Here is a 72,089-nt window from a genome sequence, read left to right as displayed (position 1 = left end):
AAAGAGAGCATCTGTGACATAGTGACAAACGTGGAAGCACAAAGAGCAAAACAGGAGAGCAAAACATCTCGTACCCTACATTGTCATACACCAGGAACTCTTTCTCGTAAATGCGCGTCTGTCATTACCGGAAGCTAGTTATTTTAGTTTGTAAAGTAAAAAAAAAGAGAGCATATGATGTAGCATATGAGATGTTGCGACGTAGTGACAAACATGGAAGCACAAAGAGCAAAACATCTCGTACCCTACACATTGTCATACACCGGGAACTCTTTCTCGTAAATGCATGTCTGTCATTACCAGAAGCTAGTTATTTTAGTTTGTAAAGTAAAAAAAGAGAGCATTTGTGAAGTAGTGACAAACGTGGAAGCACAAAGAGGAAAACAAGAGAGCAAAACATCTCGTACCCTACATTGTCATACACCGGGAACTCTTTCTCGTAAATGTGCGTCTGTCATTACCGGAAGCTAGTTACTTTAGTTTGTAAAGTTTAAAATATTGATCTTTTTGAAAAATGGGTTGGTTTTTCATAGTTTTTAAATTCATGGGTCGGGCATGTCATTCCATGTTAACTCTAAAATCTGGAAAATCTATATCTGAGTGTGTATCAAGAGCTCTTTATCAACATTACTCATTTCAGTAGTATGCAAGTTTCCTGAAAGCTGAACACTTTGTTCCTGTAGCTCAACTGGTCGAGAACACAAGCAATACAAGTTAAATTAAGTTCCCCGAATTTATCTGCTTCCTAAAATACTTTGTTGTCTATGGCTTGCTAGTCTAAAATGATCAAACTTTCACATCCCTTAGACTTTCAATGAGACTCTGCCGTGTCTTGCATCTATCAAACCCTCCTGATGTAACCATCTTCATCTTCTTTCATTTGTACAAACTATCACGCTTTCCTCTCCTCTCTTGCCAGGTCCCTTCGCTGGGAATCAATCCCAAACATATGTGAAAGCAGGTGTTCTCTCTGCTAAATTGAATCCTTCGTTGCACCGTCTTAACCACGACCTCTCATTGGAAGCATACAGGTGATTCAAGCTTGCATGTTCCCATGGCTGGTGTTTGTGACCATGACTGCGGCCGCTGGAGTCTCCAGATCTCTGGGGTGTTGCCAATGGTAAAAATAAAGCCATGATTCCCCTGCGGTCCGGTGAGCCATCGCGCAACACACTGTCACACGATTCCGACGAATGATGAAAGCTTTGTTTCTTTAACTTACACAGACGATGGCAGCATATCAAAACTCAAGTATAGCTCATTAAATGCAAGAATGTAGAATCACTTTAAACTTCTGGGTTGATTTCTGCTGCTGTCTAAGCTGGAGGTCAGAAATGTAAATCTGACTGAAGCATGTGTGTGAGTAAGTTGTAATAGCTCTGAGGACATCACTTCAAATTAGTTCAAATCCAATATGACTTCTCACAAACCACAACAGAAGCATCTGATTTTAGCTTTATGACACAAATACACAACAGCTGCCAATTTACTAAGACTGACTGCAGTTTGACTTTCAGTAGAGAAAAATGTATGTGATAGACATATGTTTGTGTGTCACAGAGATGTGTCTGAATCTGTCTGTCTGTCTGTTTATCCATCAATCAATCCATCTATCTATCTATCCCCCTCTCCCTTCCATCCATCCATATTTATCCATCCATCCATCACTCTTTCTCTCACCTCATCTATCTATCTATCTATCTATCTATCTATCTATCTATCTATCTATCTATCTATCTATCTATCTATCTGTCTGTCTATCCGTCTATCCATCCATCCATCCACCCATATCTATCCATCCATCCATCCATCACTCTCTCTTTCTCTCTCCCCCATCCTATCTATCAATATATCTCTCTCTCTCTCTCGCCCTCCATCAATTCATCCATCCCTCTATTTATCTATTGTACATATATACCTATCTATCTATCCCCCTCTCCCTTCCATCATCCATCCATCCATATCCATCCATCACTCTCTCTTTCTCTCTCCCCATCTATCTATCTATCTATCTATCTATCTATCTATCTATCTATCTATCTATCTATCTATCTATCTATCTATCTATCTATATATATATCTTCTATCTATCTATCTATCTATCTATCTATCTATCTATCTATCTATCTATCTATCTATCTATCTATCTATCTATCTATCTATCTATCTATCCATCTCTCTCTCTCTGTCCCTCCATCCAGCAATTTATCTATCCCTCTATCTATCTACTGTACCTACCTACCTATCTATCTATTTTATCCATCCATCATAAACATTCTCATTTTTAAAATTGTTGAGTTTATCTATCTATTTATCTATTCAACCCCCCTCCCCCTACATCCATTCATCCATCCATCCATCCATCCAACCAACCAACCATCCATCCATCCATCCATCCATCTCCATCCATTCATCTATCTATCCACCCCACCTCTTTCTCTCCCCATCCATCCAATCCATCCATCTTTTTATCTATCCCACCTCTCTCTCCCTCTCTCTCTCTCTCTCTCCCTCCATCAATCTCTCTCTCTCCCCCTCCATCCATCTCTCTCTCCCCATCTATCTATCCATACATTGCTCTCTCCCCCTCCATCCATCAATCCCTCTATCTATCTACTGTACGTACCTATCTATCCATCTATCTATCTACTGTACGTACCTATCTATCCATCTATCTATCTACTGTACGTATCTATCTATCTATCTATCTATCTATCTATCTATCTATCTATCTATCTATCTATCTATCTATCTATCTATCTATCTATCTATCTATCTATCCCCCCTCCCCCTACATCCATTCATCCAACCAACCATCCATCCATCCATCCATCCATCCATCTCCATCCATTCATCTTTTTATCTATCCCACCTCTCTCTCCCTCTCTCTCTCTCTCTCTCTATCAATCTCTCTCTCTCCCCCCTCCATCCATCTCTCTCTCCCCATCTATCTATCCATACATTGCTCTCTCCCCCTCCATCCATCAATCCCTCTATCTATCTACTGTACGTACCTATCTATCTATCTATCTATCTACTGTACGTACCTATCTATCTATCTATCTACTGTACATACCTATCTATCTACTGTACATACCTATCTATCTATCTATCTATCTATCTATCTATCTATCTATCTATCTATCTATCTATCTATCTATCTATCTATCTACCTATCTACCCCCCCTCCCCCTACATCCATTCAACCATCCATCCATCCATCTCCATCCAACCAACCATCCATCTATCTATCACCCCACCTCTTTCTCTCCCCATCCATCCATCCATCTTTTTATCTACCCCACCTCTCTCTCACTCTCTCTCCCCATCTATCTATCCATCTCTCTCTCCCCCTCCATCCATCAATCCCTCTATTTATCTACTGTACCTACCTACCTATCTATCTATTGTATCCATCCATCATAAACATTCTCAATTTAAAAAAGTGTTGAGTTTAGCTACGTTACTGATCTAATAACATAGCTGAACTTTATTTAACATCAGATCATTTAGATCATTACAAGTCTCATATTTCACCTCTACCCTACACTAAAGTAACACAGGTTATCTTATTGTACATTATTTAATGTGCATTCACCTCTATATCCACACATATCCTCTGAGATTCGTCAAATTCCCCTTCCTCCTGACACTCAGCTCCTGACGCTCGATATGCTAATGTCTCTGATGGACTCCCCCCGTGTAGCCCTCTGTAAAAACAGCACAAAGACAGACATTTAGACTTAAAAGACACACATAAACAAAAAAGGAAAGGCGAAATATAAAAGAAGGGGGTAAAATACGAAGGTAGATGAAAAAGAGTGTTGGGAGGGGGTTAAAGGCAAAAAAGAGCACATGGTGCTTTGTGGGGGGGGGGGTCTGCTGGCTGGGTGAGAGGAGAGGAAGTTAATTATGCATTCTGAACCCTGGTCGATGTCGCCCCCGGGGACCTGACTGCACACCTCAGGATCAGTAAATAATTGACAGATAATATTAATTGGCTGTGGATTAGTGAGCAAGTAGAGTATCGTGGCATTAATATTTGATCAGAAGATGATAGCGACTCCTGGCAGAGACTGGGAGGGGCAGCTGGGCCTAGTTTGCTTATTAGGGCCCTGTAAAGGGAAGAGAAGTGGAGAAAGACGCTGTACCATATAGACTTGTACACAGAGATGGTGAGAGAAAGTCCCGTGGTACAACCGGCTGACCTCCCACTGGCAACAAATTGGCGGATAGATGACTCAAGACGTTCACATACAAGGCAAAGAATAAGACATCAAACTCGCTTTTATTTACACTTAGTTGTGTTGGACTTCTAGTATGATGCTGAAGGAGCTGTGGTGGCCAATTCATGCATACGTGTGTATGTGCATGTGTGTTTCAAATTGGGATGCTCGGATTTATTATCCTATAATCAGGATCGGCAGATAAAAGCTATTTATTACAGCCGATGATCAGATCAGATTTTATCCTGACATTCAAAAGGGAATTTCAGTATCGACACAAATGTGTTGTATCGATGCATACCTAGTTTTGAATGAGACAGTGACTGTCAGATCTCTGATAGCGTTCTGGTGTCGCACTGGTTTTGACTGGGAGTAGTGGGGCGTTGACAGGAATCATAGCTGATCTGATTCTCCTGAGTGGAAGTCTTCCAACACGCGACTCAAAGCGACGCGCGGACACCCAGCCGCTGAACTCCTGGAGGCTAATTAAAGTGCGAGAAGGAGAGTTCACGGTGTGTCTGTGACAACACAATGAGGAAATAATTTGGGAGGGGGGGACACTCTCGCCCCAGTCACAACAATACCCAGTTTTCCCTGCATCTACCATATGCTGTCATTTGTTCAGTCAAATCCCCTGAAAGTGACGACCATTCCAGCCGGTTGGTGCGTACGAGGCCCATTTCCTCACAAGTTTTATCTAACAGTCCCGTGGGAATTCTACACAGAGGTTTAAAGATGTCAGCTTTTCGATGATCACATCCCAACCTTTATAAGACAAGCAGATATGCATAATCGTAAGCGTGGGTTTGGCCTGCCTCTTTCTATTAAATCAACTCTTCGCTGGTTTGCATATGGAGAGTTTATGAACTTCTATGAATTATTCTGTAAAACAACTTAACACACCACAGTCTGGCTTGAGAATGCTTATTGTCAAGCTGAAAAGAAAGTGTGTCCTCTTTATCCATCTAATCTGAGTCCCACTAAGGGTGCGCCAGTCTCAGCGTTCAGCAGATTTGAACTCTCTGTGACACAAGTTCCTTCAGCTGCATTTCAATTCAAGACATTTAATGGTCTCCTGGATGCCATACGAAGTGAGAGACTTTGACATTTATTTGGAACGGACACACAAAGGAAACACTTGGAATTATGGGACATGGGCTGGACCTTTTTTTTTTTAGGTAAATCAAAAGCACGCCTTATCACCACAGTGAGGATTTCCCCAACACATCCATAACTAAAAAGATAATTTAAGCAAAGATTTAAATGCAGAGACATCTGCCCAGTTTGAAATTAAACCACCATTGGCAGAGTCTCCGCAGTGAGCCCTGCTATGTCTTAGTTAAAGTCATCTATGGTGACTTCAAGCCAAAACCGAAGATGTGCTTAACCGACCATCCTGTAAACCCATACAGGGTTTTATATTCAAATCTCGATTCCCTTTCAACGGGATTATCGTTTATGGCCACATGAATGTTAGCCATTAATATTCATACGTGTCAAAGCGTGCCATCTCCAGGCTTCTGCTGTGCATCAAACCCCTCGTCTACACAGATGTCTCTCATTTTGACGACAACATGAGACACTGTCAATAATCAACAGCTGAAGAGCGTGACACACCCTCCGAGCCAAACGCTGATCTCCGAACAGCAGATCCGAATCCCAAACAAAGCCTCTGGTTTTGTGACAGATCTGGAGACAGATCTCTGAGACATCAATTCCCCGGTCTCACATTCTCGTTCCCACAAGCCTCCGCCTCCATCGAGTGTAGCTGTCAACACAAGAACACATGTTCTATGTTAGTTCACAGTTTAAAAGCAAAAGTCTCCTCTGGTACCTGCCGAGGCCGCTGGTGACTGCTGGGGCCATTCAAGACAAAATGGGAATCTAAAGCAAACCGTATGAGTGCGCTGTAATCTCATTACCTGATTTCATAGTTAAATGTGTCATTCCACCGAATAAAGGCTTCCGGGTTAATCCTCAACTTTGGCTCCAGATCTTCAATCTTCAATGTACTGGGAAGGGCAATAAAAACTCAGTGAATGTTCACAGATAGGGTACATTTGTGCATCCATTCATTTGGTCAGCTCACTTTTAACTCTTTCACCGCCAGCGTTTTTTTTAAAAAGTTGCCAGCTAGCGCCAGCGTTTTTCATGATTTTGACCAAAGTTTAATGCCTTCCAGAAAATGTTCTTCTTATAATATATAAACATACAATATACCAAATGAAAGAACAGACCCTCTGCTTTCAAAAAAAAAAAAAAAAAAACCGTTTCATCCTACCTTCAGTGGTTCTTTTGTTATCAGCTTTTGAATATGGGTAGGATTCTGCAAAAACACCACATTTTGAGCAAAAAGCAGAGATAATTCAATTTTTGTGACGGACTTTTCATAGAGATCCCATTCAGAGCGATCTTTAAAACAGACACGGACATGCAGCCGCTTGCCATAGGGCAATACTTCCGTTTTCTCTTAATTGACGAGATATCTCGTCAATGGCGGTGAAAGAGTTAAGTACAGTCCTGTTTACACCTGCTTTTAACATTTTTCATTTTTAACATCACATGGGTGATACAGTAAGAGCACACACATTTAAAGGAGTACAGTTTAACCCTCTGGGGTCCGACCATTTTGGGACACTTATCTACAGTAAGTTACTGGGAAAGAGCTGCATAACTACAGCTAATTTTTTACAGTGTATTCCCGATATGAATCAAAAATATTTTCTTAGACTGAAGCCAAAAAAAATGGCTGCAAAACTTATCTCCATGACTTTCCGAGGCCACAAAAGAAAGCTTATCAATCAGAGCCTAGAAAAACTAAAACTGAAAGAAACAAAGGCACATTAAACAGCACTCAATGAGGAAAGGTAACTGATGGAGACGGCTCTTTGAAGACTTCAGACAGTACGCTGGTGTCCTCATTACTCCATAAGTGTTGAGCAGTAAAGGACTGACAGCTCATTTCACTGGAAGCTATGCTTTAACAATGTCTGTGATTAATAGAGAAAGCACACTCTCTCAAATACCTCTTGAAAGATTTCCCCAATAATATAACGTACTGTCAAGGATCATTACGAGTCATTTTGAAGCCACTAGAAGCCGTCTGGAGTAAACATCATTAGAGACATCATCTTCACGTGGCCGATTACAGTAGACCCTTCCATTAGAAGAGGCATGTAGCTGAAGAAACTTTGATGTGCATGTTGTCTTAGCAATTACGATAAGCATACAAACACTGAAGCAATACAAAACACAACTACACAATAGGATGGTAAATTAAAGGTCTTGTTTTCCTGATGAATAGGTAAAAAACTCAAATCATCTGCTTTGACCTAATAAAAACCGACAAATGAACTCCCTATACTCTGGAAACCCAAATGCAAAACATAGTGGACAAACTTCAAACCAGTCATCAGTACAGTACATCATCTTTTTCTGAGAGTGGGAAGGTTGTTGTATCCTTGGGAAGCCCATGGATACTGGAAGGGATGTGATTTGATCCGGTTTTATCCATTGAGCTATGGGTTGAGGCCGGCCACAGCACAAACTCCATAAATTGAGACAGCTAGATGACATGTCTGATCTGTCCAAAGCAGGCCACAGCCATAGGGCTTCTGTAAACAGCACCGTCTTCATAATAAAGTGTCCAGAGGTTTTTTACAATTGCACATATTGTTACAGACAATGGTAAACTTTTTCTTGGACCGGATTGGCTGGAAGTTAGTGTTCAATTTGTGAACAGTTGTAGCATAGATTCACATTTAATATTAGTAGGAAAACTAAAAAACTTGCTAAATTTATAGAAAAAAGGAAATACAAATACAACAGCAGTGCATTTAACCACATTTAGCCTAAATGCCTAAAATATTTAACTAAATGATGACAACAACATTTAAACCACTTTTAATCGCTCCAAAACAATCCCTATTAAAGTGGCAACCTGTGGTACCACTAAACTGGTATTATGAAATATCTACACTAGGTGAAAAGTGTGTGTCCACTAGATTTTTAAGTGTGCATTCGAAGGACACTTTGCTATACGATGAGGCCACGCAAACTAAGGGGGTGTGCACACCAAGGCGTTTACGCTGATATGTTTTCAATTGTTTCCAATGGAAGTACGCACTTCTTAAAAATGTCAGCAGCTTGCACGTTACTTTGCGTTTTTTTTCTGTGATTAGTGCTGAGCGCCAAGAGCTAAAAAATGTTCAACTGTGGCTGAAACGCTGAGCTTGTCAATGTCACTTCGGACGTCCAATCACAGTGGTGGAGGGGCAAGAAAAACAACAAACCAGCACAAATCAAAATCAGCAACCAAAGTGCTCAGCTAATAAAACTGGCAAGTGCCTACTTTCGGCATCCGCCTGGCGTTTTCAGCCACGTTTTAAACACTTTGGTGTACAAAAACATAAACAAATGGCCATAGCCGGTAGCCTTTGCATAACAACAGAGTCACTCTAGATTAGATTATTTCTAATAATAAGCTTAATAAATAACCAATAAATTACTTTAGTTTAAATCATAGCTAAAGTGTATCAACTATTACACTGAGCTCAACATGATCTCACGGAAAGTTGCGTTATAGTCACGCAAAATGTTATTAATTTATTTGTATCCATGGCACAAAATTCTGCTTTTTTGTGCCTTGAGCACAAACGTCTTTTTCGTGATGAATTTCTAAAAATAGTTTTTCTGGTCCGTGGTACAAATTTCTTTTTCGTGTCATTTTATGTATTGTTTTGTCATTTTTCTCTCTATTTTTAAATCATTGTCGCTTGGGTTGAGATTTGGGGTTTGGGTAAGGATGTTCTTATGTATTGGTTTCTACATGTTTTTCTTCTGCTTTTAAAACTATTCTCGCCTGGAGTTTGGGTTAGGATGTCTAAAAATTTAACAGAAAGTGATTCTAACCCCAACCCCAAATGACAATGGTAAGAAAACAGGAAAAAAACTATGAGAAAACAATACATAAAATGAAACGAAACGAAAAAGAAAGTCATGCAACAGACACAAAAAACTATTTATATTAATGCGAGTGTCACAAAAAAGACATTTGTGCCCAAGCTACCCAGTCTCACAAGGTTTCGTGATATAGTCACTTACATTTTTTATTCTTTTTTCATGATATTATCACAAATTTCCAAGTTTTTTCGTGATCGTATAACGAATTCCTGTTTACGTGTGAATATCACGTATAGGTTACTCAACTGCTTTTTCCTATTTTAAAACCATTGTTGCTTCAGATTAGGGTTAGATTTGGTGCTTTGCATTAGAATGTCACTTTATGTATTGGTTTATACTATTTTTTTCGGATAAATTTTTTTATATGTCGCCTGGCGTAAGGGTTAGAGTTGGGTTTGGTTAGAGATGTCATTTTATGTAAATCAAACCCTAAACCAAAGCGACAATAGTTAGAAACAGGACAAAAGAGTTGAGTAACCAATACGTGAAATCACACGAAAACAGGAATTTGTTATACGATCACGAGAAAACGTAAAAATTCGTTATACAAAAAAAGAATCAAAAATTTACGTGACTATATAATGAAATTTCGTGAGACTGGGCTGGCTCAAGGCATGAAAAAAGCTGAATTTTGTGCCATGGACACAAATAAATTAGTCAAATTTTGCGTGACTACTGTATAACACGACTTTCCATAAGATCAGTCTGCTAACGTTACTGTGTTAAATAAATATATGTACAATGTTAGCTACAGATCCTTGAATTCTCGTCTGGCTAACCTCTCTTCACACAGCGGTGATCCATGCTTGCCATCCCTCCTCATTTTTAGTAAACCCGAAACATTTTTAATCTCGACAAAGTATTTAGTCCAGAGGTCAGTTTAGTCACTAGCCAGACCGATAAACAAACACAGACCGGAAGTTTACTTCTTGCCAGCCATGTAAACAGGTCGTCTTATAAAACCGCCTATAATAAAAATACCACAAATCAATGAACCAAATGTCTCGAAGTAATTTTGGCACCAAAAATATATTCCTCATAATTAAGTTTTATTAGTTTAACAGCCCATGCGTAAATTATGGTCATGGTTCTGATTGCGTTACAGGTCAAAGGACTTACAGGTCACATAACAATAAAAAACATGGCAGATGCACTATGTCTGAAATGTATTCTGCACCCACACATACTGTTTGTATAACATATTGTTTTAATGATAAAGCCGTAGTATACTACATCTAATTCAGTAGGCGATTTCGGATGCAGCGCTAATGAACATTAAATGCATTAAGAAACTAGATGAAGCTATTGCATCTTTATTAAGATCTGGATGCTGCTGTGTGTTTTGAGCGTGTTTATCTGTATGTAGTGCACAGTATGCCTCTGTGCTGCATCACACAGTCCCAATGCACTGGTTGCCAAGCAACCAGTGTACACAGGGAGCGCCAACCGTTGGCGTCCCTGAACTGTGTGGAAAGACAGAAACTGCAGGATAAAAAGAAAAGCAGGAGAAAGTACAGTAAGTGATGCTTTGGATCATTTTGTGGTAAAGATTTTGCGAAATTTGCATTTTAACCTTCCACGCAATTTTCCCCTGTCTCTTTGCACAGAGCTTTACTGTAGTTCGTCTATTAAACCAACTATATTCACTAACAACAGTTAAACTTACTCTTACCTGATTTTCCGAAGCCGTCTCTTCAGACCCACACAGATTTAAGCGGACAAGCCCAGCGCTGTGTCAATCACACCAGAGGATGTTCATTCGGCTTGTTTTCTTCCTGTTCTGATCCCTTGGGAGTTTGCACTAACCAGCATGGCCCTGGGCTTCCTTTCAGGAGCTAAGAGCCTGGAGTGCTGCTGCTGTTTTGCAATAGAGACCATACAAAACCATACAGGGCTGGACCAAATTACCAAGTCAACACAGAAGAGTGCTTCTGTTTGGAGTGCAACTCCAAATCTGGGACTCTGTGACTCAATCCAATTAACTAGTATGACAAGCACTAATTTAAAACAAACAAAACGCAAATCATCCAAGAAAACAGAGGAGAACGCACACTTCATTAGAGAAAAAATGCTCCTGCTATATGCGCACAGACAAACATTTTTACTTTTTCAAACGTGAAACTTACACTGATTTAAAGGTGTAACAATAACACTTAAAGGATTAGTCCATTTTCTTAAAAAAAATCCAGATAATTTACTCACCACCATGCCGTCCAAATGTTGATGTCTTTGTTCAGTCGAGAAGAAATTATGTTTTTTGAGGAAAACATTCCAGGATGTTTCTCATTTTAATGGACTTTAATGGACCTCAACACTTTACAGTTTTAATTCAGTTTAATATTGGAGTCTCAAAGGACTCTAAACGATCCCAAATGAGGCATAATGGTTGCATCTAGCTAAATGATTGTCATTTTTGGCAAGAAAAATAAAAAATATGCTCTTTTAAACAACAACTTCTCTTCTTCCTCCGGCTGTGTGACGCGCCAGCGCGACCTCACGTAATTACGTAATGATGTGAAAAGGTCACGTGTTACATATATGAAACGCACATTTGCCTACAATTTTAAACAATAAACTGACACAAAAACATTAATTAGTATCATTCCACATCGGAACGGTCCTCTTTCTAAACACTTGTAAACACTGGGGCATAGTTTCGCATACGTCATCCATGACCTCTTGACGTGATCACGTATTGCGTGAGGTTGCGCTGGTGTGTCACAGGACTGGAGGAAGATGAGAAGTTGTGGTTTAAAAGTGCTTTTTTTCTTGCCATAAATGACAATTGTTTCGCTAGATAAGACCCTTATACCTCGTTTGGGATCGTTTAGAGTCCTTTGAAACTGCAATTTTAAACTGCATTAAAACTGTTAAGTGTTGGGGTCCATTAAAATCCATTTAAAATGAGAAAAATCATAATTTCTTCTCGACTGAACAAAGAAAGACATCCACATTTTGGATGACATGGTGGTGAGTAAATTATCTGGATTGTTTTAAGAAAATTGACTAATCCTTTAACACTTAAAGCTTAAACTACATGTGATGCAAAACCAGAGATTTATTTATCTAGAAAAATCCACCTATTTTATAAATCATTTTGCTTGTTCTCTCATAGTCATAGCATGGAGGATAAATGACATCATATTGAGAGACGTGTAGCTTTGTCCTTTTAGTAACTAAAAGTGTGATTAGAAATTTTTTTTTGTTTGTTTGTTTCATTTTGTAAAGCGTCTTTGCGCCCTTTGAAAAGCGCTATATAAGACTTATGTATTATTATTATTAAATGAAATATTGAACAGATAAGACGATTAAATATGATTTCCCTTAAAGGCATACTGTAGTTCATCCAAAAATGAAAATTCTGTTATCATTTACTCACCCTCATACTGTTCTAAACCTGTATGAGTTTTTTATTTTATTTTAATGAACACGAAAGAAGATATTTTGATAAATGATGGTAAGCACATAGTAGACAGTACCCAATGAATTCCATCATATTTGTTTTTCCTACTATGGGAGTCAATGGTTAAAATCAGCTGTGTGCTTACCATCATTTATCAAAATATATTCTATTGTGCTCATCAGAAAACAACAACAACATTAGGATTAGAAAATGATGACTGAATTTGCACTTTTAGGTGAACTATCCCTTTAAGCATTTATATACACAGTGTAAAAGCATGTATAGAAAACAAAAATGCAGTTTTTCAAGTCATTTTATTTGTCTTTGAGTTGTTATAAATAAAAATTGAAATAAGTAAAATTCATTTAATTTAATTTAATTTATTTGAGTTGTAGCAACTCATCTCTTGTTTAGATAAATAACAGTAAGTTGAAATCACTTGTAAATCTGAGTTGATTAAACGTAAATAATTTTTCCAGTGCACATTTATATTTAAATTTATACATTTTACCACAAGATAGGGCTGGGTGTTATATTTTTTTCCAAATGGGATACGGGGTGAGACGATACGTCTATATCAGTATGGTCTGTTATGACCATCCTTAATAAATTAAACTAATTGAACTTTATGTTATAAGTTACAACAACTCAACATTAATCAAGATAAAAATAAAACTTGTAAATGCAATTAGATAGAACTGCCCCATACAGTAAGTTTCCATTCGACAATAAATGTATCGCTATAAGACGAGTCCAAATGTTTTGTGAAATCTTCAACACCCGAGATCTCAGCAGACAGAATGACACTCACAGCTAATTCACCCTACAGACTCCAACATGATTCCCAACATGTGCTTGACATCACTTCCTATCACAGTTTACCGGCAGAAAGACCCTTTGAAACCCAGCCTCTAAACTCTGAAGCGTCTCCGAGGCATTTCCCAATAAAAACAGCAACATTTCATCTGAGTAAACTTCTGTTCATAAAATATCTGAGCCTCACTGGTGGTCATTTAAATAAGAGGGGAACCTAAAACAGAACCGGCGTGACTCATGAAAACGTGGGAGAGGAGGCATGACTAAGATGACTAAACAATATCAACCGCGGATGAAAGTGTCTCAACTTTTAATCCGTTACCACAAACAGACTCCAGGCAGGAACGCAGCCCACCAGACACCTCCAGAGTTAAAAGTCATAAACCACACAACAGATCTGGCTTTTAACATTCATTCACTGTGCGGTAACGATACATACGAGAAATAATTGTAATAAAACACGTCTATGATTTAAAGAATGAAGATTCTGTCATCATTTAGCTACTTTTATGTTGATCCAAATCTGTTTGACTTTTTTCTGTGAAATGATAAAATGATAAATGTTCACATCTGTTGTAAATTCAATGAAATCATACAATGGCCGGCAGCTGTCAAGATGAAAACAACATATAACAATTCTCACTCGCTGAAATTAAAACATGATGGGTGAAGACGCCAGGTGTCACATTAATAAAGTTGCTGCGCGTCATCTGACAGATTGTGAAATGCCAAGCATACAGAAACCCAAATAGGACTTAAAATGTACATCAGAGACAAATTACATTTCAAATTTTGTCTTTTACAGAAATAAATCACGGCATACAGGTGAGTAAATTACGACTGTTTTTGCATAAACTATCTCTTTAAGAAGCAAGCATGGCCATTTCTCTGTAGATGCTGGAAAGATTTTGTTCATATTGAGACTATTCAGGTCAGTCTTGCCATGGGCGCCCCCCTTGGGTCTTACTAAACTGTGCTACATCAGGTGGCTTGGTGCAGGTTTTTTTTAAGAGGTGACTGAACTGAACATGCCAGTTTCTATAAATGTTTGCAAAAGAAAAAAAACTGACAGGTAAAAGAGCTTTTTGATGGGATAAGGAGGACAGTGGGAAAGAGAGGCAGGCGTGTCTATGTGAACTGTGGTGCCAGGCCTCTGGTCACAATCTCACAGATTTGCATTCCACTCTAACAGGATATTGCCCAAAGTCCCCCGGAGGAGCTTAGCCGTCCTGTTGGACCTTACTCACAGTGTGTACCACATACAACACACATACACGCACACACACACACTAACACACACATTTTCTCTCTTTCTCTCTCTCTCTCTCTCTCTCTCTCTCTCTCTCTCTCTCTCTCTCTCTCTCTCACACACACACACACACACACACACACACACACACTAATCCCTTCTGTCTCTTTTCTTTCTTTCAGCTCTTGTAGTTTTGCTCTCACACTCTTCATCATCTCAGCCGTACTTTCACTTTATAAAACATTGCATTAGTTTAATGTTTTACATATTTTACCTACAACAATCCTGTTTGTCTTCATTTTTATTCATAAACTTAGAGAAGTTGCACTTTATGGGGTTTCCCAGGCAGGGTTAAGATTAAGCCAGGACTAGGCCTTAGTTATATTAGGACTAGGGTTGTTCCGATTCCGATACGGCCGAGTACTTAAACCCATGTACCGATCCGAAACCATTTTCTTCATAGATATGTACACTAGATTTCGCCTTGGGGTTCTAAGCATGCGTCAAAACCGCCGCCATCTTGGAACAGGGGTCTTGTCATAGCTAGGTAACAGTGCTATCTACGCCTGTACTTCGAATTCATGGATGATGCCGAACTTATGTGCTGCGTATGGATGTTAGGCCTACTAGCACTATGCATTATAGTTAGAAAAAGTAGATTTTCATAATATCAAAACATAATTTTTTTTCTGGACTCAATGTTACATACATGTCTGACTGTTGAAACGAACCAAAAGAAAACCAAGAAAATGACGATTTATGGTGATTTTATTTCCGTTACACCATTGCCTACAATGAAGCTGATGCAGGGCTCCCCTGTTTCAAGATGGCGGCTCTCTTTGACGCATTCGATCCAATGAACTGCCGTATTCAAGGCGACATTTAGTGTACATATCTTTGATTTTCTATATAAACATAGTAATGCCCATTATGGCTAAAGCTAACGTTGCAAAGCAAACTCATTTCTTCTTCACTGCTCTGAATGCAAACACCAGGAAGTTACCACACGCATGACGCAACCATGTTTACTTAGAGCGGGGAAGAAATGAAAGCGCGCAGATATGTCGGCTGTTGTTAGTATTTCAGACTAATAAAATGTCGACATGTGTCATATTCCATGCTGCATTTTCGATGGGTTGCACAAGTATAAATAACTTTAAAACGAGTAACTGATTATAGCATTTTAAGAGGCTTCAACCCCCCCCCAAAAAAAAAAACGAGATGGTTACACTCAAGTCTCTTATTTCACTACATTGTGGCTACACTTGGTGTTTTTAAAAGGGCTTTATTTTGCTTTTGTATTTAAAAAACTGAAATGACTTTTATTTAACAAAATTGTTTTATACAGTTATATTCTAAAACTAAAATACCCTTTCCATTTACAGTAGGTATGTTGTTAACTCCGCTGTCGCTCAACGAAACTCAAGATTTCCACAGGCAGCGCGGGGTGTTGTTGAAAATAATGCTTCTGTTGGTTTGTTGATGGCGAAATTTCTGAGTTTTTATTGTTAACACCACCGGAAGAACCATAGGTACCTTCTCGTTTTCAGTCACCACCTTTCATGTTTAACTACTGGCCGTGCGAGCTTGCCAAAGTCTGTTGTTTGTAAAATCGTTGTTGTTTTTGCGTAAAGACATTCTTGAAATTGTAATAGACATTTAGTTTAAAGCAACACCAATGAGTTTTTTTTTACCTTAAAATAACGTTTCCAAAAAAGTTTCAGTGGTTCATCCACTCAAAACAGGGTGAACGGCACTTTCACATTCGCTTTGCAGCCCTCTATCGGCCAAAACCGCACTAAAGAAGTTTCCAACCGTCGGGTAGTGGTCCTGTAGTTCGAGTGAAAACTACAAAAACTTGCTTTACGGCAGACCTACAATCCAATCAGAGCCAGCTATGCTGCAGTATTTACGACAGTGCTAATGAACAATTACGCTTCATAAAATGCTATTCAATGCTTAAAGCTGTACATGCTATCAATTTTTGTTAATAAAAACAGAAGTTACATTTTACTAAACCCACATCTGGACATTACAAAAATAATAAAATATAGAGAAACAATGCACACACACACACCATAAAGCCCACATTCGGCCTTCCGTCCTGCAAGAAATGTGATTCAGAGGCGGCGGTCGATGCTTTTACGAGTTTTAATTCTGTATATTGGCTCTCCCGGCCACAAACCAGCCCCCATGTGACTAGTTGAGAAACAAAAAGTCTTTTTTGTCCCATTCTCGCACACATACACACACGCTAACGCACAACTTACACTCTTTGTCTCAAATACACACTCCACCCTCTTTCCGAGCATCTGGTCTTGGGTAGGGCAGCATATGTTTTAATTTTGATTGACTCACCTGTCACCTATACTGCTCTACTCATTGTTAACCCCCAAACACACACACACACATACACACAACCCCCCTTTTCTACCCCCCGTAAAATACCTCTCCATTCCCGGCCGAACGCAGGCCATTAACCGTTTCCTACAAGCTGCTGGTAAAAGGAAGGAAACAGCATGCCAGGCTTTCACGCAACACGCAGCGTTAGGAAAGTTCTGCGCCCTTGAAGTCCGGCAAGCCGGGGTAAAAGTCACGCTAATTGACGGGCGAGCTTAATTCAAATGAGCCCGTAACTAAAATCGGACTAGAAAGAGAGGGGAGACCTGTGATCGGGCGAAACTTTCGAAAGCTTTCAAACGGCCCCGCCGTCAATCCACTTTGATGTGCTCGACGCTTTTCATCAGCTTCCTCTCCGCGTATGAAAAAGCCATTTCAAGTACAAAGGCTCGCGAGCACATTTGTAATTTGTCTCCTCTTTCGAGAACAAATGGACGTGGCAAAAACCATTTTGCCTTGTTCTGGAAAAAAGAGACAGAGATCTGAATAAAAGTGCATATGAAAGGTGTCAGGTGAGAGAGAGGAACACGATCTCGCCCCGATTTTTCACTCGAGTCAAACCCCGTTTCACATCAGGCCGTGATCACACCTAGTCCACCAACTCGCGGGGCCTTCAAGGAAGACAGACATAAATGAGAAGGGTACGGAGGTGAAGAAGCAGGGGGTAAGCAAGAATAAAGATCCAAATCCTCCACTGTGAAAACTGTGGTACGGGGAAGTGTATGCGCGCCTTGTTTGGCTAATAACCTGGAGTCTTGTAAAATGTGAATAAGGGAGTCCTCTGGAGCTTATAATTTCACACTCGCGAGGCAGGGGAGATGAGTGTGAATTGAAGGAGGACAGCTCCACGTTGGCCGTTCCCCAGGCCGTCACACGAGAACGGAAAAGGCAAAGCCGCTGACTCCTAGAATAAGAAAGGAGGGTCAAAACACTCATCGAGAGAGGAAACGGAGTCACAGTTATTCACAGTAAACCACATGCACATACGTTAATTTTATTCAGAGGGCTTCTGACAACCGGAATGGCAAACATATTTATTTGCACCTACAGATCTCACCAGGCCCACGAGGAATCCCGCTGATTTTTTCGAAGAACTCAAACGCATGTCATTCATAAACTTCTACAGCTACACATCCCGCAGCCTTGCATGTTCAATTATTAAACGTTTTTATTTCAGAATACATTTAGCTACCAACAATACATTTTACCATGTTTTAATCTATTCAGCAGGACTGAAATACTACTGGCACACAGCCATTTGTTCAACCAATAACAGCTGATATATCAGAAAAATTCTGATAATTTACTCGCCCACATTTCATCCAAGATGTTTATCTCTTTCTTTGGTCAGTTCAAAGACTGTAAAAAAAGATGGACGACTCCGTTCGCTCTCTTCCACTGATGAAAAGTGAAGCCGCCAGTGTCCTGATATGGCGCTGACATCTTGGGTCTTGAGTCTGTGCAGTAGCGATTTCGGGACCAGTCCTGCGCAGTAGTAAGCAGGAAGTAAAGCTGCGAAATCAAGGCCCCGCCCTCGCAGAATGTGCATATCACAGCTGTCAATCATGACGTGACACCACTGTTTTTATAGCATTAGATAACTAAAAGCAAACTTATTTTAAAAACCAACAGATCAGCGTGATAAAAACTACAGTAAATGACAGAAACCAGCTTCGGAAAAAAGATAATTGAAGTGTAATTAAATTGTTTAGTTGGTCTCAAGTCCCATTGAATAAGATGGGGGAGGCGGGGTTTACTGGGACCAGTCACTAGGGGGCGATCGAGACGTTTTGGCTTCACTTTTCAGGGCTTGTGCGGCACGCTTGGGTCAGTTGAAAATAAATGAAGTTTTTTAATGAAAGCTTTCTAGGATTTTTGCAACATGATCTCACAAAGTTCCGTGGTATATTTACGGAATATTTTGCTCATTTATACGTGTCATTGTCGCATTTTTCCGTGCCCATACCACAGACTTTCTTTTCCGTGTCAGTTTCACGTATTGGTTACTCAATTGTTTTTCCTATTATTAAACAATTTTCACGTGGGTTTGGGATTAGATTTGGAGTTTGGGTTAGGATGTCACTTTAACTATTGGTTTATAAAAAAATCCAGATTTTAAAACACTTGTCGCCTGACCATAGGGTTATAGTTGGGTTTGGGTTAGGATCTCATTTTATTTTACAGAAAGTCGTTCTTACCCCAAACCCATGCGAAAATTGTAAGAAAATAGGAAAAACAAATGAGTAACCAATACGTGAATCTGACACGGAAAAGATAGTCTGTTGTATGGGCACGGAAAAATGCGGAGATCCGTGACAATGACACGGATAAATGAGCAAAATATTCCCTGACTATAACACGGAAATTCGTGAGATCAGATTGGAATTTTCTCCAAATAGTGGACTTTAGAGGTAGTGGACCTCAACAGTTTACAGTTTTAATGCAGCTTTAAACAGATCCAACCTGAGGCATATGGGTCTTATCTAGCAAAACGATTGTAATTTTTGCCTATAAAATATGCCCTTTAAACTACAACTTCTCGTCTGCACTAGCCTTATGATGCGTCAACATGACCTTACGTATTACGCATGACGTGCATGATGTATGCGAAACTACCGCCCCATTGTTTACAAGTGTGGAGAAAGAGGACCGCTCCGACGTTGTTGTATGTGGAATGATATTAAAGGTGCAGTGTGTAAATTTTAGTGCATCTAGTGGTGAGGTTGCAAACTGCAACCAACGTTTCAGACTATCATTCACCGAAATGCATAGAGAAGCTACGGTAGCCCCATCGGATGACACTGTCATCGTTGGAGACAACTTGGTAAAAAGTTTGTCCGTTAAGGGCTTCTGTAGAAACATGGCGGCACAAAATGACGACTTCCATGTAAGGGGACCCCCGATGTATGTAGATAAAAACGTCTCATTCTAAGGTAATAAACACATAACGGTTCATTGTGAAAGGTCTTTATACACCACTGATAATATAGTTATGTATTTTATATTGCATTTCTGTCAAGAGATCCTTATAAAAGTTACACACTGCGCCTTTAATGTCTTAGTGTCAGTTTTTTTGTTTAAAATGGTCCGCAAGTGTATATTTTAAATATGTAACGCATGACTTTCGACATGATGCATAATACGTAAGGTTCAGCTTGCGAATCACAAGGCCAGTGCAATTAAAAGGACTTATTTTTTTGGCCAAAATGACAATCGTTTTGCTATATAAGACCCTTATGCCTCGGTTGGGATGGTTTATAGCCATTTGAAGCTGTATTAAAACTGCAAACTGTTGAGGTCCATTAAAGTCCACTATATGGAGAAAAATCCTGGAATGTTTTCCTCAAATAACTTAATTTCTTCTTAATTGAACAAAGAAAGACATCAACATCTTGGATAACATGGAGTTGAGTAAATTATTTATTGAAATATTTATGAAAGTAGAATATTCTTAAAATAATGTCTTAAAATGATGCTGGCGTGGTGTTTCTGCAGATAATACGAGCTTTTGCTTTTTTAAGAGAAGCATTGTGTGTGTTGGCTGAATTGCTGAGGTAATCTTAATGATCATACTCTCCCTGATGATTTAAAAAAAATGATGGCTTGCCATCAATATTCTGCATTTTTGAACCATACCCCGCCAAAGCAACTTCAACATCTTTTTGATCTAGCTCTCTTTTAATTGTGCCCCTGTATAAAAGGTATAAACAGACAGCTTTCGCTCTACACTTTAATGGGTATTTGCAGGGGAGAGAGAGGAGTGCGTGTGCGAGCGCTTCTCACTGCGGCTACCGGAGCTCTCCGAGGAGAACACTCCTGTAATTATAAAAGGAACAAAGCACTGGAGACCAAAAACACATGAAAGGAAAAGAAAACATACAAGCTAATCAAGACGCTCACAAACACACACAGATACACACATACACTCACTTTAGCCATGCGTTTGCTCTTGCGAAGTTACATTAATGGGTCACAACAATACTTTATCGTCAAGAACCTGGAAATAGAGAAATGGCAATCGGTGACCAACACCAACAAATGCACGTGTATGTTTAAAGTCCACTAGAACAGATCGCTAATTGATTGAAATCCTGCACAAGGACCAATCAGACGACAGCCCTCTTAAACTGTCTTACCCTAGAGGAAACGATAAAACGCTAAAAGCAGGAAGGAAGTCATGAAAAGAACAGGTCTGGATAAGGTGGGGTCACTACGGCACACAAACAGACACATACACAAACTCTGGACGTTATAGTCGAAGATATTATGAACAGCCACCTGTGTGTTTTATCCACCCTAACAAAATCAATTAGCCAATTGGAAATTCTGCAAAAAATTTTCAATAAATTTGGATCTGACATATATCATAAATTGTTTTTAAAATTAGCAGTGTGTGCAGATAAAGTTTTAGCACAATTGTGAAGGTAGCAGCCCATCGGGGTTAACAGCATGTTTTGTGTCTTTACCGGCTCTGTTATTACTCCCTTGAAGTTTTTACAAGTAACATTCGGGTGTTGTGTGTTTGTGGGGGTCTTTGGAAGCTCACATTTTACGTGTGAGAAATACGTACAGGAAAAAAACTCCTTTGACATCCTTTACGGTTTGGCATCGACATGTGCCATCAGCTTAAAAACATTCAGACTTCAATCAACTGTAAAAAAAACACATAAAACCTTGTTCCTCACCTCCACGTTGCATGTACAGTAATGCAGTCACTCACGCATGTCTTCGTCTTCTCATGTCATCTGTCAGTCACTCTCATACGGTGGCACGGCACAAAGAAAACTCAATCAGCTGCAGGAGGCCTTTTTTGTCTGCCAATTCTGGAACTTTCATGCTCCTTATTTGTCAGGTCAAAGGTTAAATTGCTGACCCCCCCACCGACCCTCCACGTTCCTCCCCTCTGCAGCAAAGCCCCTATCTACAAGTCCCATATTTACATGGATTAGACTTCATTCACACTGAAGAAAGAAATCTGGTTCATAGTCAGAGCCCGAGAAGCGGCCCACATCTCCGGAGTGGCCGCGTTATTCACTGCTGGACAATGACCATATTGTGGGGATGTGAAAGGGGGTGGGGGGGCTGGGGTTGGAGAGGAGCTCTCCGCTTTTGGCCCGAACTGGAGCGGAGAACCCGCCCCCCCATTCCCTTTTCGTCCACGGCAAAGTCCTGCGCTTGTGCCACTAGGCTCACAGGGGCAAAGCCCCATCCGCTCTCCTGACAAGAGCAAACAATGCCTGCCCACTGTGAACTACATGAAGATGTCAAAAGCTTTTAGTCTGGTGGGTGGAAGGGGGGTGGGTGGCAAGACAAGGTTTAAACCAACAAAACCAGAGAAAAGGCCCTTTTCACTCCCTTGGATAAATCCCACTAAGTCTGCGTTTCCACATCAGCTTTACTTTCCCCGACAACAGTCCAGCGATTCAATGAAATGATCAAGAACAAATAAGCGAGGCCTTTAAGAGGAGCGGGCCGCAGGCTTAGCAAATAGCACATGCAGAGCTAATCAGAGGAGGACAGAAGAGCTGATACCATATAGACATTTAGGAAATTTACACAACATTAGCCTTCTCGTTTAATCCTCCACAGCATCCTCCAAGTACTAGGTGCACGACAGGTTCAATCTTCCTGATGATGCAAAAATAAATCTGAATGTTAAAAAAGAGGAAGATATTCAATTGTTCATGCTTCAAATAACACTTGCACACATTCGCTTTCACACTTGGTGTTGAGAACAAGTGAGAGCTGTAAGATGTTAATTAGTGTTTCCTCCTGTTCGGCGGGCCAGGGGTCTGAATGAAGAGGTCACGTTATCCGTGTACCTAAAGACAAAGAGGAAACACATTGTCTTTGACCAGTTAAGTCTTAACACTGCTGTCAGCATAGCGAGAGACGAACAGAACAAGCACATTAATGCTCCACAATATTTTTGTGCAATTGCTCCGTTCATGCCGCTCACTGTATTAATCTTATCTGGTGATCCAAACATTTTAAAGCCAAGTTCGGCTATTTAACTGAATATGAGCGATTAATGGATGTCAAAGATGATTAATGTGAATTCAACATCACATTACTAAGAACAGGAAGTGTTTTTGCAAGTGTTTACTTTTAAACACAGCTTTCTCATCCAAGCCAAACCAATACTGGAAATAGGAAGTATTTAAAGCGCAAAGCCTTGTCCCCCTTTTGAGGACCTACCATATAAAGCAGTGCAGAGTGGAGACTGTGGCCCATTCAGATGTTAATACATACACCATTCCACTGACTCTGATTAACTCCATGTGAGTTAATAGTTGCCCTGTTAACAAAGAGTTATCCTCCTATTCAAGTCAGCGGTATGTTTAGGAGGAGAAAAGCAAGGAGAGGGAAGCTTTACAGTACAAGCCCCTTCAGGATATAATACAAGCTCCGTCTTCTCCAGCTAATCCAGCCTGCAGATGCTGGATGGAGCTCACTGCTCTTACAGGGACAAATAATCAGAGAAAGGATGGAGGCAAACAAAAGAAATGTTTTTCCTCCTGGTTCTAAACTGAGCCAGAGGTTCTCCAAAAGTGTGGGACAAAACCCAAATAGACCGACTAAAAGCTTCTTTGGAAAGCTTGTTCGTCCTATCATTATTCATGAGGATAAACTCACATGCATACAAAGTTCTCAAAACATCTCTTGGCTTTTTATATTTAAGTTGCAAAACAATCAATAAGACCACAATGAATCATTGATGCCTACATGTATTACATTTGGCAGACTTGGCAAATGAGGGAGAATTCAAACTTTTGTCTTAATAAGTAAATAAACTAACCTTAATTCACTCACTTAATAAAGCCACTTTATGTCACTTGTATTTTGGAGATCCATCAGAAAAATCCATTTACTTATCATAAAATACAAACCTCTTTAGGAAGGTGCTGAACTTTAAAAAGGGTGCCATGTCGAAAAAAAATTATCAGTGTTCTTCTGGTTTTTGGCCCCAGACTGACAGGTTAACACCAGAAGTTAGTCAGTCTATAATCAACTCCAAATGTGTGAGTGTATAATGAGACTGAGGGCCCGAGCAGAATGGCCATTTTACCCCACATCTAATTGGTAAAGTTGCCCACCACTCAGTTTTTAAAAATTGCCTTTTGAAGTTGAAAATGTCTTTTGAAGTAATTTTTCTTGATACATTTCTGAGGCGATTTCTTATAGTTGCCGTCCACTTGCGCGCGCTTTCACGAGTAGCTTAAATAATGAACACGTGTATCGCGATACCTGATAAGTGAACTTGAAGACTGATTTTCATTATTAAAGTAAGTTGTATGTTAATGTCACCATTTCTCATGCACTTTAAAAGGCTGGATTGTTTTTAATGCTGGGTTGTTACAACTTATGTATGTAAAAATATAAAAATAAACGGAATTTCTTTTTTTTTTTGAGTGAAAGGCACATATACGTTTAATACTTATGTATATGAAGTCGCGCGATACTTTAATGCTTTGAAAAATTAGGCTGATTCTTGCCATGCCAATCGAGCTTTTGAAATGTCAATCTATCAACATAAATGTGTTAAAATAAGTTCGTTTGACTTATTTAAAGCGTAGATTTGAGAAGATATCCACTCATAAACTCATAAACTGTAAAACAGCTATTATTTGTTGTTGTTTATATGTTTTTAGACTTTGAAACTAATTTTATTCTTAATATTATGATTATTATTATAACATAACATAAAACTTAAGCTTTTTAAGTTTTATTGTTTCTCAATAAAACAATCCAAGTTATTTGACTTTATGTGTTTTTAGAATATTTTAAAAATAAATCTAACCTCACATTACATATTTCCATGTAAATACAGTGTATTTTTATTTTATTTTAACACACACATTTAAAGGCTCTTTACTCGACAGCTCAGCATCAGTCTTCTGTCCTCATATCAGAGGAAGAGTGCGATGATGAGGAAGTTGTTACTAGTTTCCGGTCTCACACCTCATTGGAAGAATTTCATTCAGACTGAAGGTAAAGGGCAAAGCTTGAACTCATTAATAGGTTAAAAGAATGGTCAAGGAAAAGCACTACTTCTCCACTTTAAATCAAAGCTGAGCAAACGCGCGTGACAAGCCAACATATGCCCTGAGTGTACCAACATTAAAACAATGTGGTCCAGTTAAACTATTATGTCTGGGTATGACTTTATATTGACTTTGTTTAGTCTTTCTGTCTATAACATTTTATCTGTTCTTTTTTATTTCAATTTCATCTATTTCATTTTTACACTAGATTGTTTTTTATATCAAATATCCCAGCACTATTATTAAACGTGAGATAAAGCCCAGCTTACACTGTTCTCTGTAAAAGATTAGCGATCCGTTCACTGGGTGACGGTAGGCAGTGTTGCTCTGTTCGTTCCCCAAATCTTATGGCAGAAATATGAGCGGCGCGCTCGGTTTGATCCGCGATGGGGGGAAATATCACGGGGAGACGCACAAAGACGGCAGACAAAACGCGCCGGTTTCCCCGGTGTTCAAGAACAAACCATATTAAATTCGGGGGTCCCACTATTACATCTGACTGAAAAACATAGAACAATAGTAAGCAGACGTTTATGAAATCAGAGGTCTGACAAACCTTAATCTTGCATTAAAAAACAAAGATGCTGATTATTCTGAAAGGTGAAATAGACCAGAAAAACAGCACACTAAAAAACATAACCTAAAGCTGTGCTCAGAACGGTAAAGGTGCCATTTAGGTTTAGAGTATCTGCATTTTGTCCTTTACAGTTTTTCCTTTTAATTTAACACATTCATGAAATATCATATTTCACACACGCCTTTAGATATCCCGCACTAAAATGTTTAATGTATAAGCCAACATTATTCTAGACAGTGAGCGCACATTTATAAATATGCATGTATTCAATTAAGGGTATTATACAGGATTTCATTTGCATAAGGATTTGGGAGCTTAACATGCCTTTTCATATTTGTGCAATAAAACTTTAATATTAACGCCTGCCCTTCAATGCTGAAGATAGGCTACTTTTATAAATAGACTGTCTACTACATCCCTACTAATATAGGCTAAGATTACACTACCGCTACTGATATAAAGATAATCTTAATAGGTCACAATCTCTGTGGCAAATTGTTATACATCACTGATATATTTGTCACTCTACATGCAGCTGCACCTGTTTCTTTCGTGGCAGATCAGTCTGTATTTTTAGAACGGAAAGCATTTCTGTTGTTTTTCATTTTATAACTTAAATGTTTGTGTCAGTTTATAAATGTCCTGCATATTTCAGTCGTTTTTGATCATAGGAATTCCTATTCGCAGTATTGGCACACACGCAAGATAGTGGGGGCATGCTGCTGTTTTCTCTTGCATGTCCATCTATTAATCCTCCATTATGCAGGAATGAGATGCATTTTTTATTTATTACTGCGACTGCAAACGTGGAGAATTTGGCGAAACGTCACTCAGGAATAGTCCATAATTACGGTTTTAACCCATTCGTATATTTTTTTTCTCTTAAACGTTTTGATTGACCCAAGTCATCCAAATTTTTGAAAATTTATTTTTATTTAAGCTACTTTTCTTTTTCATACACTCCCCCACATATTAGATAATGCATTTTTTTTAAATACAGTAGCTACTATCCACCTTATTAGGCACATAAACAAAGTGGCATTTCTAATGAGCGCCTGTTACTTTATTTAGACTCGTGGTCTTGTCATAAAGCCAGGTGTCTGTTTATGTCACCGAGCTGATAATGTGTCACAATTAATTTTGATATTTAAACATGCAGGCGTTTTTGGAGAATGAAGTATATTACAATTTTTAAGTATTTAACCTGGCGAGCTCTTCCCTGAACCTTTTAAAAGATTTTAAGGTGCTATATTTAAAGGGCAGCGTTTAGGTCTTGTATCTATTACTCTTAAATTTACACGTGCAAAGTGTTCATAAAGGTATTGGAAATATATCAAAGAGATTATCCAAATGATAACCATGAGTTTTTATTAAATGAAAAATGATTTTTTATTGTTTTTAATTTTTTATGTGCAAGTCGCCAAATGTGTCTCTGAGCATCAACGCAATGGGAAAACCGATAGCACCCTATCCGATTTTTAAAAGCTTATTCTGTAAATCTTTTTTATTTAATATTAAACATTTAACAGAATTGCAAACGTTTCATCATTTTGTGAAACCTCAGCTCACTGAGAAGTCCCTGTTCATTTCAAATAGCATTAAAGTCAGTTCCTTAGAGAGTATAAATGCTGTGTTAACTCTGCCCATAGTGCCACTCAAAAATCAATTGATCATTTTTAGGCGAACAATCACGACTATTTCTTTACACGAGTCACGTGGGGCCTTCGTTCCTCCCACTGGCTTTTTCCTGAGGACTGCTGTTCTCCAGGGCCCGAAATTAATACTGACTCGCCAATTAAGTTCAGAGCGCCAATTAAAAGTGCATTATGAATTCTTACATTAAAAACAAAAGTAAACAAAACAATAAAAACAAAAAACTAAGAGTAATTGAAAGCAAAATCTGATAATATGTGGCTTAATAATGTTAAACTTTATATAAACGCATAATTTAAATTAAAGTTTAATTGTCTTAAACTTTGATACAAGTCTGTTTTGTGCATTTGATAATTTCCCATCCTTCTTTAACCACTGACAGATCTCACTCTTTTGGAATCAACACCTATTATGTTGGATGGATGCAAAGGTAATATAAATATGGGCTATTGGGATTTGGAAGCAGTGGCTCACAGCAGTCCATATGAAGTACAAAAGACTACGGCCATTAATAATGAATGACCCAAGATATTCATTGTGAGGGTTGTCTCTGCTTTCCAAACACCCACATCATGGAGATTTTTAAAGAAAAAAAACAAGAAAAGAAAGACGTTAAACATTAATAAATCAGCGAATACATTTTAAGAGTATTTGGTAAAGTGTAATGTAATTGTTCTTATATTTTACAGAACGTCTGCAGAAAGACGTACATTTTTAAAAAGTCATTGAGTATTGCTGGTGGCCTGGAAAATACCCAAAATATGAGGTAACCCATGTACATTAAAAATATAGATTTTTATTTTTTAAACTTTTGTAGATTTTTAAACCTTATTAAACAGGACAAAAAAAATTGTGTTAGATTTACAAAGCAGCTGAATTCAGTATCTCTCTGACGTTAATTGGACTTCTCACAGTCATTTCTGTAAAAGTAAATTGAATGCTGTCAGGGGTGTGAAGTATATTCCGCTCTTCTTTTGTTTCAATCAGTCACTGGGGTCTGACCGGGGGTCTGCCCGGGTCTGGTGCCGTATTACGCCCGAGCAGCTTGTCTGCTAGAACAGATCAATCCGCAGACCAATCAGCCTAGTGGTTTAAAAAAAGAGATTTTTTTTATCGTCACATTGCATCTGCATCCCTTTTATAAAGTCACACTTCATCTGAAACGCTAAAATAACAGTTAAACAGTAAAAAACAAAATGAGAACATTTTAACATCAATAATTGATAGAAAAGCGATTTAGATTCAAAGACGAATAAAAAGTTAATTAATTACTTTAAATGCATTTCCAATGTATATACAAACAAATTAATTTACAGGCATGTTATCAGCATTTACAAAAAACTATTTATGTCTAAAGTAGTAATACATTTTTATATATAACGACATAAAAAATGCGTATTTTAGGAAGTCTGGAGTTACCATGACATTTCAGTCCATTTGACAAAAATCTCCGCAACAATTCGATACCCGAGTCTATCAGGAGTTCGAACAGCCAATAATCACGAACGAAACGGCGTGACGTAAAAGTCCCGGTAGAAAAGGCGCGTTGGGTTTGCGTGCGTTTGGAGAGGGAAGAGCACAGGGAGGTTGGATCAGCCTATACCTCACTGCCTCACTGGATTATACAAACCAAAAGTGTCCTCAACTCCACCTCCTCCTCAATTACCTACACGCTGAGGTTACTGCAAGCTGGACGAACAACAACAGAAAATACAACATACGACATCTCATTTATTAAAACCATTGAGTTAGTAGCGTTTCCTGCGCATCCAAGCTGCTGAAGTTGGACGCTTTGCGCGCGCGCGTCATAACAAACTGTCGTGAAGGAACTGAAGAGACGAGAATGAATATATAATCACTTACACGATCTCTATCTTCATTTAGTCGCTTCCCAGGCATTTCGGGATTATATTTTTTATTCTTCGGTGATGCAACGTCGGATTTTTTTTCTGTGTGGCAACAGACCAAGACTGATTTCTGACGAGACAAGAGAAGATTGAAAAACTATTGAGATCTAACACTGACAAATGCATGTCCTAAATGTGGTAACAGAAAGTTACTCACGAAGAAATAGGAGGGTCCAGTGTTGCACATGTAGAGGGGGCATCAGTAGCTGGTATGTGCTCAAAGCTCTGGAATGCTCACATAGGTTACAACACCAATACTATCTGTACCTGCTGCATGTTTTGCGCTCTGAGAAATTATTGCATTCAATGCATCCGGAGTGGACAGTCTTGATAAACGAATAACGATTAGCTCGATCAGATCCTCAAACGGGATTTCTTTAATGAAAGAGAGAGGTCATATGAACTGCACAGACCTAGAAGTGCGTCTCACGGAAATCTTGGGTTGCAGATCTGACGGAAGCACGTGCTATTCGGTCTCATCTGCGGCAACGATGCTTTTCCACGGTCTGCCTGGAGGCGAGATGCATGGTGTTATGGAAGAAATGGAGCGGAGAGGAAAGAGCGATTCGGCGACTATCAGCTCGGCCATAGATATGGGGGAAACAGAGACGGTAGGAGAAAGCCATGCCTCTCGCTCCAGGCGCTTGCCTGAAAATTCTGATAGCCCATGTTAACTGAACCGTTATCCAGACAGTGATATAGAGGCTCAGAGACGTGATTTCGATCTTGTTTATTAAAACAAACTTCAAACTTTTGTGAAACCAAAATAACAGGCCTGTTCTTCAATGCATTGCTTGTGGTCTTTTGTCACGGCTGTATTCCAAGTAGTCAAATAAATCTACGACATACGATAAATGCATTCGATTCGTTTTAAGTTTGTTCTTGCGACAAATAGTCTTATTTAATTTTGAAAATAAAAGATTTTACAAAAACATTTAAAAGTAAATTAATTTGACATTATCGACCTGAAAACTATTTGAAAAGTATTACATTTTAAACACTGACAGCGAGAAAATGTTAGTTGCAAACTATTTTAGTTGCTTTTACTGATTGTATTATTCTATGAAGGATATCGTTTCTAGAATTAACATCATATCAGTAAATTTAAGTTTTGCCATTTATGCTGCACAATCAATATGAGTTTCATAAATAAATGTGAAGCTCAATAATGAAATCGACATTCTGTGTTTTAATTTATCTACAAAGTAAAATTAATTACAATGAGAAGGTACCCACAAAAAATAGCAGACAGACATTAGGTGGGAACTTATCAAATTTACATCTTTTTAAGTCTTAATGTTTGTTATTAACTTTAAAATATAAGGCTGAACCCTTTATAGTTAATACTTTGGAAATTACACAAATTTATCAGTTTGTTTGGCAGCTGTGATACTTAAGGATGATTAACAGTTTAATTTATACTGCAGACCAAAATGCAGACAATGGTAAAAAAAAACATTATTAAAGGACCGCGGGCGATTTGCGTTCAGAGTTCTTTAAATGTCTTTCTTATTTTATTTTTTAAACTACATTAAATTGTATTATTGCAAATATATTTATATTTGGCATTTCCTATCGAATATCAATATTTTATTAAACAAAAAAGAAGTTAAAATTTCTATTCTTATACAGTCCACTGTTGCTCAAGCACATGGATTGTGAATAAGATATTACACCACCTCATTCTGAACATTAGTGATACACTAATAATTTGTTTTTGTTGTTGTTAAAAAAATTACATTTTATTTAAAATAGTGTTTGGGCTATGCCAAGTATTGCATCTATACTCGCTTTAAATAATTATATATTTATCTGTTACTAATTCCCATGCATTTGTATAACAGAAATGAGTGCTGGAGTAAAATATTGTTTGTGTGAGACTTGTGTTTGTGTTTAGGTCTTTACTGAGTCCATGTGTATTTCTGCAGAATATGCCCTCTATCAGCGGGGATCGGGTGGCTTTGTGTGCGGGCTGTGGAGGAAAGATCTCGGATCGCTATTACCTGCTCGCCGTGGATAAACAGTGGCACATGCGCTGTCTGAAGTGCTGTGAGTGTAAACTAAACCTGGAGTCTGAGCTCACCTGCTTCAGCAAAGATGGAAGCATCTACTGCAAAGAGGATTATTACAGGTGTGCAAAACACACATGGAGTACTGGAGTAGGCTAGCTGATCGTTTTGTTAAAATACCGCAATAACTCGTGTTGTTTTGACAATTTAATACATTCATTATCGACATACAGTGGTATTTGTTGTTTGCCAAACGTATTTCATTTGTATGTATATATAATCTATTAAATTAAGAAAACAAAACATAAATGCAAAACATAAATCGTGTAGTATATTATTTGGACGCCAAATTATAACATTTTTATTAAACGATCTGTTCGAAAAAAAAGAAACGCATTATTTATAGAAAAACTACCTTGTTTAATGTTAAGTTGGTATTTTCTTGAGCCTGCATTATATCATTTATAAATCAAGCAAGGCCCATTAAGATAATCATATAAGTAAACGTTTAACCCATTACCATTTTCAATTAGACTATGGCACGTGACTGTCTCAATTGTAGGTTATTTAGTCATTATTGGAGACATTATCACTGAATGAGCTAATGCATCATGCACGTCAGAATATTTACACAGGGCCAGATATCAAAACACTGCACGTGCATTCGATCATTTCCCATCAACAATAGTCGGTATTTATTTATGCAAAGCATTTAATGTGTTGTATTCACGTTCGGGTTTGAAGTGTGCTGAAGGGTCACAATTGCTCTGTTCTCCCGCAGAAGGTTTTCGGTGCAGAGATGTGCCCGGTGCCACCTCGGGATCTCGGCCTCGGAAATGGTCATGAGGGCCAGGGATTTGGTGTACCACTTGAACTGTTTCACCTGCACGACGTGCAACAAAATGCTGACGACTGGGGACCACTTCGGCATGAAAGACAGTCTAGTGTACTGCAGGCTACACTTTGAAACGCTCATCCAGGGAGACTTCCCCACGCATTTCAATCACACGGATGTAACGCCTAATAAAGGACTGGGCAGCACGGGACCTCTAGGACTTTCTTATTATAACGGCGTGAACACGGTACAGAAGGGCCGACCGAGAAAGAGAAAGAGCCCGGGGCCCGGAGCAGACTTAGCGGCGTACAACGCAGGTAAGAACCTCACATCATGTTTTTGGATTTCTTATCTGAAATGCCTGTTATTGAGTCGACAATAAATCGACCATCACAACTTTTACTTAAGAGCACATGGCAATGTTCTCGTTGGTATTGTTGCTAGTTATTTGCTAACTGCAATTTTCTGCGATATTTTAATAGTTAAGGTTAAATAAACGAAAGTTTTATTGACTTTGAAGGGCAAGACAAAACATGCTACTTTCACCGCCAAAGCAGAAAGTTGTTTTTAGTGCTTTACGACACATGAATAATTGAATGTGGCATCGATTTAATAAACTGACATCTAATCACCTCAGGCTAATAAAAACATGAATATGATTTTAATTAGCTCTTTTAAATAATATACTTAACAAAAAATTAAAAGCAGGCTTAAACAGGCGAATCATTTAAAATTATTTTAAAGTATTTAAGTTTAATAATAAAACAATACTTATTATTATTTAATTAAATACTTTTAATTTCCCTGTTTGTTATATTTTTCCTTATGTCTTTGTTACATATTTAGCCTTAGCCTTATAAAATAACGTAAAAAAACATCAAACATATATTTGTTTTATGTTATTTTACGTTAATCTCCGTATTTTTGGTATTTTTAATGTACACTTGTACGCAAATAAAACTGCACGAATCATGCACTATGGTTCACTTATTTAATACAATCGATACACATCACAGATTTCTGCCAAACACTTGAGTTTGTGTTGAACAACGTGACTCATTCGCTCGGGCATTTCGGGCCCCTCAGCGGGGCATTTGGGCCCCTGCTCGAGGACCAAACAGAGGAATGATGACGACTACAGGGGCTGACAAGTGGAAAATGGCTTAGATGCTAGTCGAGACTTTTAGAAGATTAAAAAGAAAAGAAAGTAGAAAAGAAAGAACGAACGAAAGAAAGAAAAAGAAAGAGGGAGGGATGATGTGTGTGTGTATGTGAGTGAGAGAGAAAGGGAGCACGTGAAACTTTTCCAAGCAGACTAACAAATTAATTTACCATTACACTGTTTCTACGTGTGCTATAAAAAGATCAGAAATTGTTTTCAGTCATTTTACTTCTAGAAGTCTGACTTGAATAAAGCGAGAAGCAAATGAGATGTTACTGACGCTATTTATTTCCGATGAAAATATCATTTTGAACGTTTTAAAATGCAAACATCGTTTCTGAGATCGTCAAGTTATTTCACGTTTATGTCAGAACCTCTGGTATAACATTTATATTATTATTATTATTATGTTTATATTGTTATGGTATTTTTGAGTGGTAATTTCGCAAAAACAAACAAACAAAAAACATGTAATGCTGTTACAGTTATTTCTTTTACTACACGCGAACTTTGGTATTTTTGTTAACGTTTGTTGTCATGGATCTTTCGTTTGTTCAGTTAATCATTGGATTATCCAGCTCTTATTACCCAATATTTCATATTACAGATTGAAAATGATATGTTAAATGGTACTTTTAAAATCAGATCAACTCTTTACAACCATCTTAACAATACCGACGTGTTACACAAAGTGTATGAACTATAAAGTCTCTCTCTGCTTTCAGATCATTGCTGCCCCCATCAGATCACACTTTAAACAACAGCACAAATAAAAGGAAAAACCTTGAAAAATGATAAACAATAATTCATTATTGCTTAATAGAGTTAACACGTGCAGATTAATAATTCTGTGTTAGAGATAATTGTTTTTGACATCTATCATGGTAAAGGTAACAGTATTTCTCAATGACCATATTTCTGTCAGGAGGAAACATTTGTTCACCATGTGTAGCGTTGTAAGCCTTCAAGGTTAATTATCTGAAGTGTTGATCAGACGATTTTCAATGACTAATATTTGTAGTTGTCAGAGAAAACATAATTTCGAACTGTCATGCGTCTAGCAACACATAAACTTCTGCCAAGAATGTGGAACTGGCGCAAACACATTTCTGACACATTGAGAAGGGCCTATCTCCTAAACACTCGTGCCCAACGATGAATGCTGTGGGCTATTTTACAATTAAATTCAACAGTCATCTTATAAACAGAAAGATTCATATGTCCATTTGCAGGGGGCATTTTGCACTGTTCTGAAATAGCCAAATCTTTTAGTGCTATAAGGATGCTCAAGAAAAGGATGTTTTTAAAGGCAGAAATTTTTTTTTAAAAGTGAAAATAATCAGATTGGTATGATGCAAAACAAATCTTTTATAAATCTTATACTGTTGAATAAGAACATGGGTAACACTTAACAATAAGGTTGTATTTGCAACAATAGTAAATGCATAAACATGAACCAGTTTTTCAGCATTTATTAAACTTAATCAGTTAATGTTAGTTAATGCCAATACAATTGTTCATGTTTAAAGATACAACTTTTGATCTTAAAAACGAATTAGTAAAAGCTGAAATGAACTTAAACTAAGATTAATAAATGCTGTAGAAGTAATGTTCATTGTTAGTTCAATGCAAATTACATTACAAATACAACCATATTGTAGTTACAACAGTATGTTTATTGTGTTCAGAAAGAAAGATAAACACAATATGATTTAAGGCCACATCATAGTGCAGATTATTATATATGCAGTAACTTGCAAACACAGCAACATCATTGTGCTCCAGCTTTTTTGTTATCCAGCCTAAATTTGAGACTAAACACATTTCTGGATTGCCATAAAGACACAATAAAATACCGAGGGGAGAGAACCTCCTGACCGTTTCAGTATATGATGAAACACTGAGCCATCTTACTCTCACGCTTGTATTTTTATTAGCTCAATGAAGAAACTTACTAAAAAACCCAGTCAATTACAATTGCATGTGATTCTCTATTGATGCATTGAAACCAAAATGTTTTCAATGCATCAAAAAATGGAAAAATATTTATTTTGTAGCTTATATCTACTTACTTTGTTTCAAATCAAACAGCTTTGAGCTGCAATGAGAATGACGGAGATCCAATGGACAGAGACTCTCAATACAGCACCAACCAGAAGACCAAACGCATGAGAACCTCTTTTAAACACCATCAGCTAAGGACCATGAAGTCTTATTTCGCCATAAACCACAATCCTGATGCCAAGGACCTGAAGCAGTTGGCCCAGAAAACAGGACTAACCAAGCGTGTGCTACAGGTCAGAAATCTCCTTCCAATTAGCAAAATGGTTTTGGCTTGCTGCTATAAATGTAATCTCACAACAAGCTTGAGATGTTAACCTCATGCTTTTTATATTCATCTACATTATTTTGTCAAAAGTTCAGTTCAGTGTATCACTATAGCTGCACTTTCCTGCAGTGCAAATACAGACGTGTTAAACATTCATTCACTTCAGCGCCAACTTAAGAGGAATCAAAATTGTAACCAAATATAATTTATATGCATGACAGTCACATTTCTTAATGCATTGATATTCACAGGAGGAATGTAGAAGGAGATACAGAGAAAAAATCTCAATGAATTACATAAAAACATTACATTAAAATTCTGGGTTGTTTTAACCCATTTGCTGGGTTATGAGTTGAAACAACCAAGCAGTATGGTTAAATCAACCCAGCAGTTGGGTCATTTTAACCCAGCAGTGTGTTCTGTCCAATAGTGACCCAACCCTGGGTTAAAACAACCCAGCACTTTTAAGAGTATAAAAATTTACTGATATATTGGCCAATAATCGGTATCGGTCGATAAAAGCAATTTTTCTCACTATCGGCCGATATATCCTCTTAATCAAAAGGAAAATGCAATGAATTTGAGCTCTGTGTATAAAAAAATTATAGAAACATCTCAATTTAATGTTCAATATTAATGGTCATTAACATTCAGAAAATGTAATCTTCAGAATTTAAATGCAAGTTAATATAACCACCAAACTATCGGTATCGGCATATGTCACTCTGAATAACCAGCTATCGTTGGAAAAATGTAATATTATTGCATCTCTTCTGTAAATAAAGTTTGCGTTTTAGATCAGATCTGCAAATAATAAGCTCATATGTTTGTCAGCCATTATCAAAACCAGAAAAACAAAACGCAGTTGGCTTGTAAATGCTCCGGCACAGCAATCAGGGGACCAAAGACAACAAAAAAATAGAAATAGACAAAATATTCACGAGCAGAAATGAAGAATGCAATCTCAAAGCGTTAATTATCATTGCCAGAAAACAAAGCCGTCATGAAGCTTTGATGAGACAAATGTCTGTCCCCTGTGTATCACAACATTTTCACACGTTTCTCTCCTTTATGGATTCGACTCTAACTGCCGCTATTTTGTCACACCAGGTCTGGTTCCAGAACGCTCGGGCCAAGTTCAGAAGGAACCTTCTCCGTCAGGAGAACACAGGTGTGGACAAGGCCTCGGACGGGTCGACCCTACCTGGAGGAACACCGTCTGGACCTGCCTCAGAGATATCCAATGCCTCCATGAGTCCGTCCAGTACCCCCACCACCCTTACAGACCTTACGAACCCCACCATGCCAACCGTCACATCTGTACTGACCTCTGTGCCAGGCAGTCTGGACGTTCACGAATGCCGAAGTCCCTCGCAAAGCACGTTGACCAGCCTTTTCTGATGATCATCATTCAGAGGACACGCGAGCACACAGACACCTGCTTCCTGTGAAGTCCGGTCATGGATGCGACCAGGGTTCGGCTCCGATTCAAAGAGGAACATCTTCAACATCTTGTTCAATTCATGTGGAAAAATCCACTGAAATTAGAAATGCAGCATTACGTTAGCACTGATCGTCTTTATTTCATTGCTCCATTTCATTGTGATAGTCATTCATCAACGACCTACTGTCATTAAAAAACATCAAAACCGATCTACCTGGGCATCTTTTGTAGAGGCCAGTGATAGGGCCAATTGAAGTCAAAAGATTTTACGACGACTCACGTTTGTCCGTGAGCCGCTTTAGAGTATTGAATCTTGGGGAAGACTTAAGTCTCACTGACAGATCTGTTGATCATTTTCAAGTCTTTGAAACTATTAAAGAGACTGGATTCGCATTTAATTTTATATGTCCCCCAGCAATGTTTACAGAAAGAGACTGAGACTGCAGCTGATGGGAACTGATTCAACCGTCAACCTCTTATTTATGTTCACACACAGGGGTCTGTGTGAGGATGCCGGATTACAATGTGAATAATGATGAGATAAGTGTAAACAGCAAACGATAGCCTGACTGTCATGTGCCTTAAATCCTGCAATGTAGTCACTGAAGCCCTGTTAGCATCGTTCAAAGAATTACATAGAAAAACGTGTATTTTAATTTGTTGAATGAAAACGATAATTCGGCGTCAACACGGCACGCACGAAAAGCAGAGTTTGTGTACGTCCATATATTCTCATTCCAACATATTACCTCACTCTGACATCACTGGATACGAAGCAGTACATACGAAACGGGACGGCACGTTTCGATCTCCCGAGACGACTTAATGCACTGATAGAGAAAACATCACGGAGAGGCGGGCTGTTATCTGTTAAAGACAAACCATGATGGGAATAGCACCATGAAATGGATCTTATCACAAATAAACACTTGATTTATGGAAGGAAACGTGTTTTTTTCACTCAGTTAGGTGATTTTTTTCAACCATTAGGATGTGACAGTGTTGGAGACAGGGTATGTTTCCATGGTAACCAGAGGCTGCTTGTTGAAAATGCTGTACAGTTTTGACAGATTATTGAGTAATTGAGTCCAACCCTGGCAGTATACCCTTTGATGTAAATCTTCAGTTCTGTAAAATATAAAAAATTGAATCACTATTCTGTGGTCCTCATTATTTTCACCAATTTCAAATCCTTTGATTAGCACGGTAACATATTTATGCATGTTCATAAACACATATCGAGAATTCATTCAATGAATGAATGAATGTAATAAAGAACAAAAAGTAACATTATATTACAAACAAACTAATTATAAACGTTAACATCAATGATATCGCCAATTGCCAAACAACCAAAATGCCATTATAGTGGTACTAAATTTAAAATGAAAAACAATTCTTAAACTTGCTATTTGATTCTTTAAAATAGTTTGGAAAAAATTCAGCTTAGTGCAATAAAAACTTTTATAACTGTCTCGTTTTATAAATAAATAATAGAAATAAAACGTTTTATAAATATAACTCCCTGTTTCACAGATAAGATTTATGGCTAGTCCTAGACTAAAACACATGTTTGAGCTGTCTAAACTAAAAGTAACTTGCGCTGAAATATGCCAGTACTATTGTTTGTCTCAAGATACACAACGTCTTTTTTTAAAGCATGAGTATAAAATATGCTTTTACATCTTAATATAACTAAGGCCTAGTCCTGACTCTAGCTAAGCCTTGTCTGTGAAACCAGTGGCCGGTTGCATAAACATAGCTGTGACGTTAAGACTGCGTCTTAAGAATGATTCTGACTAACTAGCAATTAGTTAGGGCTAATCAGTCTTATTATTTGGATTTAAATTAGACCAATCTACCTTTCTATGTTACATACTTGAAACAGTTATGATCAGTCTTGAAAAATAAAATTCATGACTAAATTTTAAGACTAGTCTTAAAGTTTTATGCAACCGGCCACAGGCCTAAATGTTTTAGTTAAAATTTTTTTATTGAAGGTATACACTTAAAAAAATGCAGGGTAATTTTTTAACCCAGCAATGGGGTCAAAAAGGGATAACCCCAACCCGTTGCTTGGTAGTCAATTTATTTATATACAGTAGCACAAATTTACAGTCCTTCTATAAAAAGATTTTTTGTAATTGTTGCGGGCACAAATCCTTGATCTTGCGACACGTTTTCTTAAAAAATGCTAAGGAATATGCGGGATATTTATGCAATTTTATGCGATGAAATTGCGGGAACTTGCAAAAATTGCGTGAACTTGCAAAAACTGCGGGAACTTGCAAAACTGCGGGAACTTGCAAAACTGCGGGAACTTGCAAAAACTGTTTGCAGCTTTTGCAGCATTTCAATGGAGTCGAACGTCACATAATCACGTCACTTCATAAAGTTCCCATGGCAACAGGGGACATGGCTGCGCTTGTTTGAAGAAAATGCAACATTTTCAACTTTCTGCTAAGATATATGTGATTTTTGCTACAAAAATGCGGGGATTATGAAATCATGCAAGCCCTGCATATTTTGCGCACGGAAATCTGCAATTTATGCTGCAAAAGTGCGGCGTAATTGAAAAAATGCAGCCCCCACATAAATATGCGGACTTTATGCGTTGAATCATGCGATCGCATAATCACGTTTTTCTGGAGGGACTGACTTTAAAACAGCCATTGTTGATCCAAAGTGCTTTACAATAAAAAGTTACTTTAGAAGCAACAGAAATCAAAAATTAAAAGGAGAGGAAAAACACATATACACATATAAAAAACATCAAAAGTACTGTACACAACATCACATGCAAGGATGTAAAAATTAGTCTTTAAGTTTGATTTAAAAACGCTGAGCGATGGAGAGGCCCTGATAGTAAGGGGTAAACTGTTCCAGAGTTTAGGGGCAGCAACGTCGAAAGCTCTGTCACATTTAGATTTACAAATATAAACATTTTATGGTGCAATTTAACCCAATGGCTGGGGTTTTCTTGTCTTTTACCTAACTCTGGGTTGAAAATAACCCAGCATTGAGTATATCAATTCTTCCCTAAAAGCTTTTCTTTCTAAGAAAATGATTATAATATGTGATGTGACAGCTTTAAATTTTGATCAGAGAAAAATAACGTTTTATAATCAGGCTTACGGTAAAAACAAAAGAAAAAAAAAATGTTTACAAAAACGACACACATTGAAAAAAATCTGCCGATGGGGTAAGCAAATTTTCAAGAAAAAATGGCAGATTTTTTTGCTTGTTTTATGCAAAAAATCATTTAAAATTGATATTTTTGGTCTAAAAACTAGACTTATGTTCTTGGGTCGTTTTGCTCATCAAGAAAAAGCATCTTAATTTAAGAATTTTTAGATATTTTTACTGAAAACAAGACAAAAATACTAAGAATTTTTTTTCTTGAAAATCATTTTTTGCAGTGCATTGATGCATCTGTATGAGCCGTGCATTATTTATAAGCTTAAAGAAAAAAATGGTGTACAAAACGCACTCATAAACGTAGAGTATTGCAGTAATAATGTTTTAAAGGTGAACAGTGGAACGCTTGGAATGTTTATTATAGCCCATTTAAAATGTACAGTCACATGTTCATCATACCTTGATGTTTGGCACGTTTGCCAGGAAGCTTTAAACTCACTCTGGCCTGAAAATCTCGACAAACATTAGATCTGTGACTCCCTGCATCTTTGCTTTCTTTGGGTTGCTGTTTGCTTAAAAGAATTCTGGAGTGGTCTGGCCTGAAGCCCATCGCTCGGGCTCCTGGAGGCCTGGCAGACTGGGTTGTAATGGGCTCACGATGGGTGCCAGAGCCAGACAGCCACCGTGGAAGCCAATGTGGTGCCCAGATGTACAGCACATTACCGCATTAAGCCACACGATGAATGCTTTTATAAAGAGAGAGACTGCTATTTAAAACACGCAACAGCCTTTTTGGAAATAGTCGGTCCAATAAAATTTAATATGGAATATTATTACCTCATTTCAGACTGTTCACAATCTAAATCTCATCACATTGAGCTGAATATTTCTGATCGGACCCTGACATGTACGCTGAGATTTTTAAGACACCGCAATGTGTCAGAGGTTTTTAAAGACATTTACTACTGCATGTGATGGCGACAGGCTTCCCGGATCTATTCGGTCCAGTTAACTTGTGCTTTCTCCAATGTTCAACTAGTGGTTTAATTAACCAGCACACAACTAGGCCACTCCCTGCTTGTGTCTTACAATAAAAAAACATAAATAACGCTGCTACTAGAAAACCAAAAATTTAAAACACAACAAATAATGTAAAGGGGCCATGGCATGAAACTTTTTCTATGTTTAAGTGCTATGATTGCGTCCCCAGTGCTTCTATCAACCTTGAAAATGTGAAAAAGAAAGATCAACCCAGTAACTTAGTTTTGGTAAACCATTCTCTACAAGCACGTGAAAAAATAGGTCGTTGAAATTTGGCTCTCCTTATGATGTCATAAGGAGCCCTTTTAATAATAATCCTGGCTCCTTAATCTGCACTATCCAATTCAAAGCACAATTGCATTTTTGCACACACATAAACAGTGGCAATTTTAACTTGCTATAATAAATTATCTATATGGTATTTTGATCTTAAACTTCACATATGTGCTCTGGGGACACCAAAGATTTATTTGACATCTTAAAAAAGTCTTGTGACATGTCCCCTTTAACAAACATGTTGGATAATACCAAAGTACTCTATTATTAGGGGCCAAGCACCGAAGGTGCTGAGGCACCTATTGGAACTGTCAGTATTATTATTCTTCATCTTCCCCAATGGGAGTCTATGGCAGCCCTATGAACCGTACGTAGGAAAATGATGAAATTTGGCACAGTTGTAGTGGAGGTCTTAAAAAGTCATGTGACCAAAAATGGGGTCTCTAGTCCTAACTCTATAGCGCCACCAGCAGTGCAAAAATTCAATGTTCAAATGGTTATAACTGCTGATCCGCTTGATCTATGAAAATTCTACTTAGTACACGTGATTGCTCTCCTCATGCTTGTTGTTTTTAATACCTTACAGTAAAACTCCACCCATTACAGTAGCGGCCATTTTGAAATGTACAGTATTCCGTTTATTCGCTACTCCTCCTTCAAATTTGGTTCAATTGTTATGAAATTTGGCACAGGTGAACTTTGGAGTGAGCCGCACAGAAATGACCGAACAGAATTTTGATATTTATCTTTTTTCAAAAGTAATAAATGCGCAAACTTAACGAGGTTGACGCAAAAATGGTTCTGAAGCTGTAGCTCGGCCATTCTTTGATCAATTGAAATGAAATTTGGTACACTTCATGTGGATCATGAACTTGGAGTTCATTCTCAAATTTGGTGACAGCGCCACCTATGGGTCATGAGATATGAAAATAGGCTATTTTTGCCCATAACTTCTGAACTGTTTGTCAGAAAATTATGATCTTGATGTCTATGGATTGCTTACCTCATGCCGCATCTGTCGATGTGTATTATGCCGGGTTTGACCGAACCGCCTGTCCGCCATTTTGAAATTTCACATAATTTGTTATATTTTTTGAACTATTGGACATATCCGCGCAAAAATTAGTAAGGAGCTTCGACATGATGTCCTGAAGGTACCTGGGAAGTCAGAGTACAGCGCCACCTAGGGGTTATAAACTATAACAGTTCTTATGGAACTGCTTATAACTTCTGAATACTTTGTCTGATATTAATTTCTTTGTGAAATTGTATTCACTGGTTTATGCCGATTGCAACGATACCTCGTTTGTCATTTTCCAACATTCTGTTCATGTGTTATTGTAAAGCATATGGTAGATGATTTTTTCGCTACTCCTTTTACAAATTTTGTTTATTTTATGCCAGGTACTGCTCGTATAATGTTTGGAGCAATCCACACAGAAATGACCGAACAGATTTTTGATATTCTGTTCTCTTTCTTAGAAATACCACTCCAAAGTTGACCGTGCCTGTGACATTGTCTATTTGTCATAGTAAATTAAAGGCATTCCATGCAGTTTGATGTTTTTGTCAAACAGCGACCCCTAGAGTCACTGGGGAAAACTTGCAACTGTCGTAATTTCGCACGCCCACTCTGTACGTACCTGTTAGGATAGTGTTGGGCGTGAGATGGACTTCGAAGATAATGACCAGGGAATGTTTCACAGTTTCATACAAATATTAGGCTACTGCATGTCTACTAAACTACAGATGATGGTAATAGGATAATATGAAGTTTATGCCAAGTGTAGAGTAGGCATATAATAATAAAAGTAGCCTACCGCGTTTGCTGGCTTATTACGTTTTTACAAGATTGCAGCTTAATCACAAGTAAACAGTCTATAGTCTAACGTTATGTCTACTGTATAATTTCATTTGTTTTTTAATTGTAATGTAAACATTACAAAATGTATTGACAAAGTTAATTGTATACGTTGCATTATTTCATAACATTGGCCGTTATTCGTTGGCCATAAGCAATCGAAATTAGACAAATGACTACGTACACATCACAACACAACACTTGAGTTTAGATGGCCAAAAAAACATGTAAGAGAAACGAGTGTTTGTTAGCAAGTCTGCTAAATGCTCTTATGATCGTAAGCTAGCTAGACCCTTGTTGAAGTTATTTTACTGGTCTAATTATCAACACTGGATGAATGAACAGCTTAGTAAAAAAATACACACTACAAGCAAGCGCAACCACATACAACATAGACCGCAAACAAATTTACAAATAAAAGATTTACTTACTTGTCCATCAACAAGATCGCCAGATCAGCATCCCTTTTGCATCCAGGGCTGTCTATTAGCTCACGCCAACGAGTAAAAACCTGACCGCGTGGGACTCTTGTCCGGTTCCTAACTCGGTCAGATTCTCTTTTTCGCTTTCTACTCTCTTCCGAACGGATTTTCTTAGCTGTTTCCCTCATCGAGCATCACGTCTCAAATGCGCGCGTGCAGTTGTTGTTACAGGCTTGTTGTTACAGGCTTGTTTGACTTCGTGCAGCGCTGCAGGAACCAACAGCCGGATGACGTCAAAGTGCCGTCTCGGATCATTCTCGCGGTACTTTTACGTCATCCGACTACCGGTTCTTGCAGCGCTGCACGAAGTCGAACAAGCCTAACGTGTGTGACGTCGTTGCCGTAAAGCAAGTCGTGATTCTCGCGAGATTTGTCAGGGGCGGTTCTCTCAAGCTTGCATTGCTGGTTTTGGTAGCGGCGTCCTTCCCGAGCTTCAACAGGGGGATGATTCGCCATACTATGACTTCGTTTACCATCGAAATGACTTTGAAGCTGTTATATTAAGGTAAAATAACTGCATAGTGTGTCTTTAATGTGACTGTATATTACATTGTATAGCATTACTATACAGAATGATCTTCTTGTCTTCAATCTCACTTGAGCTTTTTGATTCTCATATACATTGTATTTCTGTTAGTTCTGCTCTGCACTGTCAGTTCTGCATCTGTGTTGATTGGCACATGTCAATCCTTGCAGCACCTAAGCTGTTTTTTTGCTGCCCTTTGAGCTGTGTTAGCTGAGTTGTGCATCTGGTTAACCACATGCCATGAGATTCGGAGGTCATGGGTTCGAATCCCATGTGCAGTGATATTTTGTCTTAACTTTTTTCTCACTTAAGTTTTGTGAATCTCATACTATACATTGTATTTCAGTTATTTGTGCTCTCTGTTGTAATTTCTGCACTTTTGGTAATTGCTGGATATCAATGTTTACAGCTCTAAATCTCTATTCTATAGCTTGGAAACACCAATTCAGTGGTTTAATTGTTTACTCAGTGGCGCATGCGGTAACTGCTGTGCTTTGGGAACCTGAGGTCATGGGTTCGAATCCCAGCTCTTACTTTCACTTATTGAGATTTCCTTTTGTGTTCACTTTAACACGTTCTTCTCGAACTGTCTGGTTTTCCACACGTGTTATATTTTTGCCATCTTTACTGTTGTTGCTCCGCACTGCAGTGGTTCTGCTCTGCATTTGCTTTGCTTCGGGTTCGGCCTCTGTATTGCGCGCTTTCTGCGCTTTGCACATTTGCTGCGTCGTGTGGTTTTTGCTGTGCTTTGGGTGCTCATTGCGCTGAAGGTGCTTGGCCCCGCAATTGCTGCTTGCAGCTATATTTACAAATTAATTTTGCCCAAAATTATTATATAGCCTCATAGTGTAATCCATAATTCTCTTGCCATGTCTAAGGCTCAGATTTCTTAAAAACTAGACTCCCGGGTTTTGAAACAGATTTGGATGTGTGCTGCATGTTGTACCTGCCTGCACTCCTTCACCTCTGCTCTCAGCATACGTTAGTCAGCTTGGACCGGACTGGTGGGCATCATTAAATGAATAGCATTCGTCTTTCCTCTGCCAGTCATTCTCCCAGGCCGCGGGACGTCTGCGGCATCTTTCATCCCTGGATCACGCCACCACCTCGACTCGGGCATTCACAACACAAAACACGTCAGAACCTCCCGCCAAAAAACAAGATGACCCTCGGCCCGGCCGTCCCTCAGGCTACTGTGCGCACAGATGCCAACCACTGGCAGCGGGAATCCCAGCACTTGCATTATGTCAATTATTGAAGGATGTTCTCATGATATATTTATGGTGTGCTGGTACGTGGTAAACACTCTGGCCTCTGTGTGTAAAGAGAAGAGAGTGATATTCCATTAAACCCCATTAAATAACCATGGCCTGATCAATTATTGATCCTTGACTAAGTTCATTAATGTGGCGCATGTAAAGCGTTTAAATCTCAAGTATATTAAGAGGATGTGAATGCAGACACTGCCTGACTGCTTGTAATTCATGTTTTGATCAGACGTTATCGAGAACGTATCTAAAAAGATTAGTTCATGCAAAAAATGACATTTCTGTGTCTTTCCAAAGAAATATTATATGAAGATATCATGTATCTCACACTATCTATTAGTCACATGAAATATGAACAATTTCTTTTGGATCTATTTGAAGCCTGAAAAAAAGAAAGTGACAAAAGTTTTGATGAATGTGAGAGTTTGATACTTTTTTACAGGCTTTTTATACAAGAATGATGAGGTGAACATGACATTATGGCATCTCGTTGCTCCAAAGATTAAACCAAAATTCATCAACAGCAGCCACGCGACCCAACCAAGGCTAAGCAGCGGTTAGCACGGTCTGAGGCCAGTGCCCGCTAATCGCCTCTTGTCCTATTGTGTCCAAGTGGACTTGAGTGTAATACATTATGAAAATGAGACTGCGCATGGCTACGTGTTCCTGGGGTCATTATGTGACCGTTTAGCTCTATTTAGGACTCTTCTGGCCGACCCTCAGGCCCTTGTCTTCTTCAGGCTAGCTGCTAATTAGCATGAGTAACCTCCGCTCCAGCCGCAAAATGGCTCTCGCCACTGTAATCGTATTCGTTTGATAGCTGAAGAGCCGCGGTGAAATGAAATTAGTGGGATTAATTAGGGGTTGACGCGCCGCCAAAGGTTTTCAATTTTGCGTTGTCACATCAATAACGGAGATCTTCTTCTTGACCACACAGGAATGGCCTGAAGGAGACCCATGCAGGGGAACTACTAACAATTATGACCAATTAGTCAGGCCCATCTTCAGCCAGGACAAGAGCCAATGCACAGCTGAAAAGCATCTTTTGGAGAATTTCTCTTTGAAATTTAAGCAAAAAATAACCTTTAATTATAGATTTGTTTTTATACTTGTAATCATTAAACAGGCTGCTACAAACAATCAAACATGCAGAATAAATTTAATGACTCTCTGCTTGACTTTAAAGATATTGCATATGAAGAGTTTGGTTCCAAAACGCAATAAATCCATTTTGACAAATTTCTGTAAAAACATGTTTTCTATAACAAGAAAGTGACAAGATGAAAACATCTATTTTCTGTTACAAACTTTCACATAGCCTTTTTAAGGTATAATAACAATAAAAATTTAAATCAATATGCAATAAATAATTTTTTTTTCAAAATGCTATAAATCTATTGAATCAAAATATAAATGTGCATTCATCTTTGCCATGTTATATTCATTTAATTGACTAGTGGTATACACTGATTAAAAAATAAACATTAATGGCATTAATCAAAACACTTACTTTGTCATATTAACACTTTGTCATTGTTGCGGTCATCCTTGGGACATCAAAGCTGACATTTTTTGACAGCGATCAGCTGTAAAATGTTTTGGTCCGGCTCGATTTTTGTTGACTTTGAGTGAAATAATGGAAAGTTTTACATGAGATCCTCTGGGGTCAATGTGTTAGCATGACAGAAGCTTGATGCCGCAACAGCCAGCATTTTTTCTTCACCTCTCACGTAAATTATTCGATTTTGATGGCTTACGTTTCTTCCCCGTCACAGAAAACCACCACAGGTTTATCAATGCCATCAAAATTACTATTTTGTTTTTGTTTGTTTGTTGATCACAAAGTACAAAGTAGATGAAAACTAGGGAAAACTAGGATTCCTTGTGTATTCAAAGTGCTGCCCTTACTGTTTACAATGCGTGGAATGGTGCGCTGTGATTGGTTGAGTGGATTTATTGCATTCTGCAGAGAAGGAGGACTGACGTTAATCGCTGTTTGGAAAAAAGTGAGAAAAGATGACAGAATAACACAGCGGATATCAGATTTTGTGTAAACTGAAGAATTTACTTTTTAATACTGACTTTTTATACTAATTTTGGCAGTAACAATAAAAAAAAAATGGCTTATCGCGTTTTGGAACCAAACTCTTCATATGGACCGTTTCAGCAGTAACAACATAAACAAGCGCCTGTCGCGGTCCGCACATAACTTCGGGTAAGCTCCGCTAAGAATAAATAACAACAAAGTTCTTTAAACGTAGTTTATTTATATAACAAGCAAAAAAACAACACATAGATTACCTAGGAAACCAAAACATTTGTTATTTTCGAGGAGGCATTTGTTCAAGAGATCAGTTTAGCAACTAGTCAGACCATTAAAAAAACTAAACGGAAGTAAAGTTCGGATCCAGACGTGTATCACGTGCGTCCGATGAAACCGTCTATATAACAAGATTGAGCACTGCTATAGAGGATGATGCTGAATATGGCTGTTCTGGCAACGTAAATCCTGCCTTCCAGTTAAAACAACCAATCATTAATCAAAAAATGCTGATGATTCTCTGGGGGAGGAGCTCTGTACAGAGGCACGACCACAAAAACAGTTTTTTTTATCACAATTTGAGCTTTAAAAAAAAGTTATGGCACAGTGGATGTCAGGTTTAATTGGTGGTCAGAAATATGTTGTTTAAAGGTGCAGTGTGTAATTTTTAGTAGGGTCTCTTGACATAAATGGAAAATATTATACAAAACTATATGATCAGGGGTGTATAAAGACCTTTCATAATGCACCATTATGTTTTTATTACCTTAGAATAAGATGTTTTTATCTACATATACAGAGGGTTCGCTTACATGGAAGTCGCCATTTTGTGCCGCCATGTTTCTACAGAAGCCCTTAAACGGACTAAGTCGTCTCCGACGATGACATGTTTGTCCGGTGGCGGCTAACGTAGCTCCTCTATGCGTTTCAAAAGCGAGAGGTGAGCAGTGGACCGAGCCGTTGGTTGCAATGCACAACCTCACCACTAGATGCTGCAAAAATGTACAGACTGCACCTTTAATTGTGCTTTTAGCACATGATTTTGAAAAAAAAAACACAATGGTCTTTCCCCATTCAAGTAGACTGTTGGATGACTGAAAAAACTGCCCAATGCAAACACGGTGCGACTTCCGTAAAACAGACTTTGCTTTAACTAGGGCAGGGACGATTAATCACGATTCATACTAATAATGATATCTGATATCGATTCTGAATCGCAAAGGCGATATTATGCACAGCTTTTCATGCACAATGGTTCTTTGATCAGTAGGAAGTCCTTTTCAGTATAAAATCACTGAGAGTTTCACAGTCATTTATAACATGAATTTGAAAAAGCAACACTTGTCAAACATTATCATTATGAATATTCTTTATTATCATGAAATTGCATGAAAAGGTTTGATGAACAGCAATATCAATATGCTAATAGGCATTTTGTGGAACTGCGTGTGTAAATGGTACAACTTCTCCGGCGCATATTGAGTTTCTGCACGAGAGCGCCCTCTGGCTTTTGGAAGTAACTGCATTTCACCGTAATTCATAAAAAAAACATAGCAAGCAGAATTGCACAATTTATCGTCCCAGCCCTTGCTTTAACATGGTTTCATAAGTTAATTTATTGCAGTTGACTATAGTTGATAATTTTCAGAATTCAGTCCCTTCAGAAAACGTGATTATGCGATCACATGATTTAACGCATAATCAGCCAAAGTTCGCATATTTATGCGGGGGACGCATTTTTTTCAGATATGCTGCACTTTCGCAGCATAAATTGCAGATTTCCGTGTGCAAAATATGCAGGGCGTCCATGATTTCATAATCTCTAGCAAAAATCACATATCTTAGCAGAAAGTTGAAAAATTTTGCATTTACTTCAGACAAGCGCAGCCATGTCACCTGTTGCAATGGGAACGTTATGAAGTGACGTGATTTTGTGACGTGAACATCATTGAAAAGCTGCAAAAGCTGAAAACTGTTTTTGCAAGTTCCCGCAATTTCATAGCATAAAATTGCATATTCAATCGCATTTTTTTTAAGAAAACGTGCCGCAATTTTGAGAATTTTTGCCCGCAACGATCACAAAAAAATAGTTTTTCTGGAAGATATGAGAATTCAATAATTATTATTGTATGCATTTCGACAGAAATGCATCTTTCATCCAAAGTGCATTACCTGGGATCAAACCTATTACCTTCTGCACAGCTATTTCAATGATCTGCCAATTGAGCATTGAGCACAGGGAACAAGAATCTAAGGCTACGTTCATACTGCAGTCTGAAACGACCCAATTCCGATTTTTTTGCCCCTATGCGACCTGTATCTGATCTTTTCATGACAGTCTGAACGACACAGATCCGATCTTTTCAAATGTGACCCAGGCCACTTGGGTATGTGGTCCTGAATCCGATACGTATCCGATCTTTTGAAATGCGACCTTCGTCTGAACGGCCAGGCCACATGGATCCGACCCGTACGTCACTGATACGCTACAAACGTCATAATTCTGCATTGAAGTAGGCAAGAACGATAAGATAAACAACCATGGGCGACACTGCTCCACATCATTAAATTTTGGCCGTATGGGTGCACACGTTATATGATTTCACATATAACAGCGTTCTCCAAATATATTAATATAGCATATTATTATAATGCTGCGAATAATATGTAAAGTAGCAGCTTTCAATAAATATTTTTAAAATGCGTTTATAAATCCAACAACCCCTGTGACCGGTCGACACGTCCATAAGAGGTTTCTATGTTTATAAACCATTGCCTCTTTGTTTCTACATTTAAAAGACAAAGCTGGCAATTCTGGCTATACTTTCGTTCTTTTAATAATTTCTTTATTTTATTTATAAATCACTCTGGGTTATTTGATTTATCTATTTGGCTTGTGTTTTGTTTCCGTGCACTTGAGGCATTTTGCACATTTGTTCTGCACTTTGTTACTTCTAACCTTATTTTATAAAAAAATTGTATTTATAGTAAACGTAAATTCTGATCTAATTTAAGTCTGTAAATTTTGGATTGCGTTTCGTTGTACTGTATCGATGTTGCGCTATTGCGTGCTGGCCATGCTTGCGCATGCAATTTAGCCGAACGTGCTAGGTGCTCTTCGTCTCATATTTAGGAGTTCATCAAACTAAACATTAAAAAACGGATGTTTTTCGACGGGTATAAGTTTTTAAAATGTATTTAAAACAAACTGGTTATTTTGTCAAAAGTTAAACTACAAAACAGGTAAGCCGTTTCTTTAAATTTCGGTGCTGAAACGGAAAATATCTGCACCAAACCTATATTTATGCCTGACACGACTGTCTTCGTGTGTTCACTTTCAAATGATAGCAAAGAGATTCCTGAAATAAATAATTTCATCAGGTCTTTCTGTATCTAAAGTGAATACAGAGATGATCAAAGTCAAAGCAAGCAGGTATTTCTATGCTAAATAATAACGCGTAGTGTCTATAAAATCATTAATTTCAGTGTTTTTCTTGTTATAAATTAACGTTTAATGAATTGTATGTATATAAAGCTTAGTTTTTATCATTTACAGTAACAAACACAAATTATTTTTCATTTCTCATTGTCGTTTTTTTTGTCATGACTGCTTTGACGCGCTAAATCTCCAAATTATATAAAAACACTGAATTGTAGCCGGAGTTTCCAAGGCAGGATCTCCTTTATTTTTTTTAGGTGTAGTTATCAAAATGTTTTTTGTGTGATGTTCTGTAGATCGTGGCTTTAAAATGATACGAGGAATAATTAAACAAATGTTACCTTACATTTTACATAAAAAAACAGAAGATTGTAATTGTGCTGGCTCCGTTGGGAAAATAACTTTAATATTGCAAAAAGAGCTCCACTGTTGACTACACCGTTGTTGACATCCATGTTTAACGTTAGCTTACAAGTGATGTCCTTGACCGTGGAGTACTCTTATGCGCATGCGGGTCACTTCTGGGTCATTTCACGTTCACACAGGAGATCACAAAAGGTCGCATTTTATTGGAAATGTGAACGGCCTTGCAAAAAAATCTAATTTTTTCAAAAAATCGGAATTGAGCATTAAGCCCTGCAGTATGAACGAAGCCTAATAAACAGTTGAAACTTATACAGTTCAGAAAGTTACCTTAATTGGGTAAGAGGGTCACCAGTGACCAGACGGCTTGCAGGCCTTGAGCGGGATTGAACGCTGGTGTACGTGTGCTCTGGTTAACACTTCAGCGCTAGCTGTCAGGAACAAGGTGCCGTTTTTCTCCAGAAGCTGACAGAGGCTGTCTGCGAAGAAAAGAGAAAAAGCCTGTTAGACTGACACACTGTTTATTCACAAATGACACAGCCAGCAACCGATCGGTGTCGCTGGGATTTTTTTAAGCTTTCCCCGCCTTGAATGAGTCTGTGATGTATCCTTTGTAGGGAAGAATAATTGAAGTTTGACTACAGCAGACGTCGGCGTGGAGGGAGGGAAGATACACGGATACCTGCGGCAAAAACTCCGTCTTAAGGGTGACATGCGGCTGGGTGATCGTTAAGAGGAAAATAGGGTTTAAAAAATGGTGGATTATCGTCTGTGTGACACGTCAGTGCGACAGAAAACACACACGTGTGAAAACACGCCGCTCATTTGTATTTGCGTTGCACCCTCAACTGTACATTACACAGGGAGCAAAGCCATAAATAAAACAAAGCAGAGAGCACTGCACTACCTCTGGCACGTGATTGGCTGGAGCGTGAAAGGGAAACAGAAAGGTTACGGCGACTCGCTCAGCCATTCGTCTTGTTTGTTAGATCTGTGCGGGTTGATTTTGCAAACAAGCGCTGAGGAATCTGGTGACATCAGCACTTAATCAAGCCGCGCCTCACCATTATAAATCAGTTGAACTTCTGACACCTGAACTTTATTCTGCACGCGATTTTAAAGGCCATGCGCCGCTGCCTCTGCTATTAGGGTGGTGCTGATCCATAGAGCTGCATTCAGGTCAGGACGCAGGCCGACCGAGTCGCACCGCATGCATCACCTGGGTAAAGTCATTGCCAGAGCAATAATAAGACAAACTGGGAACAGGGTGGAGATTGGTGCCTCATGTTTCTGGGTGGTGTGATAGCACATGCAGGAGAATCAGAGTTTAAATGAAACTGCATCTAGTGCAAGATAAAGTCTCACCTGCTATAAAACTGCAAAACAATGCTTTAAAGATAGGGATCGTTTACTCAAAAATGAAAATGTACTCACCCTCATGTTGTTACAAACCTGCATTAGTATTTGTGTTCTGCTGAACACAAAAGAAGAGATTTCGAGCAATGTTTGTAACTCTAGTAATTCTTTCTATAGAAGTCAATGGTGCTTCTGTTTCATGATTAATTACAAATATCTTTCTTTGTGTTCAGCAGAACAAAGACATTTATACAGGTTTGTAACAACGTGACTGTAAGCTATCCATTTTTGATGAACTATCCCTTTAAAAAATGACATATCATGAAAGTCTGAATTTTTCTATGTTTAAGTGCTATAATTGGGTCCTCAGTGCTTCTATAAACCTAGAAAATGTGAAAAATATCAAACCAGTAACTTAAATTTTGGTAAACCACTCTGCAAGCATGTGAAAATACAGGTCATTATAATTTGGCTCCCCTTGTGATGTCATAAGGGGATAATACAGCTCATTAATCTGCACTTTCCAACCACAGCACTGCCATTTAGTGCAGAGATCAGCTCATTTGCATGTTAAAGGACACACCCCAAAATAGCACATTTTGCTCACTCCTATAAATTGTCAATTTTAACATGTTATAATTAATTATCTTTATGGTATTTTGAGCAAAAACCTTCAATAAAAAATTCTGGTGAAATGTCCCCTTTAAAGATGCTGGCATGTGAAGCTAAAAACAATCTCTAAAGACTAAAACCAAACCCATTTTTGTGATTTACTACTGTTTTCTACATAAAATCATCATATTCTGTATATAATGTAAAGAACATTTTGTGAAAATATAATCTTGATATCTTAAATATTGACTGAGTGAGGTCATGTCAAAGATTAAAATCACTGTGAAATCAATAAGTGTGAAATCACTCTTTGATGCTCCAAATCTCATCATTAGGATTATGATTTTACAAACAGGGTCACATTCGCATTTCATTTCATCACATCTATTAATTAATTTATTATTTCATAAAGGCTATTTTTTGCAGGGTAGAATTTTTCTACTAAGACTTTTAACATTATTGTACCTTTAATACTTAAACAGCAATTCCATGCCAAATGTCGACCTTATTATGAAAAGTAAAGCTTTTACCCAAAGTTTTTAACCATACTGATATCTTAGATGTCAATTTTTGCTGGTTTTAAGTACTCATGCCAATTAAATACCATATGGTTCATTAACTGTGCTTGCAAAAAGCACACTTATTGTTTTTCATAAGTTTCTTCTTATTATTATTATTATTCCACCCTAATTTTTGGCCAGCTCCTGTGGCCGTTTGACACAGAGACCCTGTTCAAACTTTAACTTTAACGTTCGGGCAGTGCTTGAGGACATGACTTCACTGGAATCCACTGGATTGAACGGAAAAAAAAGATTCACAGGTCACAAATTTTGTCCGAACTTCACAAAACTTGACTTACATGATCCTTGGGCCAAGCGTCACAAAAGTTAAAAGGATTTTTTTTTTGAAAGCGTTTGCCTGTAACAGCCCAAACGAAATCTGCGGCGTAGCCGCCAAAACAGGAAGTCCTTCATATCTCAGGAATGCTTTTGCGTATTGAAACCAAACTTTGTACATGAACTTGACACTTCAAGTTGAGGATGCACAGCATAAAAAAACATTCTAAATTTTACGCCACCAAACAGGAAACCAAACTTTGTACATGAATTTGGGTCTCCAATGTGAGGATGCACAACATCAAAAGAAAAAAAGAATAATACAATTTTACACCGCCAAACAGGAAGTCGTTCATATGTCAGGAACGCTTTCACGTATTAAAACCAAACTTTGTACATGAACTTGGGACTCCAATGTAAGGATGCACAAGATAAAAAACTAAATTCGCAAGCACACTTTCGCAGTTCCTCCGGAAATTCATTTTCTAGTTTATTATAACATAACATGTTAAAATTAGGTTTTGGGTGTTTCATTTAAATGCCAATGAGCTGATCTCTGCACTAAATGGCAGAGCCATGGTTGGATAGTGCAGATTAAGGGGCGGTATTATCCCCTTATGACATCACAAGGTGAGCCAAATTTTAATGACCTATTTTTTCACATGCTTGCAGAGAATAACTCAGTTGGTAAACCACTGTTTTTTTTTCACATTTTCTAGGTTAATAGAAGCACTGGAGACCTGATTGTAGCACTTAAACATGGAAAAAGTCAGATTTTCGTAATATGTCCCCTTTAAAGCATTTTTAAGTAAGTGCAAATTTCAGAACGGTCACATTCATAACACTGTTTCTTCCTCATAAATGTGCACACAAAAAGGAAATTAAAATAAACATTAAAGGGGACAGAGAATGAAAAAACATTTTTACCTTGTCTTTGTTGAATAATGGTAGTCTACCCGCATTCACAAACATACAAAAAGTGCTAGACATGCTAAACATCCAAGTCTTATAGAAATTCCTCTTCTAGAAATGTCAGCCAGAAAACGTCCCAATCTGAAAAACTGATGCTTATGACATCACAGGCATCTCACTGCCCCTCCACTTTAAAATAATTGGCTAAATTTTTTGAGTGGCAGCAAAGTCAGCCAATCAGTAATGAGATTGCAAGTTAAACCAGTAGGGGGAGCCAAATAGGTGCAAAACCACTTGTTTAAAATCCCACACCCTCATAGAGCTATCTGAGAGAGGTTTTTAAGAAGCTTCTAAGGCATTACAGACCCAAACTAATTTGTTTTTGTCTACATGTCACATCACAGAACAAGGAAAAAATACCCCGTTCAATCATTCTATGTCACCTTTAAGGGGTGGTTTCCCGGACAGGGTTTAGGTCATCCAGGACTAGGCCTTATTAATATTAGGTCATTTAAGAAGTTTTACAAACATACCTTACAAAAACACTACAGGTGTGCATCTTAAAGCAACACCAAAGAGTTTTTTTAACCTTAAAATAACGTTTCCCAAAAAGTCGCTCATTCGCTTTGCAGCCCTCTATCGGCCAAAACCGCACTAAAGAAGTTTCCAACCATCGGGCCGCGGTCCTGTAATTCGAGTGAAAACTATAAAAACTTGCTTTACGGCAGACCTACAATCCAATCAGAGCCAGTTTTGCTGCAGTAGGCTAAATTATTTACGACAGTGGTAATGGACAATTCCGCTTCCAACCTGTAGGGGGAGCAAAGAGCAAAAACTCTTTAGTGTTGCTTTCAGACAAAACAATGTCAACAATGTTAAAATTTATCAGGACAATGTGTTTTTAAATTAAAACAGCTCAAACATGGATTTTAGACTGGGACTTAAGATGAGCCCTGTCCGGTAAACCGCCCCTTAATGTTCATCTCCATTTGTTGGGTTTTATTGCTTCTGGTTTTATTCAAAGAAGTCCTACAAAATATGTTGTCTCACTTGATTCCTTTTAGTATAGACTGATATTTTTCTGATGTTTGGACTCATCAGGGGTTTAAGAAAATATTAACAGATGGTTCAAAATATTGGAAATAAATGCATTTGCAAATAAAATTTACATATTAAGTTTTGACTGCAAATGTCACATCCATAATGCTGGAATTGCTCAGTAGTAACTTTGTAGTGAAAATAATCTTTACTTGGTCAATAACAAAAAAAGTGAATCCCAGGAATGTTATTCATGGATTTCTGTTCTTATCGTGTGTGTGTATACCTCAAACTCTCATGAGTCATCACATGTGACCTCTTTGTACATCAACGACATCTTTATTCTCTTCTCCTGGCGCTCGACGGCAGCGAGTGAGTCGCTTTGTAAAGAAACATCTCAGGCTCCTCTTGCCATTGTGTGTGGTTGACAATAGTGCAGGACCTCCCAGTTACACAGCTGCGGATTCAACACACACACACACGCACGCGCACACATGGAGACATACACATGGTGTGAGTACACATACATGTGTGTACATACAGACTAACACACGTACACGCGGACGCACGCATGCACACACATTTATTGTGTGCGGTGAAGCTTCATGTGGCCATGCTTGGGAAAAAAACTTCTCTAATGATTTAGCTGTCATTCAAGAGTGAGCAGAGACAGGGAGAGAGAGTGACCGGACCGGGTGATTTTCCAGAGAGGGTGTTCAGCAGTGTTCGCCCCGTTCAATGAGGAGCACCATTGTTCTCTGAACCCTCTTCACTGGGCCACTCTCAGGGTCTCTGGAAACCAGGCCATAGCAAACAAACAATACGGACCTCACTGCCTGAATGAGCCACGGCGGGCATGTTTATTGAGGCCAGACTTTCTTTCTTACTAATGCCTTCCCCTGGTGAATTTAGCATCAGACATGTAAAAAAATACAATAGGGAGGATTTTGTGTTTCATTCACTAACTAGGGAGTATTTTTAGTGACACAGTCTCCTTCCAAGGCGTCCAGGTGTATCTTTTCACTTTTAAGAGACACTTCTGATTGTAAACAAAAGCGTGACTTTTTTAAGGCTCTTTTTTTCTGCTAAGCAATCAAAACATGCTTTAGGATTCATGTTTGGGTATTTACCCCTTTCGGTACTATCTAGCCATACACAGTTGACAATTAGTGGCGCTTGCTAAGAGTTACGGGTTTGTGAGTATTAAACTCGTCCCTCAGTGAATGACGAATAACACTTCACGTCTTTTTTTAAGCAATCAGATGGGTTTTATTTTATTTTGCAGATGGTAAAATGCCAGAATAATCCTATAATTACACTAAAAAAAGAAACTGAGCGTCCACCTAAATGTCCATGTTTAAATGTCAAGACTTTATATCATAAGTAACGTCTTTCTCTTTCAGTCTAAATCTATATGACTCAATTCAAATGTATTTCTATAGAAAGCAAAGTCACAGTGAATATTAGGGTTCCCACACCTTAGTTAACTTTAAATTCAAGGACCTTTCAAGGACTTTCCAGGTGCAACACCCTCAAATTCAAGGACTAAATGTAGAAGTGAGAGCAAGATTACATCCTGTTACCTTTTAAGATACATTGTTACAATTCCCTTTTAAGGGAACTCACGCTGCGTCACTGCGGTGACACTTTGGGACGCCTCCAGGGATAAGTGCGTCTAAATGTGTATATCAAATTCAACCAATGGTGAGGCTTAACGACAAAGACAGGGTGATGGGGGAGCCAGGAAGTATATCGCTATCTGAAATATTGCCAAAGACGGCGTTACAGGGAGGCAGGAAGTATGGCAAGGAGACGCAGCGTCTTGTTCCCTTCACAGCGAACAACAGTTACATACGTAACCCGAGACGTTTTCATATCGTTTTCAAACACAACTATGCAAAAAAGAAATTAAGATATAAATCAACATTCGCATACAGAAGATATAAGCATTAAAAGCGAACAGGTAAGCACGGGTGCTTAAAAAGTCTAGAATTTTATGATATTATCTGACACTACGCAGGGAATAATATGGATTTTTTTCCAGAAAACTTCTTGCATAAAATAGATTTAAGCACTCTATGAATGTATATTTAAAAAAAACTTTCAGGCCTTGAATTTTTTCCCCAAATTCAAAAACTTTCAAGGATTTCAAGGACCCGTGGGAACCCTGAAATATATTTGATAACAGACAGTAACTTATGTAAAACAGTATACAAATAAGGAATTAATAGCAGGAAAATTATAAAATATAAAGAAAGCATTTTCACATCACAACAAGCACAAGTTTAACATTTAAATACAAAGTATGAGCAAAAGTAATATTAAATGCGTACCTTAGGAAACTCTACACAGTTACTGCATCTTCCTTGATTTATCTTCCTGTCAATCTTAGGTAAATCCAAATTTATTATGATTATTATTTTAAACATGCAAACTATCTCTAAACCCATCTGAACACGGTAATGTCTCATCATACGGACACATATCTGTCTGTATTTTTTGGCCTCAACATGTTCAAGTCTTCAGGAACTGATCTGTGTTCAAATTCAACAAGACACAAATTTCTTGCCACCTGAACATTGAACACAGCTTGTGGAAAAAAAACATCCCATTATAGTTGGGAAACCGTTTCCCCTTACAAATAATAAAAATCAGGATTACTTTAAATAACTAAACTTAACTCAAAGAAATATAAAACATGTGAACCCCCAATGAGTAATGTTTCAGAATATATTAGCCCTGTTTTTATAGCCCAGTAATCCCAATATCAAGCTATTACCTAAAAAAAACAATCTTGCAATAAGCCAGCAATATACAGTATTGCAAAAAAGCTGAACACCTGAAAAAAAAAAACTTACTTGACTTTTAGTTGCACAGATATGAATTATGAAAGCATTTATGGGCAGCGCACACACAGGGCATGTTTATACTGCATTTCTCGCTGACAGGAAGGAAAACGAGAGCCATTTTGAGCGGCTTAGAAGCACAAATGTTTTATTACGCCGCACTGGCAGCGCAGGATCTTTCGCCCGCTGTAAACGGCTCCCCACGGGGCGCTGCGCTCCGGCAAACCGCTGCATTCTTAATTTTTGATACATAATTCTTTTGGAAAAGCATTTTAGCCGTTTTTCTAGAGAGGCACTGTTTTAATAGTGATAAATTATTCTCATAAAGGAGAGCTTTCTTTTTTCCACCTTGAAATGCAGCTGAAGGCGAGCGCTGCTCTGGTGGCGAGCAGTAAACAGCTCTGTGAGATGTAATGAGACATAATGATCTCAGAAGACACACATTGGCTCAGGAACAGCTTGCACTGACTATTATTATTATATATTGCAAAGTTTAGCCGTGATGTGCATCCTCGCCTGCGTTTGCTTGGACTTCAGCCCTTATTTCATCAAAACAATGAGATTGAATTCATATCGCAAGCCTAGGTGACAATCTCTGTTTAAATATGTTAATTGTTATGTGAGATTGATAATGCGATCTTTAATATTTGGCCCATATAAAAACGGGTTGACCACATGTGTTATCAAAACATAATTTTTTATTTATAACATTTACTGTTATCAATGTACAAAACATTTGTGACATAACCAGAGGCGTAAAGTACTTTACTCAAGTAAATTTATTTTTTATTTATTTAAGTAATTTAGTGTTTTTCTTTGGCTTTTATTTCACTACATTCTAATGCATAATACTTTACTTAATAAAACAAGTTGTTTTTACCTTTAATATTTAAATATATTACTTTCTCAGGTATACTTTTATATAAACTTTTAGTTTTGTATGTAACTAATTAGGTATTAAAAGATATTTAATGTGAAATTTAGTGGAATAAGAAGTATGATACTATGCTTCAAAAAGTTTTAAAGTAAAAAAAAACCCTAATAAAGTACAGATACTTAAAAAAGTCAAGTAAAAATATGTGAATACTTTTCACCTTTGGATCTATCGTACATTTAGAAAATATATATTTTTTGCTCATTTCTCTGTAATATTTTATTAAAGGAAATCCAAAAATTATATTTTAGGGACAATCAAGTGTGTGTGAATGAATTTAAGTCACTTTTTGAACTCAAAAGTCTGATGGATTTCAACAATGGCAGCTCGTGACTGCTCATCCGAGGGGCGCAAATTCGAAATATGTGTTCGGAGTGTCACGTGTGTTGCTTGTGTTTTCAAAATATGTGTTTGTTGCGTCATGTGAACCATGTGCATCACGTGTGCATCAGGGCTGTCACAGTGATTAAATAATGGCATTATCGCGATTGTTTGACCTTATGGCAATGAATTTCAGATCACCACAATGATTGCACATCTCTTTAAAAAACACAAGGGGGGGGGGGGGGCTGTAGCGCCTGTATAAATGAGACCGTATCGGATTGCGTTCCTTAACTGACAGTGTTACCTGATACATTGCATACATTTAAAGAATACATACATGCATTTAATAAGCAGTATGAACTATAATCATTAAATAATTACTTTGAAATATGTGTTATGTGTATTAATATTTATTGCTAGGTAAACCTTGCAAAAGATTTAATTTAAATAATCACAACAATGTGTGAAAATTATTTCATGAACAAACAAAATGTATGAGAATTAAATGTCAAAGCAATAAAACAGACAATTAATCGTCATAACTGCCAAAGCCATAAAACAGGCAATTAATCGTCACAATTATTAAGCAATTAACAATTAATTGTGACAGCCCTAGTGTTTTGTCAAAATAAGTGTCTGCTGCACACGCGTCAAAATCGTTTATGATAAAAGAGACGCTCACGGTCACAAAATAAACACAAGACACTAACTTAACAGTAAACTCTGATTACGCATTAGATTATGCGAGTATCTGGCAAACACGAGCGTCTCTTTTATCATAAACCTTTTAGATGCGTCTGCAGTTGACAAGACACGTGATGCACATAGGTTCACTCGACGCGCTAAACACATATTTTGAAATTACAACCACACACATGACGGGCTACATGTTGTGACGAACTTCGCATTGTGCGCCCTCGAAAAAAAAGTCACCTGCCGCCACTGGATTTTAATTAATCAAATTTTCTTCAACATACAACAGTGACTCGGATTGGAGCAAAAAGATCTGTCACAAGTGACATTAAATATAAGATTTACACATTTAAAACAACCAGAGCGAGTGAAAGAGAAAGATAGAGAGAAATCTCCAGGGCCTATCACAGGACAATCACTGAAATTAAGAAATAATACATCCATCATAACATCTGTTTGCACTCTGTGTTCTCTCTCTCTCTCTCTCTCTCTTTCTCTCTCTCAATAAGGTCCTTCTCCATAAAGATTAAGAGATATTTAGATTATATGGCGTGTAAACACTCAATAACAAGTTTAACAGAATCCCCAGATTACAAATGAACAGTGTAAGAGATCTTCTATTGTCAGTCAATTACTGACTGGAGGAAACATTAAATGCATGGCAATTACGAGACTACATGGGGTGATTATATTGGACAAATTGGCTTTGTAATTGGGTAACAACTCAATGCCCATTCAGTGTGAAATTAATGTTGATTATCCATGAAGGCCTTGTGAGCATTAACTGACTACAAATATGAGCACATTTTAGCTTTGATTGTTTTATGTCACAATGTAGTGTGGCGTTGTACAGAAGACGTTATTGACAGAAAGGCCAGTAAATAACAGTGACATACAGGGTTATAATTAAGTATCTCTTATTTATTTATATTTTATCAGCTGTTCTCTGAAGGGTCTGACCGCCAGGGTTCCCACACCTTAGTTAACTTCAAATTTAAGGACCTTTCAAGGACTTTCCAGGTCTAATACCTTCAAATTCAAGGACTACTTGTGGGGACACATTTCAAGAGCAAGGTTACATCGTGTTACCTTTTAAGATACATTGTTACAGTTCCCTTTCGAGGGAACTCGCGCTGGGTCACTGAAATGACACTTTGGGGACACCTCCAGGGGTAAGTGCGTCTAAATGTGTATATCAAATTCAACCAATGTTGAGGCTTAACGACAAAGACAGGGTGACGCGGGAGACAGGAAGAATATCGCTATCTGAAATATTGCTGTTACAGGGACGCAGGAAGTATGGCAAGGGAGACGCAGCGTCTTGTTCCCTTCTCAGGGAACACCAGTTACATATGTAACCAGAGACATTTTCATGTGTCAAACACAACTATGCAAAAAAGCATTTTGGTATGAATCAACATTCGCATACAGAAGATATTTAAAGCCAACAGTTTAGCAAATGTGCTTAAAAAGTCTAGCATTTTTATGATATTATCCTACACTACACAGGGAATTGATTTTTTTCCAGAAAACTTCTTGCATAAAATAGATTCAAGCACTTTTAATGACCTGTATACTTTCAAAAGCTTCTCACAGGGCCTTGAATTTCCCCCCAGATTCACAAACTTTCAAGGATTTTAAGGAACCACAGCACTGGTTCATTTAACATAAATGAGGCATTTACATTGTCTTAAAGGGATAGTTCACCCAAAAATGAAATTTCTGTCATCGTTTTCTCACTCTCATGTTGTTACAAACCCGTATGTATTTCTTTGTTCTGATGATAACGAAGGAAGATATTTGTGTGTGTGAAGATATGTGTGTGTGTGTGTAAAAATGATCTGATAAGTGCACCTCAGGATTAAATAAATTGATAACGGTTGAAATTCCCTCACCTAAACTGGGATGACGTGAATGAGCAGGATTGTCTGGTTTGTTAAAAACTGTTCACTGTCCACAATCCACGGGCCTGCTGTTGTCCTGTGATACAAGCCTAAGAAGCCTACACAAGCAGAAGGAGAAACAGATACAGACCGACATAGAGAGAGAGAGAGAGATAGAGAGAGAGAGAGAGAGAGAGAGAGAGAGAGAGAGAGAGAGAGAGAGAGAGAGAGACTTTGTGATGATCAAAGTAAGATTCTGTGCTCTTGCGTCTGAGCTCCTCTGGGAGACGTGGTGTGGACTTCGGAGGTAAACGGCCACTGGCTCTGTGATGAAAGAGGACAACTGTGGAAATGGAAATCTGAGGATCATTGAGGCATCTGAACATTCACACGCTTCAACCTCGTCCAGCAGGCTTATGTGCCATGATCTGCAGAGAAAAAACACAAACCCAGACTGCATTTTGCTGCTTATAATCAGAATATCAAACATTGGCACATTTGTGTGATTATCACATTCATAACAGCTCCCATACAAAACATTCGAGAATATTATGTCATTAGGAAAAATAGTAGGAAAATAAATACAATGTTTTTTATAATCTTCGTTTGTGTTCAGGAGAACAAAGAAATGTATACATAGGTTTGTAACAACTTGAGGCTGAGCAAATTCTGACATCATTTTATTTTTATTTTATGATTTTAGTGTACAGTAAGCTCTGAATTTAAATGATCTCACCAAGATTATTTATATCTCAGCGACACGGCAAATCCTTCTCCTTTCCAAAAGACGAGCGTAAAGATTTATGAAACTGTCAGATAATCACTCACGGCTCTCCTCGCATCTCTCAGCTTGCAGCGCCGTGTAAGAGATATTTATGTAAAAATACATCCCAGTGTGCTGTGATGTACATGAGTCTCAAGAGTGATGTGCAGTTGTGTTGATTTGAATGAAACATGTAGACTCTTTGTAGCAATTCCCATCATGCACTTGTGTAACGGTTTCATGTCTACATGCTGTAATGGTGTTATACGCAGATCGGTTTTATGCATCTGGGCCTGAGAGAATCCTGGAACCTGCACAGAAAATCCGCTTCGAGAAAAATACCTGCACTGTTTCAATGAACAGGTGACTCTCATTAAACTTCTGACCTCTAAAAAAATAGAACAGGTTAGAAATTATACAACACACACAAAATATCATGAACATAAAGCACATACACTCGCAAACTCATACCGAAGTATGCACACTCGCAACCTTGTACCGAAGCACACACGCTCACAACCTCGTACCGAAGCGCACACGCTCGCAACCTCATACCAAAGCACAAACGCTCGCAACCACATATCAGAACACAAACACTCGCAACCTCGCACCGAAGCACACACACTTGGAACTGGTAGCACAACACACACTAGCAAACTCATACCGAAGCACAAACACTTGTACTGAAGCACAAACACTTGTAACGAAGCACAAACGACCACAACGTTGTAGCGAAGCACACACGCTCGCAACCTCGTACTGAAATACACACGCTCGCAACCTCGTACCTAACACAAACGCTCGCAACCTTGTACTGAAGCACAAATGCTCGCAACTTTGTAGCGAAGCACACATGCTCGCAATCTCTTTCAGAGGAACACACGCCTGCAACCTCGTACAGCAGCACATACGCTTGCAACATTGTACCGAAGCACACACGCTCGCAACCTCGCACAGCAGCACACACACTCGCAACCTCGTACAGCAGCACACACACTCCCTACCTTGTACAGCAGCACACACACTCCCTACCTTGTACAGCAGCACACACACTTGCAACCTTGTACAGCAGCACAAACGCTCGCAACCTCGCACAGCAGCACACACGCTCGCAACCTCGCACAGCAGCACACACGCTCGCAACCTCGTACAGCAGCACAAACGCTCGCAACCTCGTACAGCAGCACAAACGCTCGCAACCTCGCACAGCAGCACACACGCTCGCAACCTCGTACAGCAGCACAAACGCTCGCAACCTCGTACAGCAGCACAAACGCTCGCAACCTCGTACAGCAGCACAAACGCTCGCAACCTCGTACAGCAGCACAAACGCTCGCAACCTCGTACAGCAGCACAAACGCTCGCAACCTCGTACAGCAGCACAAACGCTCGCAACCTCGTACAGCAGCACAAACGCTCGCAACCTCGTACAGCAGCACAAACGCTCGCAACCTCGTACAGCAGCACAAACGCACGCAACCGCGTACAGCAGCACAAACGCACGCAACCTCGTACAACAGCACAAACGCTCGTAACCTCGTCCAGCAGCACAAACGCTCGTAACCTCGTCCAGCAGCACAAACGCTCGCAACCTCGTCCAGCAGCACACACGCTCGCTACCTCCTACAGCAGCACAAACGCTCGCAACCTCGTACAGCAGCACAAACGCTCGCAACCTCGTACAGCAACACAAACGCTCGCAACCTCGTACAGCAGCACAAACGCTCGCAACCTCATACTGAAGCACAAACGCTCGCAACCTCGTACAGCAGCACAAACGCTCGCAACCTCGTACAGCAGCACACACACTTACTCACCCATACAGCTATGCTTCTATAAGGCTCTCGGGCAGAAGTTCTAGATCAAATAAGCACAAGTAGACTTATTCATAATGAGCATCAAATCTCCTGCTCAGATCTTCACTAGGTTATTAATCCATTAAAACGAAGCACTGAAGTCTGTAAATTACATAATATTTTATAAGGACTTACAAAACTCTCCTTTCATCCGCTGATCTCCCTTCTGCAATACTAAAGATTAGAAGTTTGTTTAATACGCAGGATCACTCCTCTTCTCCAATACAAACCCATCTGATCTACAGTCTGTAACCATTATCAAAAGAAGCACAGAGGTTTCACAAGAAATGTGGGGTTGATGATTAAGCAATACTTAATTTAACATTTATAGAAAATATTTCACCGAGAGTTTGAGATATATTCTCGGGACTTTGGGCGTATTTAAGTAAAAGACACTGCGTCACAGATTTTATAAGAAACTTTATAAAATGAAAAAAATACTTCTTACAGCAGGTGATAGGGCTGGGCCGATCCACTTTTTCTATTACCGATACGATTTCGATACCTGTATTCTGAGTATCGACCGATTCCGATCCCGATCCAATACTAGTATTTTTCTTGATCCATTTAGAATTGTGTGTGTATAAACACATAAATATATATACGCACACATATACACACAAAACATGTTGCACAAAATCAAGAGAATATCATGTCAAGGGAATTTTTTTTTAATGAGATACAAGTTAAAAGAATTTAAGTGTTTTTACAAATTTAATAATTGTTTTTGAGTGGACATACGACTGAGCAAATAAAAAGTTCAAGTACATTTTTACTTAATTGCGCAAACTGTCACAACATGAAAGACTTTTTAATCAGATGTTTAAAATACGGCTTTTGTGTGTGTTTGTGTGTGTGTGTGTATGACATATTTAATTCACGCTACTCCAGTGTATTAACTCGGCGAGCACCAAACCATTCCGTTTTTGTGACCTTAAATATCTTCATATTTGCATTTGTTTTTCGCATAAGGCTGTTGAATATATTAGGAAGATTTTGAATATAGTGTATAATAACATTTATGGTGCTTTTATAATAGTTTGACTTTTCTGTAGCATGACAGTAACAACCACAAGTAATGCACAGTATCGGATTTGGATCGGCCCCGTTTTTTCGATACCCGATCCAGCAAAAAAGGTCCGTATTGACCCGATATCCGATCCAAAGTATTGGATCGGCCCACCCCTAGCAGGTGATATAAGATTGAAAACAAAGCACCTCTATACTGTTTCTCACACAAAGCTATCATATCATATGTGCAGAAAACGTTTGTTCTTTACTTTTTACATTTTTTTATCTTCATAAAGGTTAATTGTAAAAATTACTGTTCACTTTCATTGTACAAAAAAATCATACAGATTGAGAACAAAGAACTGAGAGAATTTTTATTCTTGGATAAACTATCCATTAAAGTTCCATTATTTAATAACATTGCTCATGTATCATTATAAATGTATTTTTTACTGACAAATCATTTGGAATCCGAAACAGTCGGGAAGTCACAGTAATACCATATTATTCACACATTAGTAATTCAGCCTACAGAGACAGAGATTCTCCTGACAGTTTCTACTCAGACTAACCTGAAACTGGGCCAAGTCAAGGTTACCCGTTAAGCCGGGGAAACTCGAGCGCTGTAGCCCGAAATCCTCCTGCATACTATAAGCAGAGCCATAGGCAGCGAGGGTTTGATCTGTCGAGATATATTCTAGAAGTGTTAACACAGAGCCGTTGACATAAGGGCTTACAAGATCTTAAACTCAACCACTGGATGAACCATCTCGGTTGACTGATGCTCTCCATCCTCCTCTATACACCATACTGTACACAGCTTCTCTTGCCAAGTGCATCTCTTTAGGTCAGGACTCTTTCTCTCTCTGTCTGTCTTTTATTCGCACTCCTTTTTTCAATGGTGTGGGTTATGATTCTGGTGAAGCTTCACTCTTGCATGAAAGTCATGTTCTTTACTCAATGGCTGTGAGATTGAAGGTCGCCCCAGGCTGAAGGCTCTGCCAAAATCTCCACACCCTCAGTGGGACCAACACACAATGACCTGATGCTTACACACACGATAGCCTTTCTGCTCATCTCGTCACCTTACTCCCTTTGCTGAAGAAATGCTAATGCACTAACAAACTTCAGACTCCAGAGGAGATTCGATTGGTTTCTCCACCCCAATTGATTTTCCGGAATCAATATCAACTCTCGTTTTCATTAAACATTTCACTGACTACAAATAAACACAAATAATATCAGAATAATTATTATAAAAATGCATTTTAATTTTTAAACTATGCTTTATAAAAGTGCTTCATTAGACTATTTCTGCGATCTTGTCTGGTCAGCGGACAGCAGACAACTCCAGGCCGGATCTGCACCGGATCCGGGCCGAAGTCAGCAAATCTGGAATTAATTTCCATGAGAAACGGTCCCTAAAAATCTCACGAAATTAATCAATTATGATCAAACTCTAAGCAACATAGTTGCCTTCTGCATTGATACACACTGAGTAAAACTAAGTATTACAACGTGTTGCCGTGAAAGTGAAATAACATTCCTACACGTGTTCATTTAATGAAAACTCTCCAGCCGTTGATTCCTTCTCCCCAGCTGACCGCCTCGCATGCGATATTTACTCTCCCAGACCTTTGCATTCATTTAGCGAGACACGGACTCCTCCCTGGATCATCTCGGTTCTCATCCTTCCACACGCGAACAACACGCAATTTATGCGAGAATGAAAAAAGATGCCAAAAATCCTCCCTACATCCCTCACCTCCACCCACAACCGATGGGAAGGCCAACGCGGGGCTATTGTTGGCTGTCGTCCTATCATTAGCACTAACCTTGAGCTCTGGCTGTGAGCTGTAATGCGAACAGAGCCGTGTGAGAGGCAGAGGCCGCCTGCAGTGAATTATTAATGAACAGCATCAGGTCACTCGCTCTCTTCCGGATCTTTAGGAAACCGGGTGCTGCTCGAAGGCATTCAGGGCTTCACACACCAACACGCACACACCTATGAAGGTAAAAGAGATCAACTGACTTTAGACTACTAGCCAAATTATAATCCATTAAGCTCAACTGATGAGTCCTAGTCTTGCTGTATGTGCCATAAAGTCATGCAAAAACTTTTAAACTAATCTAATGACAAAGATTTTGAGAGGTGGTGAAGTTATAAGAAGTTGGGACAGACTGTAACTGTAATGGAATACATGCGAAACATTTTACTTTATTTAAGTAACTACGTTTTACTATTGCTTTGTTAGAGATCGCTTGATATGTCCTCTTGTAACATCCGTGTCTAAATATATTCAACTTTTTTATTTACTAAAAACATTAAACGATTAAAGGTGCAACACTAAACAACACGACTGTAATATAACGATAAAAATATACAAAGTTATTGATCAGGCTTACCAGGCGCAATTTAGATTCTGATGCCCGTTTACTGTGTTGTATACGGTAATTTAGGCAAGTTGCGTTTGAAAGGTCCAACACCCAACAAAGCTTTTTTTATCATATAACTGTGGTATGTAACGTTACGTGTATGTAAGAGCAACCTCACAAGCACAACAGAAATATACAAAGTTATTGTTAAGGACTTATCAGACGCAGTTTGCGCACTTACTGTGTTGTATATGGTAATTTAGTCACGTCGAGTTTAAAGTTTTGTTTCTACTTTACTATAGACGGTTTCATCGGACGCACGTGATGCACGTCTGGATACGAACCTTACTTCCGGTTTCGTTTTTTTAATGGTCTGACTAGTTGCTAAACTGATCTCTTGAACAAATGCCTCGTAGAAAATAACAAATGTTTTGGTTTCCTAGGTAATCTATGTGTTGTTTTTTTTGCTTGTTATATAAATAAACTACGTTTAAAGAACTTTGTTGTTATTTATTCTTAGCGGAGTTTACCGGAAGTTACGTGCGGACCGCGACAGCCGCTTGTTTATGTTGTTACTGCTTAAACGGTCTATACGTATAAAACAAAATGAAAGGTTTATTGCCCATTTAAAAAAACCTGCAGAGTATACACTTGTACATATTTGAACAGACTGACTTCATATACTTTTACTATATTTTAATTTTGTCATCGCTTTGCTGTTTTCCTCCCTTCTTCCGCTTAGTCGTTTTGGATAAAAGCATTTGCTGAATGCATATATGTAAATATAAAAATCTCTTCAGAGATGTGAAAAACCATCTGCTTTGATATTTTGTATCAACGCAATGTCATTAAAGCAGTTTAATGTGTGAATAAAAGAAGCAGCTAACCCCCCCCAAAGAATTCCTCAACATCTTGACTTTAAAGACTGTCCTTTTCCAAGCCACTTTTCTCCATTTACACTTTCAACTTTTTTAAAGGTTAATTCTTCACACTAAGCAATCACGTCACCTCAGAAGACCTGAATTATACCACACGACTAACTGTGTGCAGCATCACAGACTGCCTGAAATACATGTGTGAATGTGACTGATGACAATTGTATTTGTTTGCTGTCTAAACACAGTTCTAGTGCTAATCATTTAATACTGAGAGACATTATGAGAAGGAGAATACCTGCTGATTGAAATACAGAAAACACTCAAAGAGCAATGACGGTCTCCTCCAGACAGCAGGTGGCATAATTGAACGAGACACCGGAGAGATGCCTGTGTGTCTGTGTGTGTGTGTGTATGCTGAGGAATGATTATTACTAAGCTTGTATATCTCTACAAACACGCATTGCTTGTAAGACTTTTCATATGCAGCATGTTGTTTGACAGATAAACTTTGGCGTGAAATAATAAATTTATAGCAGAATCAATTAAGAAAAACTATAGGGTGTCAAAATAAGATTTATGGGGAGGTTTCCCGGACAGGGATTAGCTTAAGCTAGGACAAGACTTAAGTTTAATTAGGAAATATAACTACTTTGAACAAACATGCCTTACTAAAAAAAATACTTGTGGGCATTTTGAGGCAAAAGAAAGGGCACTGATGGATGCACCGATAGGATTTTTTTTGGGACGATACCGATAACTTCTGGCCGATGCCAATATTAAAGACTTGTATACAATACTATACAGTTGGTCTATTTGCTAGTTTATTTCTGCATAAAATTATTTTTACTGAACATGGATTTGATTTAACATTCAACTGACCAACATAATAAGAGAGGCACAAATTAAGCTAAAACAAATATAATAAGACAGCATGACTACCTTCAAAGGTGGTTTTTGCTATTCAGCATTTATTTTATTAACAACATTAACTCGTTTTTTTACATATAATGGATTTCTTTATGCAGTTAATTAATAAACAATCGGTATCGGCCTTTCTCTTGCTATTGCCGATATGCCGATGGTTCAAATTCATAAAAAATCGTCCGATAAATATCGGCGGCCGATGCATCGGTGAATCACTACACTGATGTATTTTAAGATATGTCAGGGCAAGTTCAGGGTTTCACGCAACACTTTTCAGTTCGGGCGGCCCACCTAAGCTGGGATACCCTACCACCTTAACTAGGTCGTCCAAAAAAAATTCCACCAAACGCCACATGGCCGAAATGAGAGAAAGACATGGTCCGTCACTGTCTGAAGGATAACTAGCCTGTTGATAAAACATTTAATTCATTAATAATCTAGTATGTGTTCATTTTCTGTCATAGTTTCTTCAAAATTGAGTTTTATTTGAGTGTTTTAAATAAAAATATTGTTTTCATGACGCACCTTTGATTGCCACGCACCCGGCCCGCCCACCTGCACAACCCTACCACCTTAACAAACACATTTTCTGCGGGAAACCCTGAAGTTGTTTTCAGTTTGGAGAGCTCTTACATTTGTTTTAGTCTAGGACTAGACTAATCCCTGTCCAGAACACGGCCCCTAAAAGTTGCATGAAGAGTTCAGATGTAAAAGCCGCTAAACCCCACCTACGTCAAAAATGAGATAATGATTGTAACCGAATGCTCACGACACAATTTGACGTTCATCAAATACTTTCCGATCAAATTCCCTAATCCCGCCCTCAGGCCATTCAGAAATACTCTTTTTTTTAGGCAGAATCCATTAAGAGTCTGAAAAAATGCAAATTAACAAGAAATCCTGCCGGTCGGCAGACGCACTTAGTAGGTTTTCAAATGTAAATATGTATGAATAGACGTTTCAGCAGTAACAACATAAACAAATGGCTTTCGTGGAATTAACTTAACTTCCAGTAAACTCTGCAAAGAATCAGTAACAACAGAGTCCTTTAAGAGTTAGATTACATTAAATCATAGCTAAAGCATATCAAAAACTACAATGAGCTAAAGTAACTGTGTTAAAAAGTGTACTATATAATTTATACAATCTTTACTACAGATCGGCTGCCAAACCTCACTTAACAAAGCAGTGATCCATGATCGACATCTCATCGTCTTTAGGAAACCAAAACATTTGTTATTTTTGAAGTGGTATTTGTTCCATAGTTCAGTTTAGCCACTATTCAGACCATTAAATAAACAGAGACCAGAAGTTAAGTTTCGCCCAGACGTTAAACGCACATGTGTCCAATGAAACAGTCTATAGATGGGTGGATTTTCAACGTCAGATCTAGAA

The 72,089-nt window shown here is 38.4% G+C and overlaps 1 protein-coding gene and 1 long non-coding RNA gene across 3 annotated transcripts; one reads left to right on the top strand and one right to left on the bottom strand.

The window, feature by feature from the left end:
- The first annotated feature begins 28,918 nt into the window (after nt 1–28,918).
- Nucleotides 28,919–38,173, top strand: lhx2b (LIM homeobox 2b). 2 transcript variants are annotated; one of them, XM_065247881.2, is made up of 5 exons: nt 28,919–29,849; nt 31,167–31,369; nt 32,032–32,399; nt 35,336–35,541; nt 36,684–38,173. In XM_065247881.2, exons 1-5 carry the CDS (start codon nt 29,619–29,621, stop codon nt 36,972–36,974), a joined length of 1,299 nt encoding a protein of 432 aa, XP_065103953.1. In that variant the 5' UTR covers nt 28,919–29,618; the 3' UTR covers nt 36,975–38,173. The 2 variants fall into 2 exon arrangements, with proteins under 2 accessions (XP_065103953.1, XP_065103952.1); XM_065247880.2 differs by having other exon boundaries at nt 32,029–32,399.
- A 7,124-nt stretch (nt 38,174–45,297) lies between these two features.
- LOC135729978 (uncharacterized) lies at nt 45,298–56,614 on the bottom strand. The gene is made up of 3 exons (XR_010525823.2): nt 56,493–56,614; nt 51,783–51,931; nt 45,298–45,655 (listed from the first exon to the last, which is right to left on the bottom strand). It is a non-coding gene; the product is annotated as an uncharacterized lncRNA (long non-coding RNA).
- Between the last annotated feature and the right edge of the window lie 15,475 nt (nt 56,615–72,089).

Source organism: Paramisgurnus dabryanus, chromosome 11 (genome assembly GCF_030506205.2).
Source record: "Paramisgurnus dabryanus chromosome 11, PD_genome_1.1, whole genome shotgun sequence".
In the NCBI taxonomy this organism is placed as follows: domain Eukaryota; kingdom Metazoa; phylum Chordata; class Actinopteri; order Cypriniformes; family Cobitidae; genus Paramisgurnus; species Paramisgurnus dabryanus.
The sequence above is the reverse complement of the archived record's forward strand: the minus strand, read 5'-3'. Positions and strand labels throughout refer to the sequence as shown.

Bases quoted from the DNA above. Each gene is read 5' to 3' on its own strand.
- lhx2b (XM_065247880.2), top strand. From the start codon at position 29,619: ATGAAAGAGAGAGGTCATATGAACTGCACAGACCTAGAAGTGCGTCTC. The intron at 32,400-35,335 runs GTAAGAACCTCA...CAAATCAAACAG, and splicing joins CTTAGCGGCGTACAACGCAG to CTTTGAGCTGCAATGAGAAT. The intron at 35,542-36,683 runs GTCAGAAATCTC...TTGTCACACCAG, and splicing joins TAACCAAGCGTGTGCTACAG to GTCTGGTTCCAGAACGCTCG.